This window comes from Microtus oregoni, unplaced genomic scaffold, assembly GCF_018167655.1.
Source record: "Microtus oregoni isolate MIOR12 unplaced genomic scaffold, Mior012 000012F_ref0000307, whole genome shotgun sequence".
Classification (NCBI taxonomy): Eukaryota; Metazoa; Chordata; class Mammalia; order Rodentia; family Cricetidae; genus Microtus; species Microtus oregoni.
This window is the reverse complement of record NW_024543071.1, coordinates 1,000,598-1,072,686: the sequence shown is the minus strand read 5'-3', so window position 1 is coordinate 1,072,686 and position 72,089 is coordinate 1,000,598. Positions and strand designations below refer to the sequence as shown.

General features: G+C 40.6%; 1 protein-coding gene across 5 annotated transcripts; it reads right to left on the bottom strand.

Annotated features, from left to right (window-relative positions):
- Positions 1–31,558: 31,558 nt before the first annotated feature.
- Positions 31,559–61,661, bottom strand: Fam204a (family with sequence similarity 204 member A). Of its 5 annotated transcripts, XM_041662052.1 has the most exons (10): positions 61,599–61,640; positions 61,140–61,363; positions 58,867–59,003; positions 55,691–55,941; positions 55,074–55,161; positions 54,921–54,951; positions 54,641–54,740; positions 46,427–46,516; positions 32,611–32,717; positions 31,559–32,044 (listed from the first exon to the last, which is right to left on the bottom strand). In XM_041662052.1, the coding sequence occupies exons 4-10, from the start codon at positions 55,931–55,933 to the stop codon at positions 31,993–31,995; spliced, it is 711 nt and encodes a 236-aa protein (XP_041517986.1). In that variant the 5' UTR covers positions 55,934–55,941; positions 58,867–59,003; positions 61,140–61,363; positions 61,599–61,640; the 3' UTR covers positions 31,559–31,992. The 5 variants fall into 5 exon arrangements, with proteins under 5 accessions (XP_041517986.1, XP_041517987.1, XP_041517988.1 ...); XM_041662053.1 differs by lacking the exon at positions 61,140–61,363 and having other exon boundaries at positions 61,599–61,651; XM_041662054.1 differs by lacking the exon at positions 58,867–59,003.
- Positions 61,662–72,089: the final 10,428 nt, after the last annotated feature.

Sequence of the window (72,089 nt, the reverse complement as noted above, 5' to 3'; positions counted from 1 at the left end):
CCTAATCCTTCTATGGCCAGGGTTCAGTTCACACCAGGGATTGAAAATGTCTTTTTGAATCAGATCGTCTAGTTCTGCACAGAAAATGTGGTAAAGATGTGACTGGTGTAGAAACGGTGCTGGCTGAACGAACCTTCTTTTAGTTTTTAGGAATATTTTTCCTGTTGTACAGAGTGCAGATGAATAGCGTATAGATGAGAGGAGAGGGTATAAGGGATGCTGAAAATACATCGAGAAAAAATTGCTTCCCATAGCCTCATGACACACCTTTGCCTGCAAATAATGGATTTTCAATCACAAACCAATTGATTTAATCCTGTTTCTTAAAGACCTTTCGAGTCCCAGACCAACTGTAATTACAGAACATCCAAGGGTGTCAGAATAGTACATGCCCATAAAAAATCTTTTCCATGGCTCAGAGTGTTCCCTAGTTAATCTGACTGCCCCACCAACCACCACTCCCACCACTTAGTTTAAATCACTCATGAAATCTAAGAATCCTCTCCATCCTGATGAGACCATATACTCATTGGGAGCAACTCTTTAAGATGACTGGGATGCTGGGAGGGCTGAGGGTGATGGTGCTGGACTCAGGGATGAACTGGGAATTCTGGGAGGGCTGAAGGTGGTGATGTTGGACTCAGGGATGAACTGGGAATTCTGGGAGGGCTGAGTGTGATGTGTTGGTGTCAGAGGAGACAGTCAGAAGAGACAGAGGTTAGAATTGAGGTTCCTTTTCTTTTTATTTTAAAAATCATGAAGAACCAGTACTTTTGTCTTCCTATCAAAAAAAAAAAACATTAACAAATACACAATTAAATTAAAGGCCTGAAAATCTCTAAGGAGTCTTTTATGATCTTTGGATCAATTGAAAAATAAAAACGTCCTATATGTAATAGTTGAAGTACATGTACAAACAGTATGAAGGTTCGATGATAAAGGTTGTGTAAAGTCAGCATTTTATATATACAATGTGCAAGCGTGAACCTTTAATGGTGGCTTCAATTGGTAGTTTGATGGATTTCCTAAGAAACTGTATTAAGTAGCTTTAGGGGCTGCTTTAAATGCCTTCAAGTATTAACCATTGAGAAAGACAGCCCAGTTCAGAGACAATGGAAAGGCACTAGGCTTGGAGGATGTGATAATCAAATTTGTTGAACCCCATAAGACCCCTGTGAGTCTCACAGAAAAATAAAGGTTTTTATTAATTTGAACCTTGCCTTCCATTGGCTGTAAGACTGCCCAACATCAGAAGAGAGCTGTGTGCAAAAGTAAGTTGTTTCCAAATAACCATACAAAACTTTTTAAATTTTATGCCTATTGGTTTGTGTGATATATGTATATGTGTGCATACGTGCGTACGGGTGTATTTACTTATGCATACATGTATGCATGGAAGCCAGAAATAGGCTTAGGTGTCTTCCTTTAGGCTTCCCACCTTATTTTCTGAGACAGAATCTGAAGTTCATCATTTTTTGCTAGATCGATTGGTCCTTAAGTCCTTAAGACCACTGTCTCCAAAACCTCTGACTAATACCCACCAGTCCTGACTTTTTATATGGGCTCCAGGAATCCAAATTCACATCCTCATGCCTGTACAGTGAACACTTTATACTGAACCATCTCTCCAGCCCTATATTTTTCTAATATTTGAGTTGAACACAGCTTGGTTTAAAGTACATGCATGCACACATCACATGTACATATACATATATGTACATGTGTTTTATAAGGCCCAGGGGTTGTGTCTTTTCTCTAGCTGAATGAAATGCAGTTTGGCAGGTCTTGATGTATTTCTGTGTTCTGCCCAAGGCTGCTGGCTCAAGCCAGCCTCTATCTAATTAATACAAGTCCTGCAGAATCAGAGGGTAGAAGAAGAAACTCAAAAAAAAAAAAAAGAGAGACATTAGCTTGGATGCCTATCTCACTATAAGTACCCATTTATCTGCATGCTAGTAATGACTCCAAATATGCAAACAGATGTTTCTCTCATTAAATTGTATATGCAAATACTACTGATAGCAGTGGCAATGTTGTCTCGGGGTTGAGAGATCGTTGAGGGTAATTAAAGGTTAATCCAGTTTTCGGTTCATAGAATATACAACAGGAATAGTTGCAAGGAAGTTTTGTCACTTAACCTTCAATTCACTACCAACAGTGCATGGGTTTTCTGCTAAAATAACACAAACATGTATTGCTAATCACTGTCCCATACATGTTAGATCAGCAGCAGCTAGCAGCGCAGACCTATTTATTGCACTAAGTTGAGCGTTACCATACAGAACATCAATAAGAAAGGCTGTGTCTCTTCAAAAAGTGTTTAGCGCCCATCTACAGCTGTCATGTCTGATTCCTAATAGAAAAATGTCTGGAATGATAGCAGTAACATTCTGTATCGTGGTTTCACACACGGAACGTGAAGAAATGGCGGGGTTTCCAATGTGTTAACCAAAATCACCCTGTTTTGTTACAACGGGATGAGTTGGAAATGTAAATGATTTGGCACCCTTTTGAATGGAAAATGTAACGCACCGGCTAGGTAACTTCCATTTTCCATTTGGAGGGGAGGGGGAGAAAACCCAGCAATTAAGGTCAGAAAAGTTTCACATTCTGCAAGACTTGCAAGGTTAGTAGAAACTATATGTGCACGCAGAGCTGGTGCAAAGGAGGCTTCCTGCATCTCTGGAATTACAAAGGAGGATTTATTTCCCGATCAACAGTTACAAAGAGCTTACCTTTGGTTTAGTGGGAACCGGGGTGCTCAAAGGGTAATCTCTTCTCTCCCCCTTACTTATTTAGTCCTTGATTCTACAACAAATGCACAGCTATTCACTGGGCATAAAGACCCCCATGCAAAGCCAGCACACAGGGTACCTGAGGTCTCCGGGATCTGGTAGATGAAAAGCATTGCCTTCTGCCCCCAGTAAGCAGTGAGCCCTACCAGATGCCCATCAGAATGAAATCGAACACTTCAGGGGGAGACCGATCCCTAACTTGTAATCCTCATTATACGTTGAGGGCTTTTAGCTAAACCCAAATTTAATTTGAGTGCTATGCCACCAGTAAACCAAAGCTGCTTTCGCGGTCACAATTCTACATTAAGCCAAACTCAAGACTTGGAAATTAAACTAAGGGTTTGCCCCCAACCTCTCCTGCTTTCTCATAGGAAAAGTGCCAACAGCCAAGGCAGAAAAAGAAAAAAAAGAAAGAAAAGGAAAAAAGAAAAAATGCCTTGAGAAACTGCATATTTTCCAAGAAAATGGTCTATGGATGCCTTGCCCAAAGCACCCCTTCAATAGAATATTAACCATACTTATTGACAAACCAGTTAGACAGCCATTGTGGTTTCAAAGGGGAGATGGAAATGTCTCACTATCAAGTTGTGAGGTTTATTTGTTAGCTTGCTTCCTTAGACATCAAACAATTTCACTTCTTTTTGCTACTATATATTTACTGATAGGTTTTTCCTTTTTATCTGCTTTTTTTTTTCTGTCTGTGGTGACCTGTTATGAAGCTGGGAATTCTCAGCTTAAAAGAAGGAAACCCATCTGCCGCCACCTCTAGAAACAGAAGAGACCTTGCTGCAGCCTCTTCCAAAAATCTAGGTGTCTCTTAGCAGGAAGAGAAGGAGCATGGCATTTTCCAGGTCTGAGAGGGCCATGAAGAGACACAGCACAGCCTGCATTAGTCGTACATAACACACTTGTGTTCCCTCAGGAATATATTAAAAGATCTGATCGCCTGCCCTCTCCAGGCTAATTTTGGATAACATTTGGAGATCTCCAGCCATACTCTCAGGAGACTCTTTGGAAATAACATGGCCCTGTGCTTCTCTATTTGTTAAGTAATTGAGATGTAATGGTGATTATTGCATATTAAAAAGAAACCAAATTCCCCCTAGCACAGAGCAGCCCCCATAAGTGCTGTACTGCTCAGAACAGCAAAAGGACGGATAGTATCAAGACTAAATCTGGGGAACTAGACCTCGGTTCACAATCTTCAGACAGGGACAACAGAAACATCTCCCTCCTGCCACAAAAAGACATAGGAGGCCCTTAGTTTTGAGGGATTTTGACTCCTGTCCCCAGTGCTATAAAATATAAGGGTTGTTTGTGGTTGATTTCGTCCATGTCTTGATATGAACCTTTTTCTGACCCTTTCCCACCGCCCAACAAAATCCAACCTGGTGTCTTAGTTATAGCTGTTGTTGCTGTGAAGAGACACCATGACTACAGCAACTCGTATAAAGGAAACATTTAACTGGAATGGCTCACTTACAGTTTCAGAGGTTCAGTCTATTGTCATGATGGGGAACATGGCTGTGTACAAGCAGACGTGGTGTTAGAGTAGTAGCTCAAAGTCCTACATCTTGCAAGTAATAGGAAAAAGACTCTGAGCAGTATCCTGACTATAACAAACCTCAAAGCCCACCCCCACAGTGACGCACTTCCTCCAACAAGGCCACACCTCCTAATAGTGGCTCTCCCTCTATGAGATTATGGGGCCAATGACATTCAAACTACCACTCCTAGCTTTGGCCTGGTGAGATGTGAAAAATCTAGGACATCTGGAGCCCAACCAAGCAAGATGATGAAGATAAGCAATAAAGCTGCAACGGCCCAAAGGAAGGGTCTAGTTTGGATATCACAAATTGCCCTGAGAATGCTCCTAGGGGCTACTATGACTTCACCATTTCTTGGGGTTTCACTATTTTCTGCAAGATAAGAAGTCATCCTCCTGACCCTGCAGCACAGCTGAGAGGACTTGAGATGACAGCAGGCCTGCAGCAATAAACAGCCAGCTCCACACAGGCTGAAGTGATGTCAATGATTGACATAGGTGACACCAGCCTAGACAGAGGGTCAGCTTCACTTGGAGCATCTCTTCAGAGATTTCTAACACGGCCATCGCAATCATCTGTGCAGAATGGGCAAGACTCTCTCCCTCTTAGAGATGAGCACCCCATCATATTGCAGGTACAGCCCTGAAATATCTTTTTAAGTCATCCCACCGTAGTGCTATGCTGGCCTTAGAGTTGCTGAATTGCAGGAAGAGATTATCCACTAGAGCTGAGTCAGTTCTTTAAAAGGCATCATAGAAGCTCACCTTGGCAAGCTGGTCTCTACACACACACCAGCAAAAGTCCAGGCAGCATTGCCCACAAAAGCGGATGCTCTCTGAGGTCCCCACACATTCCCTCACTGGCCCGACTGGGCACAACACCCCTCCAAGTCATGGTGTCCTCATCTGCATAATGCCTAGTCCTCACAGCAAAAGACTGATTCAAAGATAAACCAAGCAAGACAGCTCTCACAACTGTCCTAGTACCCCGAAAATGGCCAGGGCAGCTGGGCCCTGTGCTTACAGGGTTTCATCCTCTAGTCCAGCATCAGTAATTGGACCACTGTGTCCATGTCAACACCACTATTCTTAACCCTAATGGCTTGTTAATTTAACTCATTAGAGGCTCTTAGCACTTGAAAGGGTGTTTAAAAACACAAACCAACAATTAGTCTTTGGGGACCAAAGAATAAATGCAAACATAATGTATCACTTTTCCTGGCTCAACAAACACCATTTTGATGTGCTAATGGCCCCTAGTGAAGGCAGTAATTTCCAGTTAAAGCAAGCCAACAGTCCAAATGCTGTCTCCATGAGGCCACAATCTGCCTGATCCTGAGAGTCAGCCAGGAATAAACATCAATCCAACAGCCTTCCCATACAAATAACATAAAAGTGAAGTCATGTGTGTACTAGAAAATGGGCTGTCAAGAAACTGGCCTCGCATGAAATGGAATCATTGAAAGCACTGGTCAGGAACCTGGGAACAAGGATTTGAGTCCAGCCTCTGACATTCCTCTATCCAGTGACCTAAGAAAGTCAGCACTAGCAAGTCCCTTAGTGAAGCAGAGGCAGGCACACTCTGTCTACTCTGGAGGGTGTTGAGAAATCTGGTTCTGTGTGGGAGGCTTCTTAGTTACCATTCTGGATGGGAAAGCTTGTGATTTTGATTGATTCATCTTCGGGATAAGTGACTACGGAAAATGATCCTTGATGCACATCAGGGGCGATGAGTGGTCTTGAAGAAGCAAAAGCCAGAGAAAAATGTGTAGAAAATCTATGTACAGAACTGGTTTAAATTGTGGTAGAATATATGTAATACACAATTTACCGTCTTAACCCCTTTCAAGTTTTTGCTTTTACGTTGCCTTTAGTCCACTAACAAGGTGCTGTGCAGCCACCAGCTCTACTTTGTTCTAGAAATTTTCATCAGCCCCAAAAGGAAACTCCTGACACATTAAATAGTTATTCTCCATTCCCTTCTCTGTATCCCCTAGAAACTGCCAATCTGCTTTATGCCTCTGTGGGTTTGCCTGTAACAGACATTTCCTAAGAATGCATCATATAACCAATGCATGGCCTTAGGTTTCTGTGTTCTATCACCTGGCATAACTTCCCGAGGTTCATCACATTCCAGATGTGATGTACAGAGTATCCATAGACATCTTCAAACAACACAGTTGATAAAACATAACTTACCATTGCCAGGTACTGAGTACTGCACCGTGTGTGTGTTCTCACATCTTTAATCAGAAAATAACTATTATTCCCATTTTATGGGGAAGGAGTTAAAATTCAGAAAGATTTAATGACTTGTCTCAGCCCTGGTTTTTCATATTCCAGATTTCTTACTATGAACTGTATTTGATATTTGCACAGTCCAAGAAGAGCTGTGCAGAGTATTTGGCGGGAAGCCAAGTACAGATAGTCCCAATATGTTCCGAAAAGAGGCCACTTGATAAACCTACAAGCCCTATCCTGGATGGTAACCATGGCCAGCGAGGAGGCTAACAGGAGAACAAATACCAGAGGTATGGCCTCTATGGCTGCCATTAGACTGGTCTCTTGCCGAACAAGGCACAGTAGAGCATCCATTCTTTTCCAGGGCTGTGGTTCTAGCCAGATGTGGTAGCACACACCTGTCATCCCAATAATCAGGAGACAGAGACTTGAGGATCTCAAGTTTGAGGACCATCCTGAACTACACAGGAAGACCCTGCTCACCTCTCCCCCAAATGCTGTGACTTTATTTCCAGGGACCTTGTCCATATTTAACACAGTTGATAACATTTTAGTTCTGAAAAAAATAACAAAAAACCTTTCTGCCTCTGCTAAATGTCCTGTCTACTTTCTCTTGCATGATGCACAAATACAAATACAAATACTCAGATGTAGAAGAGTAGACAAGGAAGCCTGCGTATGCACCTGGAAAAAACATATAAAGGCCTAATAGTCATGGGGATGGTAGATGCTATGTATAGGAACAGATCGGGATTTGTACACTTGTGTACTAAGAGTAGCAGCTTTGATCAAGGAGAAGCTGACATTAACGTTAGCATTAGGTGGAGATCTGCAAACATCTTTGTTTTCTTATGATAGTTGACTTGTAGGTGCCAAACCACTCATCCCCCACCCAGCTGGGATGGATTTATAAGATATTCACAGAAACACAGTTTTCAGTGTCAATCTGTATGGAATTAAAGGAAAAGTGATATGATTTAAATCCTAGCTTTGCCACCACATGCGTGTAGAGAGACCTTGGGGAAATCACTGGCTTTCTTGTAGGCTTCTCCCTTTCCAAAGTGGGCCCAAGGAAGGGATTTGTGACTCCGGCAGTCAAGTTTCTAGCAAGGACCATTTGTTCGCATGTCTTCTACCTGGGAACACACCATCGAGGGAGAGAAGTAACTCTCTCTAGATCACTTTCCCTATGCTCTGCTAACATCTGTTTCTCAATTTTCAGGGTAACAAAACTGTGCATCTGTGAGGCAGGACTCACAACTCCCTTTCATTCCCCCAACAGTGCTATTGAAGAGACTGGTTACCGCCATAGAACCAGTGTGGAAGCTGTTGGAAAGGAAATAGCACATCTTGGTATTATTGTATGCAGTCTGGTCCAGGTATAATGATTGGAAGAATTGACTTTTTTTTAAAAAAAAAAATTACATATGGTAAGGGCCAGTCTCTGACCTCAGAGGCACTGTAGCTGGAAGATGAGAGAGGCAGTGGTCAGTTTCCAACACGTCCCTCGGTGAGCGGCTTCAGTATGTTAAGATGACTTTAGTGAGTAAGACATTCAGCCTGCCTGATGACAGTTCATACCCAGGATTCAAGCCCAAGATCGTAATGGACGGAAGTACATTGACTCATGGGAACTATGGTCCTAATTACATGGGCAGCAAGTGGAAACTAAATACTTAACTTGCAAGCATAGCCTGTGATTGTCTTCCATGTCAGGTATTCATTTTGGAATTTCAAAGTTGAAATTTCCAACTTTTTTTAAATGTGAACATGTGTGTGCTGTGTGTGCCTGTAAGCATATTCGTGTGTGTGTGTGTGTGTGTGCGCGTGGAGGCTAGAAGTTGATGAGGAAGAGTCTCTCATGTTTACCCAGACCTTGCCAATTCAGCTAGTCTAACTAGCCTGCTTGACCCAGGGATCTGCCTCCTAAGCACTGGGAGCTTTTCTATCATGGCTGGGGCTCCAAACTCTGGTTCCCATGTTAGTGATTTTCCCAAGTCTGCAATGTCCAACTTTTATTCTTTTTTCCAGAAAATCTGCAGTCAAGAGAACCAGAGGAAAGCTTTGTGGATTTGGACTGAAATTGTCTGTGTATGAATCCTATCTCCAGTGTTTACCCATCTGTGTGGCTTAACTAAATCAAGTGACCACCTGATCTTTCATTTCTTCATCTATAAAATGAGGAAAATTAATATCTCCTGGAATTGTTTGGGAGCTTAAGTGGGGAATATCCAAGTTCTGCCTGAAAAGCCTTGCCTACCCTGAGGCATTCCCGAGCTGCACTGAGGGCTAATAGCGAGGTCAGGGAAGGGGGAGGGGCAGAATTCAGCACAGGTTTTTCAATAATTAAAAAATGTTTTTCAAAATTGTTTTCCAGAAATGGTGTGAGTGAATGTGTGCGTGTGTGTGTGTGTGTGTGTGTGTGTAGAAGTGGATGAAATTTACTAATTTAAATCTTTACTAAAAATGGAACTTCTGTACTTCTAATTGCAGAATTCTGAAAAACAAAACAGGTCTCTCACCTGCTTCTCGGCAGTCCAAGGGGATTAATTTGCCACTCCTCAAAACAACTCTTTGGAGGGATCCCCTCTTGCTTCTCTATTCTCACATTAATTAAAAGACATGCCGCATGCACTTGGAACAGGAGAAATGAAGAGAAATAGACGTGCCACCCTCTGGGGATAGCACACAACTCAGCAGCCACCTGGTGCAGGAGGGAGAGTGCTGGCCAAAGTGACCATCGCCATGGTCACTAGTTCACCTCCCAACCTCCACAGGGACCCTCGGGTCTCATTGTTTGCAGGAGAAAGCCCCATAGCTGGTATTTAGGAGGAAGACTTCTGTTTAGGCCTAACCTTCAGGGATAAAGGCTTTTGAGAATAAAATGGAAACTCACTGATTTCTTCTTTTTAAGCAACAATAGATATAGGAGGGTGAGGACTTTGGAAACAAACCCCAACTCGGTTGCCAGAAACTGAGACTATTGTTGAGATCAAACATTGGATACTATCTGTACTTTTGATAATCTTTGGATTTTTTTTTTCCAGATCAAAGTCTTTCTCTGTAGGTTTGTGTTGATCAGATTTGTGGTCTGCTGGAGATGTTGGCATTCTCCTGTAACTCTTTTGTCGGAGCCCGTGAGGGTCCAACACAAATTCCCTAACCCGGTTGGAACGGAGTCGCGAGGAATAAAACTGACACAGCTTACACGGTCATCATGGAAGGGCAAGATCTCTCTCCAAAGATCACCCATTTATTTTTCAAACAGCTTATATATCCTCACAAGAATAGAGCGGGAACACATTAGGCTATCTCCTAGGCAACCAGGTGCTTGGGCTCTGGTCACGTCTGCATCTAGCAGTCAGGTAGGCCAAGAATTAGCATCTCTATAAGACATCCTCCAAATTACAAAGGAAGGAAGCACCAAACATCTAAACTCTTAAGACTTCAGCTTAGGTCAACATCTCTTCTCAGGTAATCTACATTCTAACAAAAGAAAGCTAGGAGCAGCACATCCTGGCTTTTGTTAAGGCAGAGTTTGTCTGCAGAGCTACTGATCAGCTCAGACCGAGCTAATGGCTTTTGTGCCATATCGAAATATGGGCCCACACTCTTTTGCTGTGGCTCAAAGTTTATATTAATCCAGGACAATTCTGTATGAGTCAAACACAAATGACTTCCCTTTAAAACATGTAAAGCAGTTGCTACATTGTCAACTCCAAGTATCAAAGACTGGAGCCGGGGTGGCAGTTCAGCCATAAAGTAAAGTATTTGCTTGGGGAAAAAAATAATTAAATAAAATCCAAATAATGCCCAATAACCAACTGATAGAATGAGCTTTTCTGGGGCACAGAGCTAATCTGCCACAGATGGGGTGCCAACATCATCTGCAAAGTGGGTAGACTCTCCTTTCCTGCCCGCCTGACAGACGCCAGCAAAGTTGGCTGACACCAGGTAACCAATGTCCTCAAGCTTTTCAGGAACCTGTACCAAGAGGCCCCAGGCCTGGTTATTTATGGTAATTACAATACAGATTTCCTCACACTGCCTGGACAGAGGCAGCAAGTTCTTCATTATTCTCTTCAGTCACGTGAATAAAGAAAAAAAACACGGAGCATAAATACCATTCCTCCTTTGTAGTCAAAGGCCAGGGTGAGTTTGAGAGGAATAACTCCAAGCAGGTAATCAAACTAAAAAATAGCAAGTGCAGTAAGGGAAGTCCTTCCACCAGCCGGGAGCCATGGCTGACCAGCTTTTCCTTCTGCAGTTGGTAAATAGCAGGCCTTTATTTACCCGCAGTTGTTTTTTTCCCATCTTGAAAAATATTCAAGGCTAGTGTTTGCAATGACTTTACGTGGAAAGACAGACATCTACGTAAAAGTTAAAATAGATTTAGCCCTAATTAAATCTAGGCTGCCCAGAGAGAGGAGGGGACAGGAGCACTCGTTAAGCAGACGAAGACGTAAACACAAATGCTTTCTCTCTGAAATCCGAATTACCCCAAGCTGGCATTCATCCCTAGACACGGGCTGAGAAAAATCCCATGACTAGGAGCCACTGGGTTTAAGAACTTTAGACTCCTCATTTCAAAAAGGCGCTTCTCCTCGTGGTACAGGCAAGTACCCTCAGCTTCAAACTGGCAGCCCCATTCAAACGACCAGACTTCTCCAATGTTCCCATTTTAAGCTTGTAGCAGAGAAAACTCTCTGGTAATGAGTTCCCTGCCAGTGACGGAGCCTCTGCATCTAATTTGTCCTCCCTCCCGGCCCTGCCCAGAGAAATGGTTTACAAGTCTTGAGAGTCTGGAGGGGGAGGGGGAATCTAAAGGAATTCTCTGGAGAAGGAATGAAGTGCTATCATTGAAATCTTTATTTATGTGAAGAGAACGAGCTAAAACATTACCTCAGAACGTAAGATTACAACATCAGTGGGATATAAAGTAAATCTATTCTTAGTGGTGACACACCAGAAACCCATAATCCTTTCTCAAAGCCTTTTTGTTATTTTAATGTCCAACAAATTATCCTTTTTAAAAAAAAAAAAAGAAGAAGAAGAAGAAAACCACTTAGATTTGAGAGGTCCCTTTGGCTCCAGGAAAAGTAATTTTACCAAAAAAAAAAAAAACTAAATAAATAAATAATAAATAAAATTCCCATAACTGAGTCTTTGCTAGTCTAGTATGTAAGAGACCAAGGTAATTTCTAGCTTCAGTAGAACTGAGCACAAAGAAGTGACCACCAGGATTGGCCTCAAGTTACTATGGTAATGGTAGCCCTAAAAAGTACTGAAGCAGGGCATTTGGGGTGGCTTATTGGAAACTTTGGCCATTCTTTTATTTCTTTTTTTAAGTGGCTGTATATGGATGAGCAAGCTGCGGGACATGCTGCACTCTCTGCCTTTTTATGACAGCCACATCTGGACCAGTTACCCTTCTAATTTCTAATTACCTCAGAAAGCTGTGGTTCATTCTGGGTTTTTAAAAAAAATAAGGTTTGATCAAGAAAGGACCTCCCTCCCCAAAATCTTAGATAGGAGTGGATAGCCCAGATGATACAATGTTTCAAAGTATTTCTGTTGCAGTTTCCTCTGAGGTCTACATCCAGAACAGCTTCAAGACTGCTGGCTGAGATGATCAAGGCTCACAGATACTCTGGTCAGGACAAGACCATAATCCTAAATTTTCTTTAGATCCCTGTAAGATTATCAGTGCCCCCAGTCAGCAGGAAGTAGCCTGGAAAACTACGCCCACATTCCCCAAAAATGGATTATGGATGTTGGTCTTTGTTTAAAGTGTTGGTCACGAGTTGTTATGGATAATGATCAGGAGAAAAGCTAAACAAAGGAGGTTAGATTCAGAGTTCTTGTTTTGAAAAAAAAGGGGAAGTGCTGTGGGAGAATGCTCTTGTACAGTGTAAAGATTTGTCACCCATATTAGTTTATTAGTTTAATAAAATGTTGATTGGCCAGTAGCCAAGCAGGAAGCATAGGTGGGGCAATCAGACTAAGAGAATTCTGGGAAGAGGAAAGGCAGAGAAAGAGAGAGAGAGAGTCGCAAGCAAGATGCAGAGGAAGCAAGATGAGAATGCCTTACTAAGAAAAGGCATGGCTAAACACAGATAAGAATTATGGGTTAATTTAATTTGTAAGAGCTAGTTAGTAATAAGTCTAAGCAATAGGCCAAACAGTTTATAATTAATATAAGCCTCTGTGTGTTTATTTGGGACTGAATGATTGTGGATCCGGGCAGGACAGAAACGTCCATCAATATTCAGTATCTGCTAAGAGATCCAAAAACCATCCTAGGGAATTGGGATAGCTATACCTATATGAAGTTCAACCTTGGTTTTCTTTTCTTCTTCTTCTTCTTCTTTTTTTGCATGTGTATGATGTATGTATGCATGTGTGTATATATGTTCACGTGGTGGGTCACACATATGCAGGTGTGCGTGCATGTGTTTGTAGAAGCTGGAGGTTAGTGGCAGGTGTCTTCCTGAAGCAGGGTTTCTCACATGATTTGATTTATCTAGGTAGTCAGCTTGCTCCAAACATCCCCTATCGAGCTCCTAAGCACTGGGATTATAAATGGGACACTAAGTGGGTCCCAGTTTGTGGAGCAGAATTCACACGGACAGCAAGCACTTACACAACTGAATAGACTCAGAGAGGATAGCTATCAGTGCACCAGTATCCTGTCTGTAAGATGGGACTAATACACACTCATCTCAAAAGATTGTCCTTAGGATAAACTTAGCTTTATGCAGTCGGATGCAACCTATATCTGACTTTCAAGGAGTCCTTGATCAGACCATAACCAGAAGGCTTTGGGAATCAAGAGAGAAACAGTACCTATGACCGTTGACACTTACTTAGCAGAACAAACTTGCTTAAACACACCACTTCCTGTCTCTGAACACCCACACCCACACCCACACTGTTTCTCCTCTCATTGGAAAATGACTGCACGGGGGTAGAGGAGGAGTAAGACCATCTGGTCCGTTCCCTACACACACAGAATTGGAAAAAGGTGCCCAGGTGTCACCTGTCTTCTCGTCGTTTATCTAAGGGCCGGCAGGAGTCAGCTGTGAGCCACATGTTCAGTCACCTCCTGAGCCAAAAGGGGGAGGGGGCTGGGAAGCCAGAGCAGCAAAAATGGCAGCTCTCCCACTGCCCATTCTCCCAAGCTCTTCTCCCCACACCCGCATCCTGCTTTGAGTCACACTTTATATTTCTCTTTGACAAACCCTGGTGCTTCCCCTCTTGAAGACTGGCATACTGCCTCTTTTGAGTCAACAGGGTTCCAGAAGGAGGTGGATTGACCCTGGTGTAGCCACCTGCAGAACTTCAACCAAGTCCATCTCCAACTGGTCCATGCCAGCCCAGCTCTACTTCAGGGTCACAGAAGTAAGCACAACTCAGAAATCCAGTTGTTTTCTTCTGGAGCCACATAAGTTCCTCTGGGATCAAACACATGGGTCTGGTCCTTCTGAACAAGGTGTATTTTCACTTCTAATCTTTAGCCCGACACACAGCAAACAAAGGTAGTGAAACAGTCCTGCCTGTCTGCACTCCCTAGTGACAGAGAGCAGATCCCATCAAGAGACTGGCTTAGAAAGTGTATTTAAAGGGAAAAGTAAATCGTATTCTTTTGCCAAGGAAGTGCGAGATTCCTGAGAAAGTGCAGTGGTGGCATCTCTGGGCTGGTCAGAAGCCATGCTGTGGTGTTCATGGCCACAGTGGAAAGCGGGAAGACCGCCACCGCTGGAATAGGGAACTCAAGTTTCATGCACACTGTGATCTTGTGCACAGCAGGGGCTCCCAGACTCTGTAACACACTATTCTTAGAGGCACATAAACCGGCTCTACTACGTAGGCTCCCTTTTATCTTTGATAGGTTCTTTCTTACTCCCACAAACAATTGCACAACAGCCATGGGAGCAGAATTTATTATGACTTAAGGGCAGAACAATACAGTCCTGACAAGTACGGCTTATAAAGATGAACTAACTGAATTTCAGTGATGGGTTCCTCCCACTAATTGAATGACGTATGCTTAGCCATTGCTTAAACACCTAGCACCTCAGTTTTCTCATTTATAAAATGGGGACAACGGTACCCACCCCACAGAATGGTTGGAAAGCTTGGGTGGATGAATACTTGTGATGAGTACTTTCAATAATAGCCAATAAGGTAGTTAGACAAGTATCTCATACCTGAGTGATAGAGCCAGCCTCCAGAATGGCCCCAATGACTCTTATTCCCCACCACAGTTTCTTCTATATTGACGGGATGACTGACCAATAGCACACTGAAGGGTTAATGGAGTGTGACATCTGAGAACAGCTGTAGGAAAAAACCTCTAGACTAAGACTGCAGAAGAGAGAAATGAAACTCTGAGTCTCCTCATTGCCTATGCATGAATTTCAAAGGTACTGCTTAGAGTTTGGTTTTAAATTATTGGTCCCCCCCCCAAAAAAAATAAAACAAAGCGCAGCCCCAGCCCAAACTATAATTCCCTTGGGAATTTTATTAAAGTGTTGGTCAAATTATCTTTTATTTTGCTTTTGGGGTATGCCTTTGAAGCCAGCCTGTGAGTTGGGCAGCACCATGAACCACCATGCAAGCTACCTGCCTCACCCATTCATCCTACTGAGCACACACCTGTGAGGCACGGCTTAGAAGCCCTGCCCTGAGCTTGAGGCTGGGAGCAACTGGGCAGAAAAGAGGGTAAGGGCTGGTGTTGTGAAGTAATATTTTCGTACACTGTGAAGATGTGTCACTCTGGTTGGTTTAATAAAAAAGTTAAATGGCCAATAGATAGGCAGGAATTCCAGGCATGAAGGATACTGGGAAGAAGAAGGGGGAGTTGCCAGCCAAATGCACAAGCAGGATGGGCAATACGGAGATAAGGTGATAAAGCCACGGGGCAGAAAGTAAATTGATAGAAATGGGTTAATTAAGGTTATAAGAGCTAGTTAGAAATAAGCCTAAGCCATCAGATGAACTTTAATAATTAATAATAAGTCTCCATGTCATGATATGAGAGCTGACCAGTGGGACAGTGAAGGCGTAAGTCACAAACAATGCCACACCAGTATGGAATTATGATTAATAGGGTGGTATTTATTTAAAGGGGAAAAAACTTACAGATCACCGTCCCAGACAACAGCCCTCTGCGCAACCAGGAAGGGAGTCTAGTCACCGGAGGAGCAGGAAGTGAAGAGAGAGAGGAGAGGGAAGTGGCCGCTTTTTTAAAGGGAGAGAGACCACACCCCAATGGGCTGGTATCTCAGCGGCTATAGGCTGGAGGAGCGGGAGGACCTCCCGCAACAGGACAGAGAAAGACTCGCTATAGGCTGGCCCTTCTGGAGTTTGAGGTCTGCCAAGGAAGACAAAGCAAGAAATTAAGTACCATAAAATAGGTCAAGGTTTATGAGAAGAGGTATGGGATAATGTAGCTACATAGGAGAGGGCCACCCAGCCAGGACATGGGGACAGGGAGAGCATCTGGAGGAGGGGTAGCTGCTCAGAGGATGTATATGATTTAGAGATGCACACCCAATCTGGATCTCTGGCTAAGAGGGGAGCAATGTAAGGGTATCCATAGGCAATATGTCAATGCCCTGAGCAAGAGAAAAGAGGCCTGGGCTAAGGACAGTGGTCCAGGCATTAAAATCCAGAGTAGAGGGATTACAGAGAGCTCCCTAGGCAGGAAGACTTCCTAGGGGAGACACATCCTGGCCTCTAGTAGATTCCAGCCTGTGTCTGAAAGCCAGACTTTCTCTCTCTAGGGTTCATAGGCAGGATCATGACTCAGAAGGCTGCTAGTCTACCTCTATGGTCTACACATCCAGATTGCATAGTTCATATCGTATGTCAGATTTTTTGATCTGGAATCAACCAAGACACATGCCTCTGAATTGGTGTGTGAAGTCATTTCCAAGAATTGGAAGAGGAAGACACTCTTCTAGAGTGGGTGACACCTTCTGGTGGCAGCACAAACATACAAATTTCCACAGGAAAAGCAGTACTTCCTGGCCTGCCTACCTTCACTTATTGCTGACGAGTCTGTCTCTCCTGATGCTGCTACCAACTTTAGCTGATGTCAGAATCTAGCTTTTGCTTTTCCAATGTGGGCTGAAGACCAGGGGTTATCCAGGAATCCTCCAGGCCTTTAGTACCAGACTGGGACTATAGAGGATTCAGTCTCATATACTGAAGTTATGGGGTTTCCCAGCCTTTCTAGTGTGCAGAGAGCTATTGTAGGACTACTCATTCTTATCTAATAAATTCCTTTCATACCCTAACCCTAACCTATTCATTCTATCAGTTCTGTTCTTCTAGAGAATCTTAATACACAGGGGTTATGACTGGACACTCTCCACCCATTCCCACCAGAAACCCTGGGTGGTCAAGAGCTTTGTGACTAGTTGACAGAGCCATTCTTAGAGGCTCATGTAGACAGCAAGAGACCAGCTAGCAACCCTGGAGGCTCTATGCTCCAGACACTCGGGGTCTAACAAGGATGAGGACAACCAGCAGATACTCAATGTTAATCTTCCAAAGTATCAGAACCCACTGCAATATTTTGATCCAAACACAGTGATGAACCTAGGAGGGAGGCCTCAGTGGAAGAAGCCGGTTCCCTAGCAGGCAGAGTCAAGTCTGATCTGATCAACTCCCAGGGAGCGTCAAACTTTTTAAGGACCTTTTCTTTCTTCTTGACTAGAAACTTCCCTTTGAAGAACCTGTGCCTCAGAGCTGGGCAGAAGAGCTCTGTGGATGTACAGATGGATAAAAAATGTTGTCAGTCACATCTAGGTGTGAATAGCCTCAGCTACTGCAGCCTTTTCCTTGGAGTGAGAGTCTGGTCCCAGGAGACAATGAACTGAGGTAAGAGCAGGTGGGAAAACCTGGCCTGACATGGGGAGAGAGTAGACATGATTTGCTGAACTATTCTAGAAAATGTACCAAAAATCTTAATACACTAAAAATGAAAACAGTCTGCGGTCAAAATGAGATAACCCTTAATATAATGACTTTTCCACAACCAGAGTTGTGGCTCTTTTTCTAGCTCACTCTCTGGAAAATGGTTTTAGGGTGCTTCAGTCTCTGTCCTATCCAACTTGATTTCCTCTGCCGGGACTTATCCTGAAGGGAGCCCTGTGGATTATTCTGTGAGCTCCTAGGGGCCTGACAGCTCTGGACTTTCTTACCCGTGTTGTCTCTGAGTTGTCTACTTTTGCTTTCCTGAACATAGCGGTGACTACTTGGAGGTTTTTTCTGGTCCATCAGATGCCTTACTGCTTTTTCTGCAGCACAGATGCTGATAATGTTCATGTACAGAAATTGGTGCCTCCCCCAACCACTTGAATGCTAACGTTCATGCTTTGACTATCAAGTGGTTTCACTACCTTCTTGTTTTTATGAGTTTTGTTAAAATCTGAACACTACCTTGTCATCACGGTCAGCTTGTGGCTCTCATGGTTTACAAGTAGTGTAGGCAAAGAATAGATTCAGAGAGAAACCACAGAATAAACACAATAAACAAACTTTCTGATTCTCTGAAAACAGAGGTCCTCTAAAAACATGTGGATCCATTATCTTCATCCTAGTAGCCAACCGTGGCAAAATTTCAAAACTGAGAACTTTCATACATACCTGGCTGTTTGAGTTTCTTTTTAAATTATGGTTTTTTTTTATTTTTTTGAGATTATAATTACATCATCTCCCTCTTTCCTTTCCTCCCTCCAAACTTCAAATATACTCTTTGCTCTGTGTTGAATTCATGGCTTCTTAAAATCGAACATCTAGTCTAAGTGACCCCGTGAATCCTCTGCAATCCTTGTTCCACCCTTATCTTTCCTTTGTGTTACCTGCCTCGTCCCTTTAGAGCAGAGGTTCTCAGCCTTCCTAATGCTACTGAATCCTTTAATTCAGTTCCTTTACCGTTGTGCTGACTCCCAACCATAAAACTGCTTTTGTTGATAGTTCATAACTATAATTTTGGTGCTATGAATCGTAAATATCTGATATGCAGAATATCTGATATGTTACCCCAAAGGGGGTCGTGACCCATAGGTTGAGAACCACTGCTTTAAAGAACGGAACCACGCTCGAAAGAAAGCCACCATGCATACATTATGTAAAGCTTAAGGATGAGACAAAAACTTTGAGCGATCTTAAATGTCATTTTTAATTACTCAATTAACGTTGTCAAACAGAGGAATATAGACCCAGAGATTGGTAATCTGTTGTTTTAAGTAAATGATGGTTATAAATATATATGAAGGATGATGATGCTCATAGGGGTAATTTTCCACTCAGCTGTATTCATGGCACCCAAAGGACACTGGAGCTGGAGGAGCAACATATTTTTACAAAGATAGCAAGTCTGCCTTCTGGGAAGGGAAAGGAGGCATGTTCAAGTGTCCAGAAGTCTAGGATGCTTTTCCTGGGGCCCAATTTCTCAGCCTGCTTCAGCTCTTTCCAGATACATTTTCCTAACACAGAAAAGTTCCAAGTCAAAGCTCCTCAACAACAGAAGGAAAAAAAGCTGTGACTCGTTCACACTGTCAAGATTAAATGGCAGATGTACAGAGAGGTGCCAGGCAGTGCCACAAGCAGCGTCTTCAGAGACTGATGACGTGGCAAAGCTAACAATCACGGAGAGCAGAGGCATGTGGATCTAGACGTTAGGCCACATCTCTGAGCAATCGTGGGATTTCTGAGTGTCAATGCCATGTAGCCTTTAGAGATGTACTACAGAAAGGCTGGACTGGTTACTCAGCACAGATGTACTACAAAAAGGCTGGACTGGTTACTCAACAGAGGTCCCTCCTCTCTCTCACTACAAGTCCTTCGCCTCTGTATAGAATCCTCCTCTTCTTTCTCCTCCTCACGTTCTAGAGTCAAATTCCATTCCCATTTCCTCAGTGAAGTCCTAGCTCCTTCCTAATCATTGAAATCCCTTCTGGAAGCACAGGCACCTTTATAACATTTATCCCAGATATAGTTTTTTAAATCTTTTTTTTAATATTTTATTTATTTATTATGTATACAATATTCTGTCTGCATATATGCCTACAGGCCATAAGAGGGCACCAGACCTCATTACAGATGGTTGTGAACCACCATGTGGTTGCTGGGTGTAGTAATAGGAGCGGCGGGGCTGCATCCCCAGCACCCCGGCCGCCTGCTAGCTTATGCCCGAAATAACAACACACAAACTGTATTCATTTAAACACTGCTTGGCCCATTCTCTTCTAGGCTAATTCTCACATATTAATTTAGCCCATTTCTAATCATCTGTGTGTAGCACCCCAAGGTGCGCTTACCGGGAAGATTCTAGCCTACGTCCATCCTGGGTCGGAGCTTCATTGCAAGCGTCTGCCCAGGAGAGGGGAGCATGGCGTCTCTGCTCCAGAGAGCAGCTGTCGAGTCTGAGCTCACTTCCTCTTCCTCCCAGCATTCTGTTCTGTTTACTCCTCCCACCTATGTTTTAACCTATGAGGGCCAAGCAGTTTCTTTATTGCTTAACCAATGAAATCAACAGATTGATTTATGACATTCCCACATCACTTCCCCCTTTTCTCTTTAAACAAAAAAAGGCTTTAACTTTAACATAGCAAAATTACATCTAACAAAACAGTTATCAAGCAAGAATTACAGTTACAATATTTATACCTATTTTATCTTTTATCATAACAATGGAAAACTATAACTGTCTATCTATTCTTCAACTCCATCAAAGACTCCAGAAGAATACAATATTACCTAAGCAAACAAAAAGTAAGCAACTTTTAAAACTCTAGAAATGACAGAGACATCTTGCTGCCTGGACAGTCACCCAAAGTTCCTCTGTACTGTTGGGGCCTCCATCTTCGGCCTACAGGCCCATAGTTTCCAGCAGACATTTCCACAAAGCAGGAAATTTCAAAGGCAGTCACTATCTGCTTGTCCCGAAGAATGTCTTGCAGACTCTTTCATGAATCAGGAACCCCGAAAGACCATCTCACCTTTAGGCAAGTTTAGCAGTCCTCTCTCTGTGGGTTCTCTGTGTCCAGTTTATGCAATAGTCCAGGCAAGAGCAGTTTCTTGCCCAAATGGCTATCAAACTCCATAAGGATCCTCTTCGATGCCCATCTTCCTCTTGAAGTAGATTGGTGCTGCCAGGAGCAGATTGTCTCATTGTCATGAAAAACCCTAAGTTATTAAAACATTAAATGCCATATTCTATAATCTTTGAAAGATATGAAGAATGTCTATCTAACTGAAATGTATCTCTATATATCTAGAAAATCTAACTAACATGACTACAAGCTTGACTATTACTGATGATTATCCATTAACCTATATTTCTTAATTATACATTACATTTTTTAATGAACTACACAATCACAATATCTTAAGCAATAGCAGAAATATGCATATACATATAACAAAATTGACCTTAAATCTCATCAGCTGGGAATTGAACTCAGGACCTTTGGAAGAACAGGCAGTGCCCTTAACCTTTGAGCCATATCTCCAGCCCAGTTTTTTTAAATCTTTGTGGGTGCTGGGTGATCCTTTGGTGAAATCATTCTTCTGCACTAGGCTGCAAGCTGCAAAAGGAAAATGACTGTAGAAAAGGCTGCATCCTATCCTATACTATCCTATCCTAGGACAATTGGTGCCTAGAAAATCGGTATGTAGGAATAAGGGTGTGTTGAATGATCAGATAACTAAAAATTTCTGCTTTCGCTGAATCAAGACACCAAGATCATCTGCCTCTGATTTTTCTACTTCTCCTGACCATGCCACACCAACCAGCCAGTCCTCTTTGGCATCTAGTAACCTACAGAGCTTCACATGCATGTGTATAGACGACTCTACAGAAGTCACGCCTGCTCACCAGTGAGACAGTAACCTGATGTGGTTTGCCTGGCAACCATGGTAATCTAACCACATGACTCCGCTGTCGTTGTCATTGTTTTGCTGGGTGGGGTCTTCCAGTCTTATGACTCATTGGCACAGCAGAAGATCACAGAAACTTTAAATTTCATGTAGATGTGTGATTTTCACAGACCTTCTTTTTCCTTATTCTCTGAAAACCTAGTTTGCCAAGGACAAGGATAGGACAATAATACAGCCCTAGTCCAACTTTGGGCTTTGGTTTTGCCATTTATATGAGTTTAGTCTTGAAAAGTTCTACAAATTTCTTGTGTTGTACTCTTCCTATTCAGATGGCATGTTGGAAAGAGAAAACTGAAAGGGCTACCTGAATACTAATCAGACACAGAAACAGCAACGATCAGGTAGTAATTGTATTAATAGTGATCAACATCCATAATTGTCGCTAAATTCTCAGGACAGCCCTCACAAAGTAGTTATTATTCTCACTTACAGACGAAGAACACAAAAAACTTGTCCAAGGTCACAGAAGTAGGAAAAGCAGAATCGGAACACAGTTGTCTACACACCCTTCCCAACTCACCGTCATCTAACATGTCACAATCAAGGCGTTAACTTCATGTGTATGGCAATACATTTCTTAATATCCAGCCCATGTGATCAACCATCATCTCGCCCAGAATCCCTTCCAAGAAGGGATCCATGAGCAAAATGGTGAACCCACTGATATTTAAAAGCATAGGTTATGAGCAAGGTGCATGACTGACAGACTAGGAGTTCTTTTCTAATTCTGACTGTATGTATACTTTTGCTGGTCATCCCAGTTTTCCCTTATAATGTCTTTCTAAAACTAGAATGCAAATAGGTTCCTAAGTAACAATGCTTCTTTCCTAACAGGTACTCTCACTCTTTACACGCCCAAAAGTATTCTTGATACAGACAGGTATTATTTCTACATTCTTCTCAGATCTGTGAAAGCTAGCTATGGCTTCAGGTGTCTACAGAGCTGACTGAGCCAGAATGCCATGTTGCCTACCATTAACCATTCTGTACCGGAGGAGACACTGTGGGCTGAGGACAGAGATTGTTCAGACTCAGGCTTGAGTTTCACAATATCAGAGACATAATCATTCCCCACCCCTCACCGTGTGTTTGTGCATGTGTGTGTGTTTCTTTTTCCAGTCCAAGGACAGGTGGATGCTTTAAGGTCCCAGTCAACTGTCACTACCCCTTACAAGAGTGATCTAACCTTTACAAAATCTTCACATTTCCATTGTTAGTTGCACTGGTGATTCTGCTGCGTTACCTTTCCTGCTTAAAAGTAAATTAAAACAATCTAAGAAGGCAGATAATGTTTAATGGGAAAGGGCAGCGATGGGCTAATGGTTGCTTAGCAACCACTAGACATTGTTTGCTGCCTCACTCTAAAGAAGCCACGTTGGTGGCTGTAATCCTCCTGCAGCCCCTGGACAGTGTACAATGCATGAAAATTCCCTCTGGGCCCAAACAACTCCATTCTTTGTCTTGCGGATGTTTCCTTGTTCAACCCCAAATGGAGAACACACACTGCTTAATTCCTGAATATTCTACTGCTGACACCTTTCTAGAACTCTGGGTGGGTTCTCCAGATCTTCCTTCGGGTGGCACTACTTAGGGTACGCATCCTTCTCCCCACCCCTTTGGTTTCTCCTCCTGTTGATCAATGACCAATCCTCTTAAATATTTTTGGAGGTCAAACAAGATAATTGATTGGTTGTTTGCCTCATCTTCCTTCCTTCCAGGAAAGTCTTGAATGCTCAGTTTCTTAATTTTCTGACAGTCGAATTTTTTACAACTAGAGAATGAGAAAACGAAAAAAAAAAAAGGAGAGAAAAGTACACTAAGTACACTGAGAATTTTTAAGACTGTAAACATAGACAATAAGAAAGAAGACTTATTTTTTACTTTTTATTGATTCCTTGTGAATTTTATTCCATGCACCCCAATCCCACACATCTCCCCATCCCTCCATATCTGCTCTCTGTCCTTGCAACCTCCCCACCAAATGAAGACAAAAAATTAAAAAATAATAAAAACCTAGCCATGGTAACTGCAGTGTGTCACATAGCTTTTGCCCAAACAGCTTTAACAGTGAATGTTCACTGCAATTAGACATTGGTCTGATGGAGGTCTCTGGCTTCTGCTACACTATCAGTGCTGGATCCTCCGGGATGTCCTGTTGTTGCCCTGTGTCATGGAGATCCGGCAGCTTTGCTTCTGCGGACCAGCCCCTTCACAGGCTCCAGCAGTTCTTAGATGGGGTGGATGTTGGGGTTTGCCAGCTCAAAAGTCCTGGATCTGGACCTGGGTGATAGCTGAGCAGGTTAGCCCGCCTACTCTCCTGCACCTGTACCGAGGGCCAGCTCTCCTGATGGTCCCAGGAGAAGGGCAGGACTAGCTCTCCTGGCTGCAGCAGCTGGATGGCAAGTGGTGGGATCAGCTCTCCCATGCTCACAGCTCATGCCATCAGGACCAGCTCTCCCATGCTCACAGCTCATGCCATCAGGACCAGCTCCGCATGCTCACAGCTCATGCCATCAGGGCCAGCTCTTCCATGCCCATGCCACAAGGGCAGTTTTCCAACACTGTCCTGTAGAGGGGCAGGGCCAGATCAACAGAGTGCCAAAGCTAGCAAGGGGAGGGCCAGCTGCCCCACTCTTAGCCTGGGTGGGGAGTGGACGGGTAATAATTCTTACAATATTTACATTAGTTTGTCTTGATGATCATGATGAGTCTCAAAATCCCCAAACTACTTTACCTTTGCTGTCCTTAGGTCCTAATGTGACTGAAAGTGGGTCTTATGTGCCCTACACTAGAACACAGTTTCAGAGTGATTGTCCAAGATGGCTTGCTGAGCAGGGGAAAGTACATAGGAGCCAAATTGTTAGCTACAGTGTAGCCTGAAAACCCAAGTGTGCTAAAACAAGTATTTCCACAGATGTGAGAAACTTAAAGATATGTCAGGACTAACTGTGCGAATTAGTATTTATGGCCACATGCATACCTCCCTACAGAAAAGCTCTATAACCTTCTTCAGCTCAAAAATCAGCAACATAGGAGATGAGAAAACAGCATTCTGTATTATCTCTGCTTTCAGAAATATATATTAAGGACGATTTAGTGCAGAAATATCTCTGGACAGGTAAAATGAAAGAATCTTTTTGTTCCTTGGTCAATTAAATCTATCAGTGAATATTTATTAAACACTTGCCACATATGAAAATGTTGTGGAATATTACATTAACTAGGCAAAGACGTGTTACATTTGTTTATGCTGCCAAATATCACTTTAACTGTGTAACCAGGTGTTACATTTGTTTATGCTGCATTTGTTTAATTATGTAAAGATGTGTTTCAGCTTGCCTGCCTAAGGCACCAGATTGGTATAATAAAGAGCTGAACAGCCAATAGCAAGGCAGGAAAGGGATAGGTGGGACTGGCAGACAGAGAATAAGTAGGAAGAGAAATCTAGGCTTGGAAGAAAGAAGAGGAAGAAGAAAAAGGAAGAGAATTAGGAGAAAGAGGGGACACACCTGGGGGAAGAAAAACCAGCCAGACATGAGCAGCAGTGAAAGACAGACAGAAGGAAAGAAAAGCAAAAAGCCCTGAGGCAACAGGTAGATAGACACGATTACTTTAAAAGAGCTAGCCAGAAAAGAGCCTAAGCTAGGCTGACCATTCATTCATAAGTAATAAGAAGTTTCCATGTCATGACCTGGGAGCTGGTTGGTAGCCCAAAAAGAGAAAGCGTGGTACATGAGACAGTGGGAAAAGTCCTGCAGATGCAGCATTGAAAGTAAAAGGCCTGTGAGACCATGGGCCATAGACTTGGGGACAAGAACTTGCACTGACGGAGCACGTATTACATGCTATATTTGTGCACATTTATAAAATCCGTACAATCCATATAAACTTAATTTATACAATCATATTGAATATATAAACTAAGAGCTGACTCCAAAGGCAGTCCTTTCCTTAGTTCAACACAGGAACTTAGCACTGTGGAATTCTTTGTGGCAAAGTCTGAGATGTGGTTCAGACAGTTCCAGAGAAACAGCTCTTACCTGGAATGCAAGGGAGTCGGTCATGAGGGCCTGATTATCCTGAAGGTCCGAGAAGTTCATACGTGCACTGACCACGTCAAAGGAACAGAGAATCTGAACTGGTAACCGAGTGCTTATCCATGCCTGGTCCTGTGCTACACTCTACATGCTATTCTCAACAACTCTCCAGTATAAGCTCAGGACACTCCACAGAGGCCAGAGTGTCTGCAGCCCGTGTGTGCCCAGAGCCTGAAGTCATATTCCAAAACTGAGCTTTTCTATGATCGTGTCTTCATTCACACCGTAACTTAAAGACAGGGTTTCATGTACCCCGAGCAGATAGTTTGAACTCATCACATAGCAAAGGATAAACTTGATTTTCAAATCCTCTTGCCTTCACCTCGTGAATACATGTGATGGATAACCAGTAACTACAACCTGCAGGCCTGGATTACTTAAGGTACCACATATGGATTATTTTCTGTGTTCGGCAAAGCTGCTGAGTCACTAACAACCATGCAATGTCTAAGATTTAGTCTATAGTGTTCTCTATTAGATTGCATTAACTCATCTTCGCGTGTACCAGAATCACTTCAGAGGGAAAAGAGAGGAGGTGTTCAAGAAATGTTTCTCAGATATTACCAGGGTAGGAATCCAAAGGGACTCAAGCTTCACTGCTTCACCACTCCCTGTGACATCCACAATCGCTTCTAGTATCATCCACCTTACAAATAAATACAATTGTACACTATCCATCAAATAATAAAACCTCGAGAGCTGAGACATTTAGCCTGGAGATAACGTGATATATTAACTTCTTGATCAAATGCCAGAGCTTACAGATGAAATGAAACAGACATCAATAATTACAGCTTGTACTGTCGTTGGTTTCTAAAGCTCCAGGTTCAATGAACAAGTAATAACTGGACAGACACACCCTTCAGGAATGAGAGGTGGGAAAGGATTACCTCATTCCATGCCTGTAACTAAGCAAGCCCCTCACAGCAATTTAACAAGAGGTGGCCCAAAACTCAGGAGGTGGCAGGTAGCAATTGCTCAGGTGGCACCATACACAGGGAGAAACCTGGCACAGGAGCATTTATTAGGAGGGGAAGCACTGCCCAACCCTTCCCTTTCTTTCCTGAATATTATTACCCTAAGAAGTCTGATCTGAATGTAAAAGACACATACTAAACACCCAATGTTCGAAAAATGCCTCTCACATGGAAAATTTTATTGCTTTTTCTTGAATTTAAAATGGGATTACTAATATCAATAATATATAATTATGTCTCAGTTAATTCTTAATTTTACAAGCAGATCTGAAAACATAAGATACTCTGTGGCATTTCATAAATTGTCCCACCAGAGCCAATAGCTGGGTTCCAAAGATCAGATTCACCAAAGCCAGAAAGGCAAGAAGCTACTCAGAGGGCACTGCTGTGGTTGAAGACCCTGACGACAGCAACAACCACCCACAGAACATTCACCAGTGAGCAGACGCAAAGGACAGATGCCACAGAGGCAACTACTTCATCCCAACCCCAGAGCAAAGAGCAATGATTCCCAAGTTTCTTTATGGCCACCACAATCTGCCACAGTTGTTCTTCACTGAGGTCAAGGGTCCCTTCCCCAGTCAGTCTGCTGAGTATGTGAGACGTGAGGAAATTTTCCTTTCAAGGAGGGCAGTATGGAGAAGAAACAAAACAAATACACACGAAAGACTGTACCTCTGCATATTTATCAAAGCCTACAGAGTACTCAATCGCCAAGGTGGAAGATGCTTAGTTTACTTTAGTATCTTATGGTAAAGAACATATATGCTCAAGGCTCAGTGAAAATGTTATAGAAGATGGAGGTGAAACAGTCAGGGGATGGGAAGGAATGCTGTACATGCTATCTTCTAGACCTGAAGGCCAGTGTGCATATGAACCCACGAGGCATGCACAGGATCAAGCCAGTTAACATTCCAACACAGATGGGAAGAATTCATGAAGACCCACGCCTAGCTGAAGAGCTACTGGCAGGTGTTGGCTGTTGGATGAGGACATTTTTTGGAGTAGTGATCATTTGTAGGTTTCCCCAGCTCTGGTGGAACTAATCACACCCATATGTATGCAGGCAGCACTAATAAGACTCAGTAGGTTATCGTCATCATCATCATCATCACATTTAATTATGTAAATGTGAGGGGACATGTTGGCGAATGAGAGGGGAGAGTTGGGGTGGATGTGATCAAGATATGTTATATATATATATATATATATATATATATTGAACTGTCAAAGAACAAAAATATTCTTTAAAGGTACACATACACATTAATTTAAATGTCTCAATACGTCACTGAAACTTAAGAGCACACTGAGCTTGTTAGCATAAGGTTAAAGTTTGAAAATAAAGACGTGTTCTGATTAATTCATAGTAAACGTGCATCAAGTGACCTGAGGAGATGGCTCAGTGCTGCAAGTTAGAGGCCTGGAGTTCAAATCCCGAGAATGCATGTAAAAGTTAGACAGCCATGATAGCCTCTGTAATCCTAGAACTCATAAAGTAGACAAAGGTCAAGCTGACTAGCTGAGCTGAATACATGCGTGCACACACACATACACACAAATACACACCACACACATATATACACAGTGAGTGGGGAAAAGCCATAAAATATGCTGCCCTGAGTTCAGAAAGCTCCCAGCTGTACAGTGTCCTGTCAGGTCTATGACCAGGTTAGAAGGCTCTGATGCCACAAATCTACATTTGCTTTTGGAAAAAGATGTTCATACGTACATTCTGTCTAAATACTGCTATTTATTTTATGAAAGTTAGAGCTAAGACTCTAGTAGAGTGTAAATTTAAGCCAATGAATAAACAGCTTTAAAAAATATTAAATTGATATGCAAAGTGTTTTTGCCCCTGCCAAAGACTAAAAATAAAAGCAAACTTTGCCAACATACAAAAAAAACTTGCATTGCATCTGAATTTGATGACCACATTTCAAAATGGGACTGGACATAACATCAATTTATTTTCCCAAACTTTATTATTGATTAAAAATTACCATCTGATTGAAAACTCAGCCTTGTATAACGTATTTAGTTATTAAGATATATATTTCCAAATACATAGCATTAATCTTTCCCTAACAAAATCATGGGGAGATGACTTGGTGGATAAGAGAACCTGTTGAACAGCAGGAGGACCTGAGATTGGATCCCCAAAACTCATGTAAAAAACAAGGATGGGGGCTGGAGAGATGGCTGGGCTGGAGAGATGGCTCAGAGGTTAAGAGCATTGCCTGCTCTTCCAAAGGTCCTGAGTTCAATTCCCAGCAACCACATGGTGGCTCACAACCATCTGTAATGAGATCTGGTGCCCTCTTCTGGCCTGCAGGGATACACACAGACAGAATATTGTATACATAATAAATAAATAAATATTTTAAAAAAAAAAAAACAAGGATGGCCGCAGACAGGTCTGTAACCCCAGAGCCAGGGCTGCAGAGACAAGGACAAACCTTGATGGGCTCCTGTCTCACTCCAGGCTGGATGAGGTCCCAACTCAAACAAGGGGAGTGTTGCACTAGCACACCCCACCCACCTACACCCACCCACCCATGCACACCACACACACACACACACGGAACTTTCTCACTGACTGTTAATAACCTAAGTTACTAAAGGACTTCAAAGATTAGACAAAAGGTGTAAACCATATGAGATTTGAAGTGTGAGGTTTACAGCTGTAACCAAATGTTCCAATGACATTCTATCTCTGTCTGAGGTCTGCCCCTCCTTTATCTGCCTGCCCCAAAATACAGTGCTTGAGATTTATGATCAGTTGCAAAAATCAGAGTTTAACTGCTGATTTACAGTCTTGGCTGAGGTATTTAACTGTCATCAGAACTAATTATAGCCAGCTTGAGATTACATATTCAAACTCTCCTTTTGGTGAAAGAAATAGAATGTTCTGCTGAAATCAGAAACATCCCGAGGGCTCCTAAACAAGAATGCACTACCAACTTTACTTCTCAAAACCAGTGCAGTAAAAGCTGAAAATTACTGTTCCTCAGTAAGTTGTTCTGACCTGAAGTACTTAGACAATAAATCATGTAACATTAATGCCATACCAATGGTCTAAAACATATTAATCTCACTCAGCAGGAACTGACAATCACATTACTAATCTAATTCAAGCATTCTGGAGGTAGTAAATGAACAAGTTGAAGCTTCAGGAACCATAGTTATTACTGATCCACAAAGAACCCTTATTTCAGTGTAGCCCTGACTACAAGCATGCCTTGGGCAACACCGATACTCTAGGAATAATGCTGCCGTTTTATTGTTCTAAGGAATAAGTTAAATTAAAGCTCATCCCAAATAAAACTAATTCCAAATAAGAGACGAGCATACAGAAAAAGCACTGTGCTGCTTTCTCACCCAACCCCTCCTTCCTCCCCTCTACCCACAGCAGTGCACCCACAATCCACGTCCACACAAGTAGGGAACTGAGTGCTCTTCTCTGACCACCTTCCCTCAGCTAAGCTCCAGCTGTAAGAGCACTGGCTGCTCTTCCAAAGGATCCGAGCATCCACATAATATCTCGCGAATATCTACATATCCTAGGGGATATGATGCCTCTTTTTTGGCTTCCACAAGTATCAGACAAGCACACAGTACAGAGACATACATGCAGGCAGAACACTCCATACATATAAAAGGGGAATAAATAAGTCTTGAAAAGCAGAGGCAAACTGCTGGCACTGGTGTGGGTGAGCAGGGCCTTGCTGATTAGACGGAGGAGTCGGAGCCTCCACAATCTGATCCTGACTAAAAACTCCACCAAAGTCTGAGAGGGGGAAAAGTGCTGGCAAAAGTACTAGCCTTAGTGAACGTAACGACAAAGAAAACAAGGTGGACGCCCAAGGAGAACGCATGTTCTGAGGACCTTACATAAGAAACCAGCCACATGAGGAACTTCGGGGGAAACATTCCTGCACTGTGAAGCATACATTCACTCACTCGGAGTACACAGTACTCAGGAACATTTATAAATGGACACCTTTCAAAGGTATGAAGACAAGTCGGTGGATATCCAATCTCCTAGATCTCAGTTCTCAACTAAATGGAAACAAGATTTGACATTTGGTTTTATTATTATTATTATTATTATTATTATTATTATTATTATTATTATTATTATTGTTTAGACAGGGTTTCTTTGTGGACCCTTGGCAGTCCTGAAACTCACTCTGTAGACCAGGCTGGCCTCAAACTCACAGAGATCCACCTGCCTCTGCCTCCTGAGTACTGGGATTAAAAGTGTGTGCCACCACCACCCGGCAACATCTGGCCTCTTAATGAGCAACAAATTATTCACTAATTCTTTATATAAAGAAAACTTCCATATCACCGTAAGTTAATGAAATTGTTATTACTTTAAATCTAAAAATAATATAACTAAAATCATGACTAATTTTTTACAGTGTCCACATTTAGTCTTGCCAGTTATCGAATGACTGATTTCCATTAGGACTGTAAAACACATGCCTAAGGACAATGACTCCCAGGTATTAGTTCTCTCTTTAGCCTCATTAACTCATTTCATCTTTCAAGTGGCAGAGGAAGAGGTAACAACATCCAGAGTTGTGATATCCTGGGTTACAACCCAGGATACAACCTGTCTAGCACAATCGGACCATTTCCTTTTCAAACAACAATCACAATTTAAAGAATGACATGGTAGAGAAATAGTTAGAAAGAGATTTTCTAGGCAAAGCTGAAATCATTCTCCAGAGATGTTATGTCCACTTTTTACTGGAGTGGGAGGTCCTTCTGTCTATGTGTTGCTTTTACCATTTTACTGTAATTATGCCCACTGACATTACACAAAAATTAATCAATTGCTTTTACTATGTGACTACAAAATATGAATTATACTGCCTCCATAAAGAATCAATAATTATTCTTATAACATTGAAGTAATTAAAGACACTGGTAAAGTCATTAACAATTGAGAATTTTTATATTTATGACTAATCTATTATAAACAAAAGCCAATCTGAAAAACACAATTCTAGAAAAAGTACAGTCATGCTAAGAATAGATAAGGAAGTACAAGGACCTCATAGGCTATGCTAGACCTAACAGAAGAAACACAAAATTGATTTTAAACTGTAGGTTTATACAAATAAATAAAACTCTTCCCATCTTGTACATATGCTTAAAATTTCTTACACAAATATAAAAATGCTTATTTCCTTTACAAACTTTCTAGAAAAAAGAATGAAAAGAATTTATAATCAGCTCCCAAGTTTTAGGCTTATTTTTTTCTACCCTTATCAATTTTCTGACATTTTAAACCTAAGCAGGAAAATATTTTTGGTAAATGAAGCAGGCCAGTCAGTCTCTCAATGAACATCCTGAAGAACTCTGCGAGGCTACATATATCCCATGTTGCTTTTAGTTTCCCATCTCTTCTTTGCTTCAAACCTAAAACGAGGAGCATAAAAATCTCAATTTATTTCTAAAATAAAATAACTTGTTTGGTAAGTGACCAAAGCACTGCAATTTCACAACTACCACAGGCTGAGGAGACACCTCCTCGTTATAACCCCATGAGATGCCTCCCTGTTATAACCCCACAGGCTGAGGAGACGCCTCCCTGTTATAACCCCACAGGCTGAGGAGACGCCTCCCCGTAATAACCCCACAGGCTGAGGAGATCCCTCCCCGTAATAACCGCACACTCATTCTACTGACACATACAACAAACCGGGTTCAATGAATAAGCAGACTTTCGGCAATTCCTACCAAGTAAATAGAACCATGACTTTTTTTTCTTCAATTTTTAAACATTATTATATGTTGCATGTCTGAGTGTTCTGCCTGCATGTATGTCTGTGTACCATATGCATGCCTGGTCCCCAGAAGCCAGAAGAGAGCCTCAAATCCCTTGAATTGCACAGTTGTTGAGTCACGATGTGTGTGCTTGGAATTGAACCCTAGTCTTCCTAACAGCTGAGCCATCTGATCCACCCAGGACAAAGTGAACTTACCCCCACGCCAGTTTCTTCTTCTTTCGAGCAGCCTGTGAGTTTTCAACCTCCTTTTTGGCTTTAACAAACTTGTGGCAGGCAATTGCTTTGGCAATTTTTACACCAAGCTAAGAATTATGGAAGAAAAAAGGGGGAAAAATGTAAAAAGAAATATCCTAACTAATGTAGGAATTAGTACAAAATCTTGGGCACACAGAGTTCAAGAGCTGTGACTGAAAAGAAGAAATGCTACACTTGGGCCCGACAAAGCATAACCAACACACAGACATGGCTTCTCCTGCCCTTCACCACTCAAGTCCTCTACTCCAGTTGCACCATCCATCCCCTGGATGAAATCCTTCCCAAACTCGGACCCTTTGAGGGTCCACAAAGGTAGTAATGAGGCCCTTCAAGCTATTCCAGCAATTCTGTAGGCTGAAGAGGAATTTTCCCTGATAAGGCTGCGAGCAGACTGACAGAGACATCAACTTTCTTTGCTCTGGGCTAGAATTACAGCAGCTCAGTATGGTCACATCAGTTATCTCATGCTGATCAGAAGCTCTGATTGGCAGCCACAGATGGGATTAATGAAACATGGGGAAGCTAATTACTACTTCATAAATGCACTCTGCATGATGGGCAACAGCTTTTAAGTCTCTGAGAGAGAAAAGAATATAAGGGGAGTCAGAAAGTAAAGAAGCTGAACTCCAGGACCTAGCTGTGTCCTGGGCAGCAGCCCTGTTCATGCTTCCCTGACTGCTAACTGCTGGCCCTAAAAGATTCATTTAACGTGAACCCCAATCCAGATGTCTTCTCTAGCTCAGCCTGTTAAGTTCTTGCCTCTGTATTTCTCTAGCACTTGCTACACTGCAAAGTATTTCCCAGGAAGCATCTCCAGAGCAGCAATGCCAGTATGCAACTTTCAGGGGGTATGTAAACTACGCATCCATACGCATGACTCAGATCCATGAAGAATCAAGGTGAGGGCAGGTGGGATAGTGGGATACACCTGGAATCCCAGGCAAAGGGACGCTGCCCAAGGAAGCAAAGCTGTGCTGCAATAATCAACACCAGGCCGCTCAGGCAGGGCTGCATAGCTACTAGACTCTGCCTCAAAAACAAAGGAAGCTTTAAATCAATGAAGGCTTTCGATCTTTCTGATGTTTCTTGGCATTCCTATTCCTTCATCCAACTAAGCACATATTAGGAGACAGGCAGACTTGCGGAGAAGAAACACAGGAAGCCATTCAAATTAGCCTATCAAAATCTGAGTGTTAGAGAATTGCCTGGCTGAGAGTCTAGTAAGGCATGGTTGGAAGTGAAGAGTTCACGCGCAAGAAGTAAACTTAGGCAGATGAAGTCTGTAATGCTTGACACATCTCTCAGATGTTCTTGGGGAAAACAGAAAAGGGGTAATCAAGATCTCTGGAATTTACAAGCTTGAGACAAACAGACCTGGCTTTTCAGTGCAGGAAGGAAACACACATTCTCTTTTCTCTCTCAATGGAAGAAAGGTAACAGTCACACTAAGGTGTTGACATGGTTACCAGCATTACAGCCATGGAAAGGACCAAGCAGGATCCGAATACCCACTTGATGTTGTAGGAGGCTGCTTGTTCGTTCCCTGGCCGCCCAGACCCCCGAAATAATTACACAGAAACCATATTATTTGCAATACTGTTTGGCCAATAGCTTAAGCATATTTCTGGCTAACTCATATCCTAAAGTAACCCATCTCTATTAATCTGTGTATAACTACGTGGCTGTGACCTATCAGCAAGGTTTTGGCATATGTCTCTGGCGTCAGCTCCATGGCTTCCTTCTCCCAGCATTCAGTTTAGTTTTCCCGGCCTAGCTCTGTTCTGCCCTGCTCTGCTATAGGCTCAAAACAGTTTCTTTATTAACCAGTGGTATTCACAGCATACAGAGGGAAATCCCACATAAATTTAAGAAGGCAAAGTAACCTCAATATCTTCTCAAAATCCAAACCAATGCTAGCTGTACAACTGTATAAGAACATTTACTCCTAACCTCTATGAAGGCACAGGCGCTTGCTCCTGCCAGCCACTGGAGACACAGCACTAAACCACATAGGACTCTCACACTGGGCCCCCCCAAAAAGGCAAAGAACTAGGCAGGGAGACGGTTCCATAGGTAAAATACTTGTCATACAAGTGTGAGGACATGAATTTGAATACCTGGACACCCCCCCCAATCATAAATCCAGGTATGATAGCAAACACATCTGTAATTCTAATTTGTATGAGGAATATGGGAGGCAGAGGCAGGAGAATCCCCAGAAGCTGGGCAGGGCAGGGCAGGGCAGGGCAGGGCAGGGCAGGGCAGAGGACCATGACACAAGACATCTTGTCTCAAAAAAGAGATGATTCTCTCTTTACACCCAAACCATCCATAGTATATATGTATGTACACACACACACACACACACACACACACACACACGGGGGGGGGGGGGGAGAAAGGGAGACTGAGATTTAAACAGACTAATCATGAGGCTGAGCATCACTACACCTCAGCAAGAAGCTCAGAGAAAGTGTGGTGGCATCACTTTCCACTAAGACGGAATTCCCATCCACTGAAAATCTGTTTACTGTCATAAATGAAAAGAAATTAAGTTAGAACCTGCTGCTCAGGTTAGTGGAGTGTCAAACAAATCCCTAAATATCAATCAATGACTTTTTGTTTCAGTTTAACTCTGAGAACATACATCTCGTATCTCCTTATGTGGCAGACCTGGAGGGTCTCTTAGGGGCTCATAAAGTAGCACAGGCGTTTCTCATCAGAGTTAATCACAAAGGTGCAGCTAAATGCAAGGGGAGTGGGCAGTGTGGGGGCAAAACTGGACACATGGGGAGCATTAAGTGGACCTAAGAAGCTATCTTCTGTCACAAAGAGCAGCTTGTAACCTAAGTTTAAGATGTACAGAAAGATGCCAAGATTCACATGGATGACTTAATCTCTTTCCTGCTTCATTCCCTGAATATCTGTATTTCTCTGCTGATTCCATTCCATTTAATACAAACTAAATAAAAGAATGATGCATGATACAGTTTACCAACTCCCCCAGGTCAAAGTCCAATTTACCTCTCAGCTACTTTTTATTATATTTAAACTCATCCCCCTCCCTTGAGTAAGAAACAATACAATGTGAACCATATTTGCTATCCACCATTACCACGAGTGAAAGTTGTTTTCCCAAACTGTTGTAATGTCAAATTACAGTTCTATATTTTTAACTTACTAAAGTTTCTCCTCTGAGTTCCCCAGATATGAGACAGACAAACCAGGGAGCACCATGGACAGACTCTCTACCCTACCACAGCCAAATAGAAATGCTTCCAGAATTGCTGCAAAGCTAAAAATAAAACCAAACCTAGAACCACCAGCTTCATGGCAAAGTTACAGAGGCCACTATCAAAACACAGTATAAACTTTTAAGAATTCTTAAACTGCAGAGTGGGCTCCATCACTTTGTGAACTAAATAAACTACCAGGTTTATAGGAGCACTTTCAGACAATGTTCCTATAAGGACGTAGTATCTACCTGCTTTAGACCATAGCCCAGGTTAAATATAATGTTCTTCAATTAATAAACATTAAAACAAGGTTTTTTTACAGAAAAAAATTACAATTTGTAATGATGAAAATCCACTGTAGTTTTTGACTTTTGAATGCTTAAGTGAATATGTTTCACTTATTTCTGTGGAGAAAGAAATGGAACAAGAATATCTGGAAATACAAAAAGATAATAAGGCCTTCCATGAAGAGGTAGTTGAGAAAAAAATGTATTTTTCAGTCGAGATGTCAAACCCGAGTTTCAGAATATAAAAGGATACTGTGCTGTATTTCTACAACAAACAAGACAGGCAGACAGGAATCACCCTTTCACCTCTATACAAGAAAAATGCATCTTCTTGCCCAATGTAAACATCCCAAAAGCTTGGTCAATGGCTTTTGTATTAAAAAAAAAAAAAACAGTTCGGGGTCATCAGATAACTATAGTAACACAATGTAAGAAGACATTTTTAATGAATAAAAATACATACAGGATTTCTTGTATGTGTAGCCAAAGTATCAGCATTTTCCATATAGAACATCCAATATTTTGCTGCATTTTAATTAAGGTGTCTAAACATTATCACAAAGAACTGCAAATTGGTCGGAGCATGCGGTAAGGAAAATTAAGCTCTAAAGGCTTTTTATCACCATATTTCAGGAACCAAGGGTGTAAAATGTTCTAATTTGGGATATATTAAAAGCCATAAAAGGTCTTTCAAAAAGATTAATGGTACTTTGCTTGGATTTAAGATAAGGGCTTTAGCTGGTTGGAAAAGCAGGGCCCTGGCTGGACCCTTGAGGCATTCATCTTTACAGCCACTTGGAAGATTTGTAAAAGCGCCTGCACAACCTCAAGCAAATGCACCACGACATTTTTTTAATTCCTTTCAATTTTACAGGTTCAGTGTGTGTAAACCATATTGGGTCGTAAAACAGATATGATGGCACATCCTTATAAACACACTGCAGGTTTCAAAAAAAAAAAAAACTTCAAAATAAAGTTAGTTCCTCTTACAAATGTTCTCATAAAATTTCCTGATAATCTTTTGAAGCATCTGATTCCAACAGCTTAATCTAGCACAGCTACGAACTGCTTATCCATTTTATAAAATATTTTAGTCATCTCAAAATTACTAGCTTGTAACAGAGTTATGAAGTTTTCCTCCCTTTTGAACACTTTCAAGGTACTTATTTAAAAATACCAATTATCATACTTTAACTTTTTATAGAATAATAGGTCTCTATGAAAAATATTTATGCCGTTCTCTTTTGTTCTTTAATTAAATGAAAACAGATGTTTTCTGAAGTAAAGCGGAACCATTACTGGAGTACTTAAAGTGTTAAGGTCTTTAATTTTTATATCAGTTTGGCCGACAATTCCTGATTGTCTTTACTCAAGCTCAACATTAATGTCAAGCAAGTTACCTAGGAGACGAAAGAGATCAAAGAGACAAAAAAACCCTCCAATGTCTGATTAATCAAGCCTGCAAACAGCTTATTTCTTTTAGCCTGCATGCAAGTATGAAAATGAGATTCTGGGAGCCGAACATTGTGCAGATTTGTTCATTCTTATCAGAACAAAGCCAGCGGCAGCTTATTTCATGGATCATTGGCACTGTCATCAGCGCTACACAGAACGGGTGACAGCTCCTCATTTTGAAGCTTGAACAAAATTAGCAAAAAGTCGGCACAAATTAGCCTCTCATCTTTTTAGTAATATGACATTATTCATTTACTTTTTATCCAATTTTTAATTTTTTCCTTGTCAGCTATCCCTTTCTAGTGTCTCTCACATGCCATCGTAAAATGCCTTCTGAGAAACAAGCACAGAAACAGTCAAAGTTGAAGTAACACACAAAAGTTCAAGAGCAAAGAACAAGCATTTCCAATGGTCAGTTCTGTTGTGTTTTAAAACTTAAGTTTCAAAACTTTGCAATAATTGATTTTTAAAAACAACTCAGGATGCCACTGTATTTCAAGAAAGGATGTAACAAGGCTAATGGGTTTCAGGCAAACCCCAGCTTAAGGTGGCATCTGCCACAGCAAATGTTACGCTGGTCTTTCTCTCCAGGGTTACACCTGGGATGCCAGTGTTCTGACAACAGCCTCCACAGCTCATCGTTAACTGAATTTTCAATCAAGACCTTTTCTTTGTATCACTGGCGTCTTGTTTCAATGTTAACTTGAAGTGTGTGCATACACAGGCTGACATGTTTGTCTATGTTTGTATATCACATTAGTGTCTAGATGTACAACCAGATACATACGTATACATACCTATAAGTCCTGCCAGCTTACTTCAATGCATAACCAGCAACACTGATTTAAAACACACTAGGAAGATAGATGCACATATACACATATAATATGATCCATACACTCTGATTTAATAGCGAAATAGTTTACATAATGCCCATTTTTAATAACTTCAAATTATACCTAGATTACAATATTCCAAAGCAGAAGAAAAAGACATTACATTGCTGAAATTACTCCTGGATATTGACATTTATATTCAAACAATTTATTTCATTCATAAAGGGGAAAAAGCGTTAAAAAATTAACCATAAGCTGTTAGATGCTTTACACAGCCCCATAAGAAAGACAGTTTTTTGAAAGAACTGTAGTACTGTTTTCAGCAATTTCTTTATCTCTGTTCTTCTAAGAAAGCCTATTAACAAGCTTTGAACTTAAAATCACATTTACAATAATGTGCCATCAACAGTTTTATAAGCTAATTAGAAAAAGATTAATTAATGACTGGCTGCTAATAAAATGGCAATCATGAAGAAAGAAACCAAGGGTGCTAAGCTTCAACTACCACCAATTAAGAGCTAATTACAAACAAATTATATATGTGTTTTGCTGTGGGCTTTAATTTACTAAAATGGTTTTAATTAAAAGAGAAAACATGCTGATTAATTGAACTGCAGAAAAAAAATCTACAGTATAAACTGTGCTTTGTCTGTCTCTTTAATTAGACTTGTAACAACTGAAATCTTTTTTTAAGGTTAGTTAAAAGCACAGATAAACATAATTAAGACAGCGCATAAGGAAAGCCATTCAAGGTGAGTACCCAGCCAGACCCCAGAGGTTAAAAGAAACCTTCACAATACAATGAGATTCGAATGAGCACACCTGGAAACCACAGAGGGATGCCCTTAGCTAAACACCAATTTTACTTTTCTGAGGCCAACTCGCTTTGACTTCGAAGCTGCAGGGTCTTTATGGGAAGAAAACGTCTTTAAACTAGATGTAAAGGAATTCACCCAGGCCTTCTCTCATGTGGTCAGAGAAGCTTATCCATGCACCCTATTCCTCTACATACAACAAACAACTTGTTAGAGTTAGGGAGAATAAGTCTTTAAAAAAATTAAAACTACCATGTTAAAACCCCACAAGTATGTGCAGACAAGAGGAAAACAGGGAGAAATGTCCGAATTAAAAAGCACTGAGAGGACTAAAGATAAAGAAAAGGAGTCAGTCAGTCCTGGACGATCCTCAGCAGGCACCTCTGGCCTTCAGGAGAGTGCCCATCTCCTCAGGAGCTGGTGGAGCTGCCTAGGGACAGCCCACTACCTGAGAGGGCTTTTCCTCCCCAGTGCCCCATCCTTTCCTACTGTCAATCCACCAGTAAAACACCACAAAGAAAACGGCACTAAGCTGTTCTTACTACTAAAAAGAGAAGTCGATCAAGAAAACACCAGGACTGGAAGGCAGAATAGTATTAAAAGATAAAACATATTTTGCCAATGTCTGCAGATATCCACACAAAATGACTGTAAGTAAAACCTACCATCTGTTTTTAGAGAAAACCCATGGTTGGCAGCATTTGTCAAACACACTCCTGCTAACTGCAACACCTCCTTTCCATAAACATAAAATAGTGATTGGAATAAAGACATGACATTTACTCTTTATATGTGTGTATACACACATACACACACACACACACACACATATATATATATACATATATATATGTAAAAAATCTGTACTGTGCTCTTTTTACTCACTCTTCACATACCAGAAATCACAATATTTATAACTACAGAAAGAATCTGCCTGTCTTCAGCAGCACTAGATGTCCCAGCAATACGTTTTTATAATGGTTAACTGGAATATGCTGTTCAGCATTGTATCTGAGCAATTTTAACTTAAAAGCTTGGTTTCAGGATATTTCTTCCCAAAAAGAGTATTCATGAGAACAGACACTGGACAGGCGGAACTGAAGTACATATGAGGAACATATGCAGGTAAAGGAGGGTAGGTGACTCATTTGAGGGTGGGAAGATACTGTTTGTGACCAAGTGAAGCTCGTTTTTAACTGCACAAGCTAACAGAAAAATGTTTAGAGAAAAGTCTTTTTTCCAAAATGTAACAGTCACTCCAATTGCTGCCCACTAAATTAAATTCAGACTTTAGCAGCAAATTTCAAAGTATTTGTTTCCACAGGTCTCTTTAGACTGAAGGTAATGAGTCAGTAAGGACAGCAGCTGAGGAGGAAAGATGGAAGACGAGCAGAATGCTCTGCCAAGTCAGAGGTCAACGCCAGACACCTCCAAACGAGTTTAGAGAAAGATGGAACACTTTCTAAGTCCTTAGAAACTGTTACAGCACCGAACGGGCAGATAAGCAGGAGTCTAGCTTTGCCCAGCAAACCCTAAAATGATAGCACAGTCTAAGCTTAGACACAGACTTTAAGTTGCCCACTTTCCCCAAACCAGAGTCCACACAGACTCAGTCATCACAAATTTGAAGGACACGTTTCTGGGAAATTTTGTGGTTGCTGCGTCACAGTGAGAGCACACGAACAGCCTAATTTTGACACCCTCTCTTTGAGGGCTGTTCTCAAGGTCTATTCACAGACGTGGTTCTACTTTTAACTTCATTTTTCTCAAAATTGATGCTGCCCTACTCGCTTCACAGGCTTTTAAATGTTAAACATCAAAATGAGCTTCACCTATGGCTGGAAAGGGCTTTAAGAACTCTGGGGTCGGTGCCTCTGAGCAAAGGCTTTATCAGCAGGTCCCAGTCACTGCTTCTTGAGAAAAGCAAACGCTGCTGTTATTAAAAACCAATCTACCTGAATTTCAAAAGGACACCTACCATGCATATATACACTCTATTCATAAAAGGTTTCTGCCCCAAACTCATAGTTTTCTAGAATCCCATCTCATCGTCACGGTGTCTAGCTTGCACCAGTCCCTGTCAAAGCTCTTCTTGACTGGACATTCCTCGCGGGCGCTCAAAGCGTGAGCACAGCACTGGAGTCTTCCTGAGTCCATGTCAGAACAGCAGAGATGACCCAACTGTCCTTTCAGTTATACAGGATATAAATTACTGGTTTTTCTTTTAATTAGAATTCATTAAACTCAAAATAAATCATTTGAATTTACCAAAACATAGCTTTACATATGTATCACAGTAAAAAAAAAAAAGACAATTGAGAAAAATGTTATTTTCACATGTGCTAAAAACAGTATTTCTAAAGCAATCTCATTTGTCATAGACTATGACAGGAAAGGACAGATCTCGAAATAAAACTCCTAATCAGCATTATAAAATCCCAACCTCTAAAACAGCGAGATGAAAAGAAACCAAACTACAATACCAGTGTCCTCAAAGAAATCCCTATTTCTAAAAAAAACACTAGAGGTGCAGCCCTGAATGGGTTTTCAGGTAGTCAAACATGTACAGAGCAAGGCGCTCGCCAGGGCAAGGCCGGCCCAGAACACATGTGGAGCTCTTTCCACACCCAGCACACACAGAAAACACGTGGAGCTCCTTCCCTACCAAGCACACAGAGAACACACGAGGAGCTCCTTCCACACCCAGCACACACAGAACACACGTGGAGCTCCTTCCACACCCAGCACACACAGAACACATGTGGAGCTCCTTCCACACCCAGCACACCATCCAGGAAATTGTCCAGGTTCGTGAGATTTGAAATGGATTTAGAAAACAATCTATAATCAAATTCCTCACACTGAAACTAAAGTTTAGTCTTGGTTTGCCATGTAAGAAAATACCGTCAAGTGGTACTGGAGGGGATGGTTCAAAGTTAAAAGCACTTACTGCTTATGCAGAGGACTACAACTCAGTTCCCAGCACCCACATCAGGCAACTTAACAACTCCAGCTCCAGGAGATCTGGACACCTCTCCTGCCTTCCTTGGGCAACTACACTCAAATGTGTATTGATGAACAAGTGAACACACACATATGCAATTAAAAAAAAAAAAACAAATCTTAAGCCAGGCAGTGGTGGTGCACGCCTTTAATCTCAGCACTTGGGAGGCAGAGGCAGGGGGAATCTCTTGAGTTCTAGGCCAGCCCCGTCTAAATGAGCTAGTTCCAGGACAGCCAAGACTATACAGAGAAACCCTGTCTTGAAAAAAAAAGAAAAAAAATTGATGTGGGATATTCTTCTGTATATGTGTTGCTTTTATTGGCTAATGAATAAAGCTGTTTCAGCCAATGACTTAGTAGAGTAAAGCAGGCAGGAAATCTGAACACAGAAACAGAGATTAGGCGGCATCAAGGAGATGCCATGTAGCTGCTGAAGGAGAAAGACGCCCAGAACTTTACCCAGTAAGCCACAGCCTTGTGGTGATGATACATGGTGATACACAGATGAATAGAATTGAGTTAATTTAAGATTTAAGAGCTAACTAGAAATACACTTGAGCCATTGGCCAAACGATGTTGATATTAATATAATTTCTGTGTGATTATTCAGGTCTGGGCAGCTGGAAAACAAAAGAGCAGTCTCTACTTACAAATAATAATAATAATAAAATATAAAAAAATCTTTCGTTGTTTTAAAGACCTAAAATCCTTTGGCAATCACAATAACTTCTCTATACAAAAAGAACCAGCAATAAATGCCGAATTAGACAAAACTATAGCAAGAGAGCATGTGCAGCCGTAAACTATCTCTCCATAAAGTATTTACTCACCACAGAGGGGAAACAGTGTAGAAACTCAGTGGTATCACCCTCATCAAAGTAAAACCATCAAAAGTGGCACAAAGAGAGAACATGTGCCTCTAGAGAGCCCGAGAGGTCCCATGTCACTGCTGTGACTCACCATGAGGAAATACTAGACAAAACACAATTGAGGGGTCTGTACTAACTGGTCTTGGAAAACAGGGACAGAGCAACTATTCTAGATCAAAGGAAACTGCAATAGAATGCAGGGTTAGAGAACAGGAAATGCCTTTGCTAGTATGGAAATTAATGGTATAAATGCATTATTTAAATAAAGTGTATGGATTAAAGAAAAACATTTTACAAATTTTGCAACTTTCTTTTTAAAAAATTTTCTTTGTGAGTGGATGTGTATACCCACATCATTTCTCCCCTTCTACCACATTGGTGCCAGGGATCAAACAACTCGGGTTCCCAACTGAGCCAACTTGTAGACACTACTTATTTATTTATTTTATTAACTTCTTTATATGTGTATATGGTGTGGGTATGAGGGCATCCACTGTATGTGAAGATCAGAAGACAAATTTGTAAAGTTAGTTCTCTCCTCCCATCTTTACATGGATTCCTGTGTCAAGCTCTGGCTGCTACACTTGTGCAGTAAGCACCATGACTACCAAGTCATCTTCCCGGCCTCAAATTGCACAACTTCCTTAATAGCAAGTGAAATAATTAACCCTGCTAAAAAGAACTCAGAACTTGCAATGAAACAAACGCTTCTCTGCAGATTTCCCTGGTGTCATGCAGAAGGGCTAAACTATGCTCTGCCCTATCTTTTCTTCCTCAGCAAGGCACACAGTCAGACAGCTGACTGATGGAAGGGGTCGGCTGAGGCAGCTGCCTATGTAGGGAAGACCCACAATGCCTGGGTCCTCCAAAAGAAAAATGGATGAAAACGGCAAGAGTACCAGTTTGAGTCCTTAATCCTGTAGAGTGCAGTAAGGGCAGACACAGCATTTCTAAAAATCAGCAGGCGACCGCACACTACAGTCCTGCAGGTTTTCTTAAGTTGGACCTTGGGTTTTACTACTACTCTCCACCAAACCCAGACCAGCAACCAAACCAACACAAAACAGCCCTGGAACCTTTCAAGCCATTCAAAAGACACCCACCAACAAGTAGCACAGGGTGAGTGACTTCCTCAGCAGAGATACAGTCAGTTAGCACCAGCTCCCTCAAAGGTTTCATTCCTGATCCACACTAAGCTGCCACTAGAGTTCAACCCACTGGTTGGCTACTACTGCCCTGTGTGGTTTCCAGTCCCCGAAAGCATCCCTAGATCCTACTCTTCCCTAGTCCCACGAGTCAGGGCAGACATCTAACCCCTGAGGTCCTGTCCAAGCCCACAGGCAGTTCTCCTCCACCATTCCCTGTTTCTGTGACCACTCTGTCAAAACCTGAAGATGACATTCACTAACTGGTAGAATAGATTGACATATAGGGATGTTATTTCCACTGAAGAAGCCACAGATAACCAACAGGTAACAGGAAATGCGACTGAACTTGGGGCACAATTTAACATACCTTCGAGTTCATTTTATTAAATGAACTTTATCTTTCCCCTTCGAAATTGTAATGAAATACTATTGTATCTAACAAGCACTACATTTAATCAAAATATGGCACTCTTTTATAAACTAGAGCAATTGTCAAACTGTAAGCATAAGGAGTACTAGAAGACGGTTAGAGAAGACTACCTTTTAAGGAAAAAGCAAACAAGAATATTTCATAGCTCAACTACCAGGTAACCGTATCAAAGCTTTGATGGCTATGCTAAGTCATAGTACCCTCACAAATTAAAAACATACCAAATGCCTGACATGCATTTATTTTTTTTCTTAAATAATGTAGTAATTCTATTTCTGGATATATATATACACAAAAGAAGTTCAAACAAGGATTCAAACGGATGCTAGTGTGCTCATATTTACAGTAGCATGGTTCACAACAAACTGTGGGAGCACTGTCTACCAGCAATTCAATGTACAGAGTACCCCAGATGAGGCAGAGAATCAATTCAATGTACAAACAATGGTACGAATACCCCAGATGAGACAGAGTATCAATTCAATGTACAGACAATGGCACTAGTACCCCAGATGAGGCAGAGTATCAATTCAACTTACAGCTGATGGCACCAGTATCCCAGATGACACAGAGTATCAATTCAATGTACAAACAATGGCACAAATACCCCAAATGAGACAGAGTATCAATCAGTTTGAAATGGAAGAAAATTCTGACATACACTACAACACAGTGATCACTAAAGAAGTTATGCCAAACAAAATATACTAGACACAAAAGCATAAGTGATGTCTTATATGAAGCAGCTATAGCAACTGAATGCAGAGGCAAAGTGACGTGATATCAAAGCAGGGTGAAGAGGAAATTGCAGAGTAATGGTTTAAGTTGCAGAGTTTCAGTTTTGCAAAAAAAAAAAAAAATCTGGAACTGAGTAGTGAGAGACTGCACAGCACTGTGACTGTCTTTGATGTAACTCATTTACACACTCAAAGTATCTACGAGCATAAATTCTACTGTACTTTACCACAATACAACAATTCACAAAATGTCAGAGTCTGTTTTGTTTGAAATAGGGTCTCACACTGTAACCTACGTTGGCCTTGAAATCAGAGTAATCTTTTTGCCTCAGCTTCCCAAATGCTTGCATTACAAGCAAGAACCACCACACCCAGATTAAAATGTCAACTTATTTTTTGTTTTTTTCAAAGCTATATAATTGTCATTTATGTTATTTCTACCTAATACCCTTAATATCCATAACTCTGAAATTTCTTTTATATTAGCCACTAACACACATGTATAAACATTATACTCAGAATAATGTGACCCATTATTTTTAAAGACTATGAAAAGGCTGCAGGCTGTGAGTGCAGAGCACTGCTGTCTCAGTGAGGATCAACTGAGCTAGACACAAAAGGAAAACGAAGGTGCTCCTCTAAGCACACCTAAAAAACAATACCAATCTCAAACAAAATAAAGCAAAAAATGAAACAAAACAAAACAAAAAACCTGCTGAAGCCAGGTAAAACTAGGGTCAAATATCAATTATGCTACAGAGAAACCCTGTCTTGGAAAACGAAACAAAACATATCAATTATGCATAATTTTCAGCCTACATTTTAGATCAGAATAAATTTAAAGCATTAACGTCAGCACAAAACCTATCATTTCAAAACAAACAGTAGGAAGGGAGAAAAGAATAAGAGCAGAAAGAAAATCAGAATCAGTCTGACTTACCTCTCGAGTAGCTAGCTGGTTGCTGAGCTCTTCAGCCTTCTCAACATCCCATTCCTCCACAGCCTGGTCTATCCTCTTTTCAAGGCCTGACTAGAAAGAAAGAAAAAAAACAAAAACAAAAACAAATTATGGCCAGGAAAGAAAGTCAATCATTTGCTAACTAAGACTATGTCACAGGACTATAGCAAATGCAACATCCATTCAGTCCTCTCAATAACCCTATAAAGGCCTGCATCAATTTCAATTTATCGATAAAACATTTCTGAAACATTCAGTGACTAGTCAAGGTCCCCAAATTTCTCAAGCTAACAGTAAATGAAGATGCAAATTTAGATGGGGAGGGGGGTGTAGAACAAAAGACTGCTATTCCCTAATAATGGCAAAGTTAATTACAGCAATGATTCAAAATTATGGAGCACTTACCACATGGTAGAACCTGGGGGCTAATACTTCTAAAGCTGTCATTGCATCCTTATAACAGTCATTCAATGCTAGCTTGTTTGCAAGAGGTAGAAACAGTCATAAATTGCTACTTGGCTGACATGCATCTTTAAGTTGTAAAGTCATCCCACACTCAGCTTTGCACAAACTCTGAGTTCTCATCAACAGCCCATTCCCACAGCTCAACACTCTCACTCCCAAGTCTCTCGCCATCTTCAAACAGGGCTATTATGCTGACTACACAGAAGAAAGCAAGAAATAACAATTATTTTTATTATCTTCCTATGGAAATATTTTAATTTACTAAAACTGCTTCAAGAAATCAAACATTTAAAGGTCATGAAATCACCAAACTAGGCAGGGTTTATCAAGACACCATGATATAAACAAGGTCTAGTTGTGAATTGTTACTTCAGAATATAAAACATTTAAGTGGTCTAGAATGTGCTTCTTGAAAGACAATTTTATTCTAACAACTACCCCCTATCCCTTCATTTCAACACAGTGTATCTTGGACCTCATACAAACTTCCTCCTCCTCATATAACAGCAAAAGTGTTAAGAAAATCTCTTCCACCATCAGATCACAGCAGTCAACAGAGGGATTTTGTTCCTATACTGATGTTGAAATGAAGACTTTATAAACTACAACATAATCCACCAAAAATCAACAAACTGGAAGCAGAGGCCACGGAGCATCTCCCTGGATGTCTGACATAAAAAGACTCCTGTATCACAATCCCATCTGAGAACCTGGGTGGTCAAGCTGCTTTCCACAGCAGCTGAAGACCTTCATTCAACTAACAACCCTTTGTTATCTCTACCTTAGGCCACACGATTCTAATGCCATTTTCTACTCTTGTACAATCTCCAGATCTTCCCTGCCTTGTCCTCTGTAGAACTGTTCTCAGGCTGATGCAGATAACACAACAGACTCTTTCCCAACTCTTTTCATTTCCAGGAAGCCAACTCTGTCTACTCTAAGCCTGTGCCACTCCAACTGAGATCTATGTACCAGTTCTTTCCTGCCAATGTGCGAATCTACTATGCAAATGTTTTAATTATAAAAATACTTCAAGAAATCAAAATTCTAAATGTCATAAAATTACCAAACTAAGTAGGACTCACCATACACTTATCAAAAATCTATTATTTGGGTTCATGCAAAGAGCTAAGGTAAGGATCATTTGCCAGAATGCAAATAAACTACCAGGCTACCAGGTTTATCCAGATAACTCTTTCTTAGCCTCATCTATGGCATTGTTATAATTAATAATCTCCAGCCACAAGTGCCATCTTATTAATGTTCCTACTGCCTCTGACACACTTCCCTTTAAAAACAAACAAACAAAAACCTTTCCCATCTTTTTAGTATTCCAAAATCCCACCCAGTTCTTGCACACAGGAGGCACTCACTCAGCCTATCCTACTGCACTGAACGTTGCAGTACAATAATCCACGTCTGCATTAATACTGAAGTAACCCACCCACACTGGTAGCCCCAGATAAGAATTCCACAAGTGTAACACTGAAGTAATGATACCATTTCAGTCTAAAAGGGGTAACATACTGTCATGCCTATTTATACAAATTTATGTGCAACAAATAAAAATGTATTTCTTGGAGCTAGAGACCAATGGCTCAGCAGAAAGGAATACTGCTGCCATTCAGTGGACCACAGTTCAGACTCCAGTACCAGCATCGGGTTCCAGAGGATTTGATACTTCTGGCTTCTGTATTTCTTCTGGGCTCAAGGGTATCTTTATCTTGAGCTCCCAGAGTGTAGTACAATTAGAAGTTTATATTCTCCATTTAGAACTTCATATTTAATCTATAATGGAAATGAAGCTATTTATTTACAAAATGCTAAAACAACAGCCTATACTCACTTTGCAGAACAAGAGATTTCCTCAAAATGCCTCTGAGACAGATGAAGTAAACATTAATATCAAATTCAATTTTCTTTTATCACAAGGACTGAGGTAACCAGATACCTCAATTCAGTATTACCCAAACAATCACCTAGACAAGCTCCACTCTTTCACCTTAGGAACCTGTCCACTGATCCTCTCTTCAGACATGTTTGTGATGCACAGCAGCTGTGCTCCCTTCCACTACCCTAGGCTCTTGAGATTGGAAAGGCTGGGCGTTGCCTTCTGTATACAGTGCCCAGAGTAACCCAAAGATTCTTAGACTCGAATTACCTCCACCTATTGAACCATTCTACTGAATCAACTTGTTAATGTCCCTCTGGTACACAGAGCTACAGCTCAGCACTGAATGTCACCAAGGGAAAGGAAAACTCCTATGAACTGCTGAGCTTAAACATAAGGTTAAGTTTCACTTTAAAATTAAACCAGAATAGGAACATCCCTTAGTAGTATTGCCTAGAATACAGGAAACCCTGGGTTTAATCCCTAGCACTGCACTAAATCTGGAGTAGTGATGACACACACTTGTAATCCCAGCATTTGGGAGGTGAATACAGAAGGATCAGAAGTTCAGGGTCCTTGAAGGTCATGGTGGCACATGCCTTTAATCCCAGCAAAGGATAGCAAGAGGCTGGCAGATCTCTGTGAGTTCAAGGCCAGCCTGGTCTACACAGTGAGTTTGTTTTCTTCTTTCATACAGTACTTTTGTCTTTTTCTTCTTTTCAATTTCATTGAGACAGGATCTCACGCTGTACCCAGGCGGTCTGGGAGCTTATGGCACTTCTCATGCCTCAACCTCCAGAGTCCTGAGTTTACAGGCATAATCTATGTAAGATGCCTAGCTATAAAAATTTTGTATTTAGAGACATTCAAAATTCTTGTATTATAAACACTCCCTTCAACATAAGAAAATATCATTCTGCCAAAAACTCTGCTGAGAAAGTCAAATGAACTAGAATTTCCACCCAAGAGTTGAGCAATCTGGGGAGGGTCTCTAAACTTCTATGGCAGAAGTTCTTTCGTTAATGTCAAGTAAATATAAAGCTGTGCTCATTACAAAATGATGATGAGGGTCAAGAAAATACATGTGAACTATTTAGCTAATATTTAGATTACAGTAATCACCCAGTGGTGTTACTGGTTCCTCTATCTCTAACATCAGGTGACTTCCAGGACAGGTTACACACCTCATCACACTTCTTTGGGGGCTCAGATAAAAGTATCAAAAACTTGACTCTGGGTCAGTAAATTGTCTCATCAAACAAGATTTAAGTATCCAAGCTTTTTAAGATTTTTCAGACAGGTCCCAATGTAGCTTCTGATTTACACAGGATCTTCCACACAGAAGACCAACTGGAGCTGAAGGGTAATATTGACAGCAACAGTGCCTTGGTACACTCTTCACACTTTTTACTCAAGTGAGACTTATCTCAGAGAGCAGGTATACAGAGGAATGGCAATTTACCCACAAGTGGGTATTTTACCTGAGGGCACCTATATAACAGGTTCCCGTAAGACAACAATTGACGTCTAATCAATAAAGCTGTCCTACAGTTGTCAAGATGGCACAACAAACAGGTGTGAGGACTTCATGGGCACTTGACGTCAGGGGCTCAACCCACATGCGCATATAAGATATCTCTGTGACTAAAGCTCTTTAAGGCCAACAGCATCACAATATATTTCTCCACAAATCTCAATGCTAAATGTTTATTTGGATAATATATTCAATCTTTAAAGCATGATAAAATAAATTATTTTTGGGAATTTGCTTAATTATGATATAATTTAAATCTCTAGGAGCAAAATGAGGCAATTTCTCCATAAAGAAGAGGAGGGAACAACATTTGAATATAAACATAAGTTAAATATTATACATAAATCATACAGAATTCAGAGAAATTAAAAACTAAATTTATCTATTACTTTAGAAAAATTTAGACTGACAACCAAAAAAAGTTTAAAGTAAGACTTTAAACCTACCTGCTGTTTGTTTTTTAATGCAAATATATCAGAAGACTAACACTGGCCCTCCCTACAGAGATCACTATGGGGATAAGAAAACACCATGATTGTTATCTCCCTCCCAACATAGTCAAGGCAGTCAGGTTTTGATGTGATCTATATACTAGAGTTCCACATAAGGTCTAGGTGGAAAAAGTACTCTATCACAGAAAGAACAAGTGTGAAAAAGATATTCTATGCAGTAACAGTTGAACAACTTTATACAAACATCAAGGACAGTGATTCTAAAAAATAATAAAAGTACCTGTAGTTTTCATACCAAAAGTATCCATTTGACATACCCAGGACTACTACTTCAATAATGACAGCTACCTAATAAAACTGAGTCAACTATAGAATACTTGAGATATTTATAGTAAAACTAAAGGGCAAAATTTATTTTGAAGAAATTCCCACATAGATTAAAAATAATTATGTTATAATTACAGAATTACTAACAAGCCCCATTAACTGCTGCCAGAAACACAATGATATCTGCGTTTAATACAATGAACACCTTAAAACAGTGTTGAACATTAGGAAGACTATATTTTAAAAAATGCAAGCCTCTCTGCACTGTCTGGCAGGCAGGTGACAGCAGTGTTGTGATAGACATTCTGGGTTAAGCCAGTTTTTGCTTGGCAGGACTCCAAGGCGGGGGTGATAGTCATAAGATTAAGAAGTTTTGTTTTGCTTTACTGTTCTTGAGGATTGAGCGAAAACAAAATAAAAAGACTTTCTGATATTGAGACAGATCAGCCTCTGCTCCAGAGAATAAAATGATAGACTGGAAATCCATATTTGTTTACACTGCACCACACGTCTACACAGTGCTACCAGATCCCTAACTATCTGCTGGACTTAAAGTTATTTATAGCTTTTATCACGATGTCTCCAATGTGGACATTTTGCTTTTCCTTTTTAAAGTTTATTTGCTTTGCTGGACTCACAGTACGACCTCGGCAGGACAGCAAAAGCAGCATCATGTAAAAACCATGATCCCAACCGAGAAAGTGATGTACCGGCGTAAATAAATGCAATACAGATATTAAAGAATATTTACCACTTTAATGATAAACTTACAGAACCGAAGTTCCCTTGTGGCACAAGAGGTAGGAAGGAAAGGGCGGAGCCACCTCCCTCGCGCCCATTTATCTGTAGGCATTCCCCCCCCCCCCCCCGAGGCAAACCCCGCCCCCTAAAGGGGCTGTCTTAACCCTACAAAGTGAGTGCAGAACTGCCGGCATGCAGTTATACTCCCAAGAGAAGCTGAAATAACTCAGCTTTACTAAACCCTTTCTTTCCTTTCATGCTTACATTTACTTGTAGACTAATAAATGCTGGCAAAATATAAGTCTGGCCAACAACAGTTTCCTTGATTGGACAACCCATAACTTTCCTCACCATTCATGCAGGGCAGTATCTGCAGGAAAAAAGCCCAAACTTTCCAAATGAATGCACCTGTGACTAGTCAGGCTCACAGCAATTTCTCTTCAATAGAGTTCACACTTTAAACTGCTGTTCTGGTTTCTCTAGGATGCATGTAATGCATGGTGAGACAAGGTGCTAGGTCTCAAGATGGAGTTCTTCAAACGATACTATGAACAACCCTTGTAACTTCGTAAGAGCTAAAAGTATCTAGCCAATATTTAGACGGTACAACTTCAAACAATAGGGTAACAACAGGATTCTAGTAAGTTGTAAAAAAAAATCTCTTAATCTCTGCTTTTTAGAATGTTTACAAAATTAATTTCATGACTTTAATGTCTCTTATCAATTAGATACTTTGAAGCCAATACCAATATGGAAGATAGTAAATATTGCAAATAACTGAAAAATCAAAGGCAATTTAGTTCACATGTTTAAAAAAAATAATTAAACTAATACTTAATCATTCATGCACTGAAGGATCTAGTCCAGTGGTTCTCAACCTTCCCAATGCTACAACTCTTATACAGTTCTTCATGTTGTGGTGACCCCCAACCATAAAATTATTTTCATTGCTACTTCATAACTGAAAATTTGCTACTGTTATGAATTATAATGTAAAATATCTGTGTTTTCTGACGGTCCTAGGCGACTCCTATGAAAGGGTCATTCAACAGCTCATCCAGTCAGTGGCTGGGACTCCACAGCAGGTCTACCAGAGACGCCTCATGGCTCAGGGCAGTTAACAAAGTCTTCCTCCCAGCTTCAGGGCAGATTTGGCAGTCAAGAGCAACTTAAGTCAATGTCACATGACTGCTCCCTGCACACATGAACCACAAGAGTCAAGATCATGACAAAAACGTGTCCAGAAATGCACTACCTATCACAGTGAACCCCCCCAAAAGCACCAACACAATGTTTTATGACTCTGATTTTACTTGCAACTCTACCACTGGGCTTTGTGGGAAATGTATTATTTCTGTATCTGCTTAAAGGTTACTGCTCAGTAGTACGTGCAGAAAATGAACCCAGGGCCAAGTACCTGGTGTAATAGGGACTATTTTGGAATTAGAAAAAGCCACATGAAGGATGCTGTGACTATGATCCCAGTCATAGACTGAATCCATAGGATCACTTGATCAACCTGGGCAACATAACCAGACCTCTCATCTCAAACAGAACAAAACTCCAAACATAACACATACAAAATTTGTTGTGAAAGGTCCTTAATTTACAATCTTCTCAGTGAAATATCACCACCTAATTAAGGATTTAATATGAAAGGTTTTTTATGAGAAATACCAACCAATCAGAAAACAGCAAAGGTCTTTAGGTACATAGTACTCAGCAGTAACCCATGTAAAGGTATCTCCTTAAAGCAAGCACAAGACACATAGGTCCCACTTGCTCCCACAGGCCTCTAACCCCACCTCGGAACACAGGATTCTCATTATCTTAGACTCTCCCAACACCACTGGCCACCCCCACCATGAATATGTGCGTTATTCCTTCAAGGCCTTTTCTAATTCTAAAGAGTAACAACTATAAATAATACCTCAGGCTCAGACACTGCTCTGAGCCCCCACCTCATACTAAGCAATTATTTACTCTTTTCTTGTATTCTGATTAACACTTATGCCCCAAACAGAATTGCGAATAGGTCTACTCTCAATCTTTTCTCTTCCTGATTTTTCTCAACTTTCTAACTCACTTAAGGAAAAACATGACAATTCTACCTTCACATTAAAACATGAAAGCACTCACACATTTTTTCCATCTTCATCAATACCACTGTCAGTCAACAGCCCATTATCCTGTGCCTAGTCTGCTGTTTTCTCATTATTTTTGCTACATCACCATCTGTTCTCCATGCCAACAGACAGGGAATCTTTAACTTAACTTAGATCCCATCACTCTCTTAAAATCCAAGTGCACTGTAAATAAAGTCCATTTCCTACCTGCTCCCCGGCAGTTCTGTAAGATTATCGTGAGTCTTGAGCTACACTCTTCCTCACTGACTCCATTCCAGCCAGCCTAACCTTCTCACCAAAACCCGCAAAGTTCTCCATTAACCCCTCCTTTAGGGTCTTCACCTTCACGTAGCCTCCCAGTGAGCATTATTTATGTACACTGCCTTTCACCACCCTTCAGGTCTCAGTGAAAGGGCCTCTTGCAAGAACAGCTTTCTTCACCCAAGGCAAAAAGAGTGAGGCCCTCACAATGATATTTTCACAACTTACTCTTCTGAAGAGTTTTAAACTAGGTATCCACTTGTTTATCAAGCATCTTTTTCGAACACAGTTTCTAATTATATAATTAATGAACTAGTATCTTAGGCAAGGTTAACAGCAAATACATCCTGCTGGCTAATATACGATGGAATTATAGATAAATAAGAAGATGGATCTTACTTTCTCAACTTTTTTCTGTTTAACCGGCGGTTCAAATCTATCATTGGCTCCAAAGTACTGAGTAAGCTCCTTCCACTGTGTTTCACTTGAGGACTGTTCACTGCAAGACGATAAATTAAGACAAATTATGACTCTTTTTGCTTTGACTATTTTTAACTAGTTGCAATAATTACACTTCAATGACTACTTTTCATGTTTAATCATTATCAAGGTAAGTAGTACAGCAATCAAGAAAGTTCCACAACACTGCTGAATAGTAACTAGTTTAAATTCCACCCACCTGTGGGATTCTTTTTCATTCTTCAATTTGCCTAAAATGAATTTAGAATATTTAATTATTCAGCTATTATTTCAAAATCATGTTTTAAGAAATTATCCCAACTAGTCAATTTAGAGTTAGTACAACTAACAATCTAAATTTAAAAATAAACACCTTTTTTGGAGCGTTTTCTTTTTTTCTGTCTGAATCTTGATGTTGAATTTTTCTGTTCAGAATGTCTTTTATGCAATTCTTGGAATTTCTATATAAAAAGAAAAAAATAGTATGGGTGTGTGTTAAAGACATACATTTTAACATGTAAAATGTGTTAAGTAAAATCCTTATGTTCTGCCATTTCTAAAGTCACCAACTAAGGAATTTGCTCTTGGGATACATACTCCAGTCCTCACAACTCAGGTGAATTGGAATATTCACTGCTTTTAACACAAGCTATTTGATAACAGAGAATGACACTAAATGATTTATAATTAAATGAAGAAAAAAAAGAAAGAAATTCATTTGCCATGCTAGGCAAAGTAGAGCAGATAATCCTATGACATTTTCCTTCTTCTACTTATGTAAACTAAAACTAGAATCAGAGTATCCAAACGGCTAAATGAGCAGCAACTATTATGAGCCCCCTGCTATCTGCTCCATCACAACATGCTCTGACACAGCACAGCCACGGAGGACACACACACACACTTTCCGAACACAGAGGAAGCCTACACTCCATATGTTCAGGGAATTCTGGAAACACGCACTTTCCTGACAATAATAAGAAAACCTACGTTCCACACGTTCAAGGGAATTCCAGAAGGACACTTCTCATATGCATTTGCATCAGCCGCTGTTTCCGGTTTTGGCTTGCCTGCTGGGAAATCTGACATTCTTGGCTTGCTATTGTTGTCAGTCTTTCCATCTTCCTGTAAATTAAATTCTGTAAGTTCTGGATTCTCTAGTGTGGCTTCATCTTCAGAATCTGACTCAACATCGCTTTCATTTAGCCCAGGAGGTAACAGCCCACTCCACATCTTTTCTTCTAGAAGGAGAAAGGGAAAAATTACTTCAAATAGTACCCACAGAAACTATTTTAAAACCACTAACAGATATCCCAGGAGACCAGTATATCTACCAATGACTGAGGAACAGTCAATTTAAACTTTAAAATCTAAAATGAGATGAACCCTCCATATAAAATAGCTAAAATCAGTTGTGATAAGTCGGAAAAAAAAGTTTAAAATTATCTAACAGTTTAAGTATGTTACAACATACACCTTCAGACAAAGCAGAATATTGATTCTCTAAAGTGTGGGTTATTCCGCTTAACTGAAACAGTAACAGTAAAGCACACACCACTCAAGAATGTCACACACTTAACAAAACACTCTGCAGGAATTTAAAACAACGTACTTTTTAAAATTTTATTTTGTCATTCTTTTATTGAGACAGCGCCTTACTCTGGAGCCCAGGCTGGCCTTAAACTCCTAAAGATCCTCCTGCTTCAGCTCCTAAGTGCAGTGACTATATATACACGTATGAAACATCACAGCCAGCTTAAGGCTTAAAATACCGTGCTTCACGTTGTACTCATTAACGAACAAAATGGGTGGACGCATCATCTATATGAAGCACATTTAACTTTCAAAAGGCTTATTGTCTAAGAATCAGGCTGACAAAGAAAAAAAACTTTAAGTTGCATACATATGTTTAAAGGGTGCAGTAGAATGGGCAGCAAGATGGCTCAGCAAGTAAAGGCATTTGCTGCCAAACCCCATGACCTGAGTTCACCTGTACATGGTAGGTGAAAAACAACACCTGTAAGATGTCTCTGACCTCCACCTGTGTGTATGCAAGCACATCCACACACAGAATAAGTGTAAAAAGTTACTAGTAAATAAAAGGTGTGGTAGGTGGAAAAGATACCCTAGTTTTAAATTTTACACTGCTGAAATAAACCAAATGAAATGTAATTCTAAAACCTAACAAGCATTCTGCTTTTCTGAATAATAATACTATGTACTTGGGAAACAAAATCTCAGTACAGTATTCAACAATATCTGTTATAGCCATTAGTATAATCATTAAGTTTCATGAAAATGACTTTTAGAATTAGTGTAATCATTCCCAAGATTATGAAAATTTCATTTCCATAGCACAGACCATTTTTTCATACAAATGAATCCAAAAACAGTTACATCTCTCAAGATTCGTCGTCACTCAGAAGGACCAGTAGAACAGAAAGCTGCCTTGCTGAAAGTCCTGTCCTATTTTAAAATTACTCTAGGAAGAAAACCAACCGCATTCTTTTCAGGTCCCAGGTATCAGGGATCTTTGCATTAATCTCAATTACATACGTCTGCTTTCATGTAAGGACCTCCTCTCAGATTTAAAGAAAAGGGTTTGTGTTTGTACATTTTTTAGGCCAGGTTTACCAGTACTTGATTTTCTGAAACACTCTCTTGGCTTTTTAAGAGAACCCCAACTAGACTCCTGACTCCAGTTCCACTTAGGCAGAAGAACATCACTTAACAACTCTGACCCTCGGTTTCTTCACCTAAGCACAGGATAAGATAATCACACTGATTATCTTGAGGATTAAATGAGATACAACACTCAGGAGCATTCAGTTCAGGAGGTTCTAGGGGCTCAGTGAATGTTTGGTGGTGAAAATCTTTTTTTTCTAAAAAAATAACCTTGAACCATGCATCAAAATACAAATGTGCATTGGCTCTCGCTATTATTTCTGTGGCCATGAAATGCATTTTATCATTCCTAATATGGATAGTAGGGCCCGTAAGATACCTCTAAATTTTCTGATATTTGTGGTGCTTCATTTATCAGCTGTTATAAATCATGTTCCTCCCTGATCTCCATAGCCTGACACGAAGCTTCTAAAAATAAGCCTGGTATTTGGCTTCTGAACAGGGCAATAAAACAAGAGGCAGATTACCAGAACATTAATGGAACTCACATATTAATATGCTTTATTTATAAAGGTCTTCTCTAACCATTATGTATAATTTTCTATCCAGAATTTACATTCAACTCCAAGTAAAGACCCAAGTTATATGTGTTCAGCCTTATAAAACCTGCATCTACTCCTGAACTTCGTGTGTATATTTTAAAAGTTGAAATAAAGGGATTCTTGAGATATTCGGTAAAATAGGCCACTAGGGCGAATGGAGTAGTAACAGCCTCCAAAACATCTTTATGCTCATTATCTGTAAAAGGGTACTGAAACGGTAACAAATTTCAGACATTTTTTAAAGAATGCGTGGGTGTCTACTATAGAAAGTACACCCATGGCATTTTCTATTGCATGCTAGACATTCTGTAAGAGTCTGGGAACAGAAGCACACAAAAGACGACAGGCTCTGGAGCTTCACAGAGCAAGGCTAACCCCATGGCAAGGAAATGTCACTCAGCCTGCACTTAGAAAGCATGTGCCCCTACAAGCAGAGCTCTGTTTCAGTATGTCGGGAGTTTCACAATCTACATGCTGGGCACTCACATGTGCTTCCGTACAGAGAGCAGTCTCAGTTACCCTACAGAAGTTATGGTTTTCCTTGTCAGTTTTCAGACAACTATCCAGTTTTCATGGCTCTTTGACCTTTTTCAAAATTACTTTATCTACTGCTCATATGGCTTCCAAAATTGTCCTCAATATGGTATTTTCCTAGCTTGATAGTATATTAAATGTACCTGAAGAAAGAAGAAAAGTTAAAAGAACCTCCAAATTCAAAACAAAAAATTCAAATGAAGTATATTTTTTAAATTTACTACTTAAAAATCTTAAGCCACACATCAGTTAACTGTGATATTGGGAGGCGGCACAAAACAAAAAGAAAACATAAACAGACGTAAAGGAGATTCAGGTTTCTGCTGATAAACCCAGGTAACTGCTGGAAAAAAGAGTCTGCAAAATGGAGCCATCCCTTAAAGCAGCAGCCCAATGTAAACCTACCAATATGGAGAGGCTGCTTCCTTCACTGTGTGTCACTCATATGGTTCCCTGGCCGCCTGCTACTCCTGCTGGGCTTCTTTGAAGGGAGATTCTTTATTTCTTTGAAGTGTCTCTTTCATTCCTTTCAGGATATATATCTTTATTTTAAGGGAGAAAATCCTAAATTAGTCTCTGAGAAAATTCACTCGTCCAATCTCAAAAGATGTAGAATAACAGACAAACAGAAAGAAAGCAAATTCTTCTATGTAGATTACAGCCAGGCCCATAGCACAGCCAATGAATTATTTTGTAAGCTTTCAATTTTTAGCCTATAACTCACTAATATTTAATTTAATCATGATAGTCTCAAGGAAGATGTAAATGAGCTACAACTCCCCTTTTCTGTAAGGTTTCAAACATCACCTTCATTCCATATACTCATCACCACTGCAGTTATGGTTTATTCCATCCTACAAACCATTTTGTGTACAAAATGAGACACATCTTTTAGTTCTGGGCAGACATCATTTGCTATGACCTGATGCATTTCTGCACTGTTCCAAGTCTAAATAAAAAGGGCTTTCTTTCACCCTCAAAAAACAACCATAGCCATACTGAACACACACTGGCTGAAAACAATGCATTTAAAACAAGTGGTTTGGCGGCTGGTAATCTGTGGGTTTGTTTCTTTTCTTTTTCTTTTTTTCTTTCTTTTTTTTTTTTACAAAGTTTTATAATGAATGCACTGGAACTCACTAAGCTAATTATCAGTATTTTTTTTAAATCAAAATTATTTATTTTCCTCCTGGTAGCACAGCATAATCTACCACTAGGTAAGAAAACTTAAATCCAATGAAGCGTTATCCTTCTATTGTAACCAGAGATGTTGACTATACAACTTAATTTTTATAAAATATGAAAAAAGGTTTAGTAAATATCATCTCCCAAAATACAGAAACCATAGCGATACCAAATCTCAGTAACAGAAGTTCTAGCTTGTGTCAGACCTGGAGACCGCTAGTTACAAGAGCAAGAATACGCTTGAAACTCAGATGACTTCCAGCCTAAGCAGCTTTTGCCTTGGTCCCCATCCTAACTAAGCTTTGAAGTGAGAGTGTGATCAGTTACCACGGAGATGTCTCACACCTTTGAAATGTTTACTGTCTTAATACTGACAGTGTCCCAGATACCCAGAACAGCCTCGCTCTTTGATGTGAATGTAGTTTAGTTTACATCATGACGTGTTGTCAGTAAATGCAGTTTCTCTCCTCAACTCACAACCCAGTCAAGGTTACCAGCTTTTAGAGGCTGTGCACCCAGGCCACTGAAAAGGGACAGGACACCCAGTTACAACAAAAGACACAAAGCAGTAGCGAAAAAATCAAAGCATGCTATGTCCCACATGGCACACAAACCAAGAGGCAGGCATTGATCCTCATCACGACACTCATTAGAAATTAACACCAACCCTTTAATATCTGCCCTAAATCACTGAGATCCACTTATTTTACAAAAGTGGAGTCAATTATGGACTTTTAGAGGGCAAAGTTAGCGATGTATTCTTGGGACAAAGATTTGGGAGACAGGCCAAAACAATGACTCTAGGCTGTAATTATAAGACTGCTAAAATTTACTAATAATTTTTCTGCACTTTTTACATATGAAAAACCAGGCAAGATATCACAGCAAGTAACATACTGAGAATCACACGTAGAAACACCAGAAATGTATTTTCTAGACCACCCAACTACTAACAAGCAATAACCAAGATAAAAATTTGAACATCTCAATGGATAAGCATTTCCTGTCTCTAATATGCCAGAATTTAAACTGCAATATCATCAAATGACCATGTTTTATCACAAATTGTGTCTTCAATTTTAAATAATCACGGACATATAAATTTAATCTTATTTGTGAAATAATTATAACACCACAGTCTAATCTGCAATATCATAATAAAGTACTTAATTAGCTCATGAACTTTGGAATTAGTTAATTTACGTACTTTTGGGCTTAAAAGATCAACATTAATGTAAAGGTCTTATTTATTGCTAGAAAATGTGTTCTTTTTTCTCAAAACACCACAGAAAGAAAACAAGCGGGCCTGAGTTCGAATTTATTTCACATACACTATTTACTTAGCGGTATTTCTTTTTGTTGTTCCTTTCCTAGAGTGGGTGAGTTTGAACCAAGACAATGTTTGTTTACAGACAGGACACGGAAACTACCTCCCCCGCCCCCCAGAGCCTCTCTACCTTGTACGCAATGCTCGCCACCGTGCAAACACTTACGAAGTTCAAGACCGCGCCAGGGTGGCTCTAAAACGGTGCAGCCTTCCCCGCTGACAACCTGGAGCCCTGCGGTACTGGGGGCGCTGAGGGTCGCGCCACCTCGGGGTGCGGAGCGGTGTCAGAATGCCCGCCGGGCCGCCGAGGGGCTCGCCGAACTCATCAGCAGAAGCCGCTCTCCCCGACACAGCCGAGCGCACCCACGAGCCCGCTCCTCCTCGCTCGGCCTGGGACGGGACAGGGACCCCCGGTAGCCACTTCACGAGCCCACTCGGGGCCGGGCAGCGTCCGGCACGGCCGAGTTCTCCCGGCCCGCTCCGGTGTCCCCGCCGAGGAGCTGCGCGGCCCGGCTGCCCAGACTCCTCCGCCGCCCTCCGTGCCCAGAACCCAAGCCCGACAGGCCCGCCCACCCGCCCGCCACGAAGCCGGCCGCCAACTCGAGCCTAGCGAAGCCTAACTTACCGGCCAGGAAACAGGGGCTCGGCAGCCATCTTAGAACCCCGGCAACACCGTGCCTTCTCATTGGCTGAAACGGCTCAGCCAATAGGCTGCGACCGTTCTGGCTCTGTGGTCGCCCAGGCAACAGCCAAGCTGCCTAGGCTCTTCTGCAAGGAGGAGGAGGCTATTCTTTTTGTTTGTTTGTTTGTTTTTGTTTTTCCCCGCTCTTTCCTCACTGTCTTTCTCTTTTGACCCAGCGGGTTTTACTTTCGGTTTTTGGTTTTGTTTTTGAAAAAGTTTCGTTCTTTCCTCACTCTACCTGCGCTGGTGAATCTGGCTGAGGAAAGTGCTGACCTCGACGCTTTCTTGACTTCAATCAAGAATTATGGTAGATGGTGTCTCCAGGGTTTGCATTAATCAGTCCCTTTTCTTTCCTTCGCTTCCTCGCTCTTTTTTTTTTTTTTTTGTTCTGTATATAGTTTAGTGTTCACTGTGTTCCAGGCCTCATGTGATTCTCAATCCGATTCCTGTTCTCTGGGTACTCACCATCTGGTTGCCCGGATCCAGCTTCAGCATCCCTGGTCTGAAGTTTGTTTACTGAGTTGTTAGAGTGTACGGGTTCTGATGATGGGCTTGGAGACATATAAATGATGAAAAGATCTGAAAATATCACCGTGTGAAGACAATAAAAACAGGCAAGGAGACGGAGATGAGTATAGGACTAATTCAGAAGTGCTTCCATTTTCTGAAGAAATGTTCTGTAATCAGATTATGTTTCTGGTTTTTTTGTGGTGGTTATTTGAGAAAATACAGTGCGAGGGAGAGAGCTCAGTCAGTGTAAAGCTTGCCTAGCAAGCAGGAGGACCTGAGTTCATTCAATCCCCAGAATCCCTATTTTAAAAGCCAGCGGTAGTGTCCTATACATGTAATCCCAGCATCTAGGAGGCAGACAAGCAGGTTCTTGGGGCTCCTTAGCCAATCAGACAAGCCTACTCAGCCAGCTCCAGGCCAGTGAGCACAAAAGATAGGTGGAGCTATGCGTGGGAGCTGTCTTCTGAACTCTACAGGAGCCCTGGAACCCGCTTGTGCGCCCATGCACACACAAAATACAAAGCCTTTAACAAGAATTTATTTGAACAAACAGCTGTTTTTGTGAATGGAGTAGGGCTATGATCCAGTCAAAGTTCAGAGAGTTCCACCGTTGATTAAGATTAAGACGAGGAAAAGAAGTAGGGAAGTGGTGGCTCCCGCCTTCAATCCCAGCACTAGAGAGGCAGGCAGATCTCTGAATTCTGGGCCAGTATGGTTTATAGCGCGAGTTCCAGGACAGGCTCCAAAGCCACACAGAGAAACCCTGTCTCAAAAAAAAACCAATATATATGAAAAGAGATGATATAATAGTGTGTTTGGTCAAATCTGGGCCTTTACCTAATGTAAACATGGTCTGATCAACTGTCACACTGACTGGCTAAAAGCCAGCTACTGTGGTATGACTAACACTCGGCAACATGATACAAGAATACTAATGCACTATTAAGTTAGGTTGCCATACAAAGTATTTAGTTATTCAAAGAAAGGAGTTAGTTGTAGGTCAAACAATGTACACAATGCTTAACCTACAATAATTTTCACTTACTAACATTATTGACAAATGACTTTTAAAAATATTCTGATGGCCGGGCGGTGGTGACACACGCTTTTAATCTCAGCACTCAGGAGGTAGAGGCAGGAGAATCTCTGTGAGTTCAAGGCCATCCTGGTCTACAAGAGCTAGTTCCAGGACAGGCACCAAAGCTACAGAAAAATCTAGTCTCAAAAAACAAAACAAAACAAAAACCCACAAAAAATATTCTGACGTATAAAATTTTTGTTTGTACTTAATAATATGAGTGGATTTAGCATTATTAGGTAGTTAATCCTACTACTTAATCACCTAGTACAACCATACAACCTCCAATATCTCATGGAAGATAGGCCAAGTTTATGTTGTAGTGATATGTCCTAATTTAATAAGTTTGCATGGCTGAGGTTCCCCTCTCAAGCGTTCCCTGATTTAGAGGAAAACAAAGTTGAACAATTCAAGGATTCATATAAAACTCTCCAGTAACAAGACTGTCTGACTTTTTTTTTTTTTTTTTTTTGGTTTTTCGAGACAGGGTTTCTCTGTGGTTTTGGAGCCTGTTCTGGAACTAGCTCTTGTAGACCAGGCTGGCCTTGAACTCACAGAGATCCACCTGCCTCTGCCTCCCGAGTGCTGGGATTAAAGGCGTGGGCCACCACCGCCCGGCAGACTGTCTGACTTTTAAATGGGATTTCCTTCAGCTCAAATCCTTAAAATATTAAGAAAGTATATAAAACTGGCTTTGCAATTGTCAGCATTGAGAGACTTAATTGTTGTGTTAGTCTGCTGTGAGTTGCCATAACAAAATACTATAGATGGAGAAGCTTAAATAATCGCTGCCTCTCTCGCGCTCTGGATACTGTAAAGTCTGCTAGCATGCTCTCTTCTCTTGGCTTGTAGGCTCACGTGACCTGTTTAGGAGAGCTCTCTGGAGTCCTCATAAGGACATTAATGGTTCCAGGTAAGGGACCCACTCTTTTGATCTGATTGCACTTAACTTACTTCGGGCCCCATCTCCAGATATAGCTGTGTTGTGGTTTAAGGCTTCAACATGAATTTGGGGAAAGCCCACAACAACTGCTAAAGGCAGATGCGTACCCAGAATGTTGAGAAGACAGGGAGAAAAGCCATAGCATGGGGTGGAAAAAAGTGACGCATAGTTTAGTATCTGAAATACTTCTCTGTACATATTCCATTCACAAATGCTCATTATTTACTGCATATTAATGTACCTTGGGTAGAAATGGATAAAAAACGCCAAAGATAATCATTAGCATATACACATTTGTATATGTATGTAATTACATATATGTTTTCCCAACGTTAATATGAAATTCTTAAATATCTACTTATGACACTAATGACCTGATAATAAACATAAGTCATATCTCAGAGTTTTGTTCTGCTTCAAACTGTGAGATGTCAACTTCTGCATTTTATGTTTTGCAAGTTTTCTAAGGAAAAATGTCAGTTATTTGATTTATCTTAATCAATAAATTTATCTTCCCTCTAGAAAATTCCCACTCTGGAAACCTGCCAAGCCATGTGTTTTGTGAATGAAATACTTGTATTCTTGAGATCTCAGTGAAACATAGAATTGTTGAATACTTTTTAGTAAATCATAGTGAAATATACCGTGCTTCTAGTGAATTGTACTGGAATTGTATTGCATCTGGCACTAATTTCAAGCATGTAAGTTTCATTTAAATTCTTTATATCTTCAAAAACACAAAGCAGTGTTTCTTTGCTGAGGAACATTAAGGTTTATGAACAGTTTTCCGTCATATTTAATACTTTTAGTGTAGAGATTATAAGTCATACCCATGATATAAAAGATTAATTGTGGAATTATTTTTGGTGGCTGCTAAATCTCTGATTGATGAAAATGTTCTCTGAATATAATGAAGCCTCTCAACTATTTCTCATTTGGATAAAGTGAATACAACTCTGTTGAACATATAATAAATGTACTTCTTGCCGAAACTGAGAAAGAATAATTAATTTCCTTCTATACAATGTACTTCTTTTGCAAAATTGCAAAAGTATGTTCTAGTGACTTTGGTAGAGAGATTGAAACCAGGGAGTTTGGAATTTCATAACTGTGTTACTATCCATCATGATTGAGAAATAACAATTTATATGAACTTTTTTTTTTTACATTTGCAGAGTAAAGCATCAATAAACAATGTTAAGTATTTCAAGAATATACTTAAGAACTAACAGTTAACACTAGGAAAGAAATTTTCTATAATATGGGGAAATGCTGAAGAGAAGTACCTTTTCCTGATTGTCCATGTCTAGTACTTTCAAATTCTTCAGGTCTGATGGGGAAAGACAGCAGAGGAGGGCCATTTAAGGAGCCCTTGTATATGTTTATATTTTGCCTATAGTATCTTATGCAATCCTATGAGGTAGGTTTGGGTGCATCATCCTTATAGACAGGAATTGAAGCAGCTTGTCTAATGCCACACATACAATGCTGTGCAGAACCAGGACAAGGCATACAAAGCTACCAAACAAATACAATGGACTCACTGGAGGCTGAGTTACTGCTTTCCCCCACTGTTACGTACTGCCTCCTAAGTGGAGGTTCCTTGACAATCCCAGGGCAGAACAGTCAACATGTAAACATCCATGATGGCCAGTGCAATGACATAACCAGTGGGGATCTTGTGAAAAGAGAGGTTTTGGTTTCTTTTCTCTCTTCTTCCCCATCACCATATCATGACTGGTCCCATTCTATCAGAAGCCTCCAATCATTCCTGGTTTGATGCACCAAAGTCTGTTAGTCTCTCCCTTTTCTTTTGAACACTTTCATTTTCAAAAATATTCCGCTACCTACTTCACCTCTCTAGATGAAATAACACATATCAATGTTTAATACAAAGCCTGGTATTTGAGAAGTTGTCAATAAGTAGTTTTCTGATGTGTAAAAACCAAGATGCCCGTGAATGTTGACAGATGATTGGATTACACTGTCGGCACTTTTCTGATCATTACTATGTGTCCAGTGCCGTCTCTGTCTAAGGTGTGTGGCTACAGAAGTACATGAACCAGCTTACTAAGATAATTGGCAGGGGTGAAGATGAAAGTGAATTAGATAAAGAGAAGTGGGGGCTGTGACTTAGAAGCATCACGTGAACAAGTAGTGAATGCCAGGAATGGGATGATTTAGAAAAATCGTAAGAAATCATCTTAGAACTGGGATAGTGATACCTGTAACCCTCGAGCCTGTAAGGTAGAGGGAGAAATATTACAAGTTCAAGATCATCTTGGGCTGATAGTTGAGTGCCGCGCACCGCGCCCCCATGTCTGCGCCCTGTGTGCTGGCACCCAGTTTGTGAGCTTGGGGCAACGGGGCTGGAGGTTAAAATACACAGACACACACATAGAGAGAGACAGAGACACAGGTAATCCTTGAATTCCCCAAGAATGCCCCCTTTATTGTGTTCAGGAGCAGATTATATAGAGATAGCCACATCCCAGCCAAACGCACGAGAAACCACTCTCCTGCCATCAGGAACTCCTGAAGGTCTCGTGCTCAGAGCAGCTGTAGGCACTCAGATCAGGGTATTACAAGAAATTCAGGATCTGGGGTCTCACTGCTCCCAACAGTTGAGACTCTATCTCAAACAAATCTTGGGTCAGATTTGGAGCATCTCCTAAGACAAATGCTGATGTTCTACTTGATCCAGTGGAAAAAATTATAGTATTCTGGTCAAGAAAACAACACGATGATTTAGGTGCTCAAGGGAGATGAATGTTAAATAGTCTTGTGTGTTTGAAAGGTAGACTTGGAGCTATGTGAAGCAGCATGTGTAACTAGAAGATCATTATAGAAGAATGATTAGCATCTAGACAAGTCAATGGGAATATAGGGTAAGAGGCAATTTTGAACATCAATTAAAATATTTTCCCATTTATTTTTATTGCCTTCCCTTCTTCATTTCTTTTCGTAATTATTGAGTGCTTCTTTCTTCTTTTCATGCTGTTTCAGTTTTATGAATTCAGCCTGGCCACAGGGGCTACCTCCTTTACTGTAACTTCTATAAAACAGCATTAATTAAATGTGACTTTCAAATGCCCTCTACCGTCAGTTGTTCACCAGATCTGAATTCCTTTCTACCTTCTGTACCATATGGTGATCTTCATGGCTTGGTGTCTTGACCTGATTAAGGGTAATGGGGTATGAGGGAAATGACAGATACTAAAGAAATAACAGACATAGGGACACAGAAAAGTTGGGGTCAGGTAGTCTGTGTACACTCTCATGGAGTGGTTCAACTACCTCAGCATGTTTATTTTCAATAGCACAGAGGAGAGGACTTAGCTAGCCTTGGTAGGGGGGGTCTCTGTAGGCTGTAAACATCTCAGGTCTTAGGCTATAAACATCCAGGAAGAGGAAGTTGCATCTGTTAGTTTTGCACCTATTAGTCAATCATAAACACTTGTACTTGTACACACTGGACAGTCATTCATAGACACTAGTACTTGGACCCCAGTTGTTGACAGAGGTGTCTGTTCTGCCCTTTCCTGCAGCCATTTGGTCCCAAAGAAATATACAGAGGTCTATACTAATTATAAACTGGTTGTTCTAGTAGCTCAGGCTTCTTCACTAATTCTTGAGTCTTTCATTAACCCATTATTCTCATCTTTGTTAGCCACATGGCTTGGTACCTTTGTAAACGAGGGATTCTCATCTTACTTCCTCTGTGGCTGGGGACAACTGCAGACTCACTCTTTCCTCTTCCCAGAATTCTCCTGTTCTCGTTGCTCCACCTATACTTCCTGACTGGTCACCCCACCTATACTTCCTGCCTGGCTATTGGCCAATCAGCGTTTTATTAAACAAGTACAAGAAACAAATCTTTACAGGATAAAACCATTGTCCCACAACACCAGTATGACTTTACTGATTTCCCATGAGTCTTTAACTTGGTCTTTGATATGGCTGTGCCCTTGTCAAACAATACACATTCACTCAGGACTTCATCCACTCTTTGTAAATCCATTTAGGGCTTCATTGGTTCTCCATAGTACCATTTCCCTGGTTTGTTCTAAACCACAATAAAGCTATGTCAGGTAACTAATGACCATGCAAGTGGTCTGTCTCCTGGTAGTACTTTTGGGGGCTGAGCAAATATATTTCTTTTTGCTATAGATAAAAAAAATATCTAAAAGTTATTCTCTGAGTCTCCTTGCATTTTACAGTCCGCTGTGATTGTCAGTTAGTTGCTTCCTCGCAGGAATAGATCAGTTAGGTACAGACACACCATCTGGCAACCTCTGTCTATCAGGTAACTATGGTGTAACTTGTTCTCCACCATCTTTTTTGTGAGTAATAAAATCCCTGGTATCTTAACTAAATTTGGCAATTATAGTGGTGAGAGGAAGTACCGTAAAGAAAAAGTTGTAAGTTAAAATAGGAAAATAAAAGGCATCCAGAAGACCCTCTCATAACCTTTTTTAAAGTCTCTACTATTGAAAGCAGCAGGAGAAGGGAATGGAAATCATGTCTTACTTAGGTTTTAACTGTCTTGTTTGTATTGTGATGTAGCATTGTTTTCTAATGTCTGAGAATTAGGTTACCCAGAACACTGTCTCTACTGAAGAAACCACATTTGCTAGATTGAGGGTATCCTGAATGATCTGCCTCATAAAGCCTCACTTACTGTGCTCTCTCTTAGGAAGTTCAAATTGTTTTCTGTGTTAGTTTCTTGTCATAAGAAATTATCTGATATAAATGGGTAACTGTTTTTCCCTGGATCATAGTTTCAGAGGTCTAAGGTCACATGTTGATCCTATTGTACTGTCCTATGTAAGGCAGTACACCATGGCATTAGCATATGGCAGAACAGAGATACTCTTCTCATCATAGACAATGGAACAAAAGAAATGGGAATCTCTTACTGGGCATACTCCCAGCAACTCACAGACCTCCTTCGGGGCTCCTCCATCACCCAGAAGCACAATCCTAGGTAACCATCGGATGTTGTGAGGAACCTTTAATATCCAAATGATAGCATTTGCTTTCTTTAAATTCTGAGTAAGTCTACTTAGCACTTACATTCAATTCTAAAAGCACTCTTACTCTATGGTTTCAAATTACTGATACGTTCTCAGCCTACCTGACCAGATCTGATGCTGAACCACACAGACCTTTGTCATCTTGCCTGCTCAGCTCTGAGATTTGGCCACCTCTAGAGCTGTCTTTCTCTTCTGCCCAGGCTCGTTTCCAGGTGCTTTCTGAACTTGCATTCCAGTATATACTATTGGGTTTTATCTATGTCCCTTTGTAATCCTATTGTAATCAGTCTGGGGTTTACAGTTTTTATCCATAACTTCTCACATACTACTTAGAGGGCTTCTTTAGCAGTTGATGGAAATATAAAAATCTTGGAACTACACAAGTCTGTATAATGCTTTGGACCCATCCTAGAAGTTGTCCTACTATTATATCTACATGCTGTGTGGATCTCACGATGGGGTCGCTCCTTTTTCTTTCACTCATGTATGTTCTTCACAGGAGTAAGGAAAAAATAAGTTTTTATATTTACTTATATATATTTTATTTGCAACCATCTATGCTCAACCCCTAGACAAATGTTTGCATCTGCTTTCATTTATCTTTATTCTAAAGACTTTCCACCAGCTTATTATGTAGTTGTAAGTCTGTGAACACCATTTTCTTAATTTTTCTGTTATCTGAAAATGTTTTTATTTTACCTTATTTTTCTCAGTTTCAACACTGTGATATAAATTACACACATGCACCTTATACTGCAAGATTTGAAAAATATATGTAGTCACATAAACACCATGATAATCAGTACATGATTATCTCTCTAGCTTCTTTGTAGTGAAGAACTCCGACCCTCTAGCTCCTATAAACAGCTGAAATATTTTTTAGTTTTGACATTTCCTAAATAAATTCGTATAAATAAAATAGAATAGTAGGTAGATTATTGAGTTTGGCTTATTTTATTTGGCTTAACATGTGGAAGGATCATCAAAGTTGTCAAGTGTATCGGAAGTTTGTACCTTTTGTTACTCCATAGCGTTTCCTGAGTAGCGATCACACAGTTTGTCTGTTCACAGCTGGAGGCTGATTGGATGGCTTTTGAGTCTTAGCAATAACAGTGAAAATGCTGAGGACCACTCTACATAGATTCTGTGTGGATAAATGTTTCAATTCCTCTTTGGTAAACTATTTAAGAAATTGTCACGCTGTGCGTTCCCATCTGCAGTCAACAATGTACAAGAGCTCATGGTGCTTTATGGTTTGAGGACAGGCAGATAGGTTTGCAGATAGCTATATCTAAATATGATATTAATTTTAGTATCACTAGTGCTTTATGGCTTCTATGGTTTTTGATTTTGATTTTCTTCACACTGGATTTCAAGGAGTGGATTTTCTTTTTATGAACTTCAGTTTACTGATTATTTCTTTTGTGGGTTAGGGTGTGTGTGTGTGTGTGTGTGTGTGTGTCACGTGCATGTGTGTTAAAAAGTTACCTTACTCAAGGTCACAAAGATATTTTCTCTGTTTTATTTATAGAATTTTTTATACTGTTAGATTTGGGGTCTATAATCTATTTGTGTCACTTCTATATATGGTGCCAAGTAGAAGTCAAGATTCATTTTTGGGCACCCCGATGTCCAGTTGTCCCAGCAAGATTTCTTTAAACTCCCCCACTCAAGTCGCTTTGTACATTTATGGAAACTCAAGTTGATAATATAGATACGAATATGTATTCTAGACCCTGCATTCTCTTCGATTGGTCTGTCTCTCCTCCAATATTACATCGTCTTAATTACAGTGGCTTTATACTACATTTAAGCAAGGTAGTATGAGCCTTACAACCATTTGTTACTGTTGTTTCAAAATAGTTTTGATCATCTTAGCTTGCTTGCTTTTTAAAATAAAGTTGAGACTTTTTTTAATTTCTACAAAAACTACCATGAAGAATTTGGTTGGATATACATTAAATCTAATAGATGAGTTTGGGGAGAATTGATATCGACATTGTTGAACTGGTACTCTTTCTATTTAGTTTTTTTTGAATTCTTTGTATTTCTCAGCTGAGGTTTCCCATCCTTTCATTGTTTTATTTTCCTTCCCACCCTAAAATATAATTATTTTTAAAATTCTCATTTTTTATTCAAACAGTGGATAATCTCAGGATTACTATTCATTGATTTTTATGTTGAAAATGGTTTGTTCCAGCAAGATGGCTAAGCAGATAAAAATACTTACTGTCAAGTCTGATAACCTGAGTTCATTCCCTGGAACCCACATGTCAGAAAGAGGGAAATGACTTTTTTTGTTTGTTTTGTTTTTGAGACAGGGTTTCTCTGTGTAGCTTGGCACCTGTTCTGGAACTCGCTGTATAGAGCAGGCTGGTCTCATACTCACAGAGATCCCCCTGCCTCTGCTTCCCGTGTGTTGGGATTAAAGGTATACACTACCACTCTCCAGCTAAGAAATGACTCTTACAAGTTGTTCTCTGGCCTCAACATGTGTACTATGGCTCATGTGCACACACATATGTGTGCATACACACAAATGTAAAAATCTAAGGAGAAAAAAAGGATCATTCATGTTCTCTATCTCCGTATAATAAGTATGCTGGTTTTCCTGTCAATACAAGATAGATACACCCCAAAAGAAGAAAATTCTTGTTTTTCTTATAATTTTAGAGGTTTCAGTTCACTATGGTGAGGAGGATGTGGCAGGTCAGTCATAGTGACCAGAAAGCAGAGCAGGTCCTGCACTAACAGGTTCCCTCCTTTTTCCTCCTTCATTCTATCTGCAGCCTGGTGGTGAGCTGATACTTTCTGCATTCAGGGCAGGAGTTCTAGTTTCGTTTTATTTGCTGTAATAAGATACCATG

Coding starts and splice junctions, on each gene's coding strand:
- Fam204a (XM_041662050.1), bottom strand. CDS start 61,659: ATGAGAAGGCACGGTGTTGCCGGGGTTCTAAGATGGCTGCCGAGCCCC. Junction 32,718..46,426: donor ACCAGCTAGCTACTCGAGAG/GTAAGTCAGACT, acceptor CATAATTCTTAG/CTTGGTGTAAAAATTGCCAA. Junction 32,045..32,610: donor AAGAAGAAACTGGCGTGGGG/GTAAGTTCACTT, acceptor TCCTCGTTTTAG/GTTTGAAGCAAAGAAGAGAT.